Source organism: Pelmatolapia mariae, linkage group LG20, assembly GCF_036321145.2.
Source record: "Pelmatolapia mariae isolate MD_Pm_ZW linkage group LG20, Pm_UMD_F_2, whole genome shotgun sequence".
NCBI lineage: Eukaryota > Metazoa > Chordata > Actinopteri > Cichliformes > Cichlidae > Pelmatolapia > Pelmatolapia mariae.
In genome coordinates this window covers 27525039-27585986 of record NC_086244.1, presented here as the reverse complement: position 1 = coordinate 27585986, position 60948 = coordinate 27525039, and the positions used below count along the sequence as shown (strand labels likewise).

At 40.2% G+C, this 60948-nt stretch overlaps 6 protein-coding genes across 9 annotated transcripts in view; 2 read left to right on the top strand and 4 right to left on the bottom strand.

Moving 5' to 3' along the window:
* The first annotated feature begins 3330 nt into the window (after positions 1–3330).
* On the top strand, positions 3331–8151 carry lhfpl5b (LHFPL tetraspan subfamily member 5b). The gene is made up of 3 exons (XM_063464698.1): positions 3331–3846; positions 6308–6544; positions 8058–8151. Exons 1-3 carry the CDS (start codon positions 3438–3440, stop codon positions 8066–8068), a joined length of 657 nt encoding a protein of 218 aa, XP_063320768.1. The 5' UTR covers positions 3331–3437; the 3' UTR covers positions 8069–8151.
* Positions 8152–8233: 82 nt separating this feature from the next.
* srpk1a (SRSF protein kinase 1a) lies at positions 8234–22642 on the bottom strand. Of its 2 annotated transcripts, none has more exons than XM_063463282.1 (16): positions 22547–22642; positions 21843–21897; positions 16843–16970; positions 16429–16537; positions 16200–16287; positions 15823–15910; positions 15215–15321; positions 14187–14352; positions 14075–14100; positions 13715–13937; positions 13228–13611; positions 12946–13046; positions 12526–12633; positions 12219–12288; positions 11103–11195; positions 8234–9612 (listed from the first exon to the last, which is right to left on the bottom strand). In XM_063463282.1, the coding sequence occupies exons 1-16, from the start codon at positions 22557–22559 to the stop codon at positions 9428–9430; spliced, it is 1944 nt and encodes a 647-aa protein (XP_063319352.1). In that variant the 5' UTR covers positions 22560–22642; the 3' UTR covers positions 8234–9427. The 2 variants fall into 2 exon arrangements, with proteins under 2 accessions (XP_063319352.1, XP_063319353.1); XM_063463283.1 differs by lacking the exon at positions 11103–11195 and adding an exon at positions 9934–10026 and having other exon boundaries at positions 22547–22640.
* A 1179-nt stretch (positions 22643–23821) lies between these two features.
* On the bottom strand, positions 23822–39242 carry mapk14a (mitogen-activated protein kinase 14a). 3 transcript variants are annotated; one of them, XM_063463164.1, is made up of 12 exons: positions 38867–39242; positions 36420–36549; positions 36255–36313; positions 31123–31234; positions 28954–28983; positions 28672–28719; positions 28438–28552; positions 28274–28345; positions 27548–27627; positions 25177–25255; positions 24895–25068; positions 23822–24813 (listed from the first exon to the last, which is right to left on the bottom strand). In XM_063463164.1, the coding sequence occupies exons 1-12, from the start codon at positions 38983–38985 to the stop codon at positions 24746–24748; spliced, it is 1086 nt and encodes a 361-aa protein (XP_063319234.1). In that variant the 5' UTR covers positions 38986–39242; the 3' UTR covers positions 23822–24745. The 3 variants fall into 3 exon arrangements, with proteins under 3 accessions (XP_063319234.1, XP_063319233.1, XP_063319235.1); XM_063463163.1 differs by lacking the exon at positions 27548–27627 and adding an exon at positions 27045–27124 and having other exon boundaries at positions 23826–24813; XM_063463165.1 differs by lacking the exons at positions 23822–24813; positions 24895–25068; positions 25177–25255 and adding an exon at positions 27334–27402.
* A 3291-nt stretch (positions 39243–42533) lies between these two features.
* On the bottom strand, positions 42534–51469 carry elapor1 (endosome-lysosome associated apoptosis and autophagy regulator 1). The gene is made up of 21 exons (XM_063465031.1): positions 51353–51469; positions 51054–51234; positions 50783–50930; positions 50615–50695; positions 50414–50519; positions 50173–50322; positions 49911–49999; positions 49572–49749; positions 49218–49346; positions 48516–48606; positions 48316–48421; positions 48083–48220; positions 46302–46565; positions 45249–45425; positions 45012–45162; positions 44353–44446; positions 44079–44180; positions 43765–43891; positions 43038–43216; positions 42749–42914; positions 42534–42665 (listed from the first exon to the last, which is right to left on the bottom strand). The coding sequence occupies exons 2-21, from the start codon at positions 51200–51202 to the stop codon at positions 42534–42536; spliced, it is 2757 nt and encodes a 918-aa protein (XP_063321101.1). The 5' UTR covers positions 51203–51234; positions 51353–51469.
* A 1952-nt stretch (positions 51470–53421) lies between these two features.
* Positions 53422–55392, top strand: cfap276 (cilia and flagella associated protein 276). Its single transcript, XM_063465030.1, has 4 exons — positions 53422–53496; positions 54914–55027; positions 55111–55226; positions 55305–55392. The coding sequence occupies exons 1-4, from the start codon at positions 53422–53424 to the stop codon at positions 55390–55392; spliced, it is 393 nt and encodes a 130-aa protein (XP_063321100.1).
* Positions 55393–55769: 377 nt separating this feature from the next.
* The window catches only part of smc5 (structural maintenance of chromosomes 5), an 11429-nt gene continuing 6250 nt past the window's right edge, over positions 55770–60948 (bottom strand). Inside the window, exons 13-24 of the mRNA XM_063463088.1 lie at positions 60945–60948; positions 60469–60642; positions 59837–60006; positions 59583–59706; positions 59277–59399; positions 59061–59186; positions 58785–58880; positions 58146–58250; positions 57911–58030; positions 57334–57513; positions 56904–56999; positions 55770–56220 (exon numbers count right to left, since the gene is read on the bottom strand). The exon at positions 60945–60948 is cut by the window's right edge and continues 129 nt beyond it. Coding sequence (XP_063319158.1) covers positions 56086–56220; positions 56904–56999; positions 57334–57513; positions 57911–58030; positions 58146–58250; positions 58785–58880; positions 59061–59186; positions 59277–59399; positions 59583–59706; positions 59837–60006; positions 60469–60642; positions 60945–60948 — 1453 coding nt within the window. The 3' untranslated portion in view covers positions 55770–56085. The remainder of the gene's footprint in view (positions 56221–56903; positions 57000–57333; positions 57514–57910; positions 58031–58145; positions 58251–58784; positions 58881–59060; positions 59187–59276; positions 59400–59582; positions 59707–59836; positions 60007–60468; positions 60643–60944) is intronic.

Sequence of the window (60948 nt, the reverse complement as noted above, 5' to 3'; positions counted from 1 at the left end):
ACCTGCCAGTTTAGGTATTCCCTTGTGAATGCCAATAAAGCTGCACGGCACTGAGCTGGGAGCACAGGTCCTACAGAAGGACATCAGGACCTAATGCCACACTCATGGAGTATGATTCTGACAGTTTTGGCAGAAACATGCACATGAGTGGCCTGCTCGAGGTCATTTTGTAGGGCTCAGCCAGTCCTCCTCCTCCTCCTGTTCCACTCAGAAAGGAGCAGATACCAGTCCTGCTGCTGGGTTGATGCCCTTCTGTTGCCCAGGTTTTGTGGCCCAGCTCTCACTCATGTAACAGCCTGACTCCTAGTATCTCCTCCATATTCTCGAGACTGTTCTGGGAGACATAACAAACCTTGTTGTGACGGCCTGTGAACCTGAATGGGCTGCAGGTACCATCTCATACTACCAGTGATGACAAGGAGACTAATAAGCAGCCAAACTAGAGACAAGTCAGTCAGGAGGGAAGGTAAGGAGGTAGGAGAGAGCAACGGTCTGTGGCTGCAACCTGCAATACCTTTTCGGGAGTTGTCTTGTTGTTGCCTCTCCAGTGCACCTGTTGTCACTTTAATTTGCAGTTAAACAAGCAAATGCGATTTACACTCTGTCCAGTCATGCATCCCAACCGGAGAGATCGATATCGCTGAAGATTAACTGATTTTGCTTTACACTGTGATGATCGAGTGTTTCCCTTCATTTTATTTGAGCAGTGTATTTCAGTGCTATAATTCACTGGCATTTAATTTCACAATCAGAAGTGCAGCTGCAGATAAGATTCAAATCCTAATTTGTTTCCATGGTGTCTTCTGATTAGTTTATTTTGGGTCTTCTTTTTTTTTTAATTTCTTTTCTCTTTTTTTTTTCTTTCTTTTTTTTACATCTTGTGTCATCATCTTCAGACGTGACAGACATTTGCCAAATCACTTTCAGTCACAAAGATAAATTCTTTAACCAAGACAAAGATCCTCTGCTTTGTCTTTTCATGCCCCCGAGAATGAAAAGAGCTCAAAACTTTAAGGGTGGCAGACACTTAGAGGACTGAAAAGCCTGGGCAAACAATGCTTCATTCTCCTCAGTCAACAGGCAGTGAAGTGTTGCTTTAATTCATGGTCAGGAGCAGGTGACAGCTCTAAAACTGCAGATGGGTATTCTTGAGTTTGTAGTGAGGTGAGGAAATGGTGAGACAGTCAAACACAGTCTTCCTACTGCTAATGGTTATATCTTGTGGTTATAGGGCTTCAGAAAGTATTTGTTATCCACCTCATATCCCTAAGAGTTTTCATTATTTGAATTTTTATAAATGAAGAAGTGAATGCAAAGTGCTGAATGAGCTTTCTTTTTCTTCAGATATTTTGACATGTTGTCAGAGGAAAGTTTGGTTTTATTAGAGCTGTAAAAGATATGGTCAAAGTTTTATTATTGGATTGCTTTTTTATGTGTGTACTTGCTTCGTTTCGTGACCAGCTGCCTTGCCTTGGCCCCTGATGGATAAATAAAATTTAAGTGTGAGATAAATGTGTGTGCAACATGTTTGGAAAAGTCTATCTTTTTTTTTTTCTTTCTTTTTTTTCGGCTTCTGTGCACATATCTTCTTCAATGAGTCACTGAAAATACAGACAGCTTCCTGAAATCTTGACAAGACGGCCTTCACGGGCTGTCACATATATCAAGAGATTACACCTCATTAGAGCAGCGCTCAGATACAGATCCCCCACAGTTCTATTCCTGAGACTGGTTTTGATTGGTCTTTTTTATCTAAACTGTGATGTCTACTCTCCATATCATCCATCTTTGTGACTGTCTCTCAGGCAGAGCTGGTGTTTTCCTCTCCGCTACCCTCAACCAACCGAGTGTCCCTCCCGAGCTGCAGGGAGCCATCAGGGATCCCCCGGGAAAGCAGGACAACCACTCATCCCTGAATGCTGTTTCACTACACATGGCACAGTGTCACGGAGGAGGCCCTCAAGCACCTTGTTACCGACACTGACTAGTGGGTGAGGAGCACAGATGGTGGCACGCTCTGTCCGGCTGCTCCTGTCAACCTGGAGCCGTAGTTGTTATCTCACACTGAATGTGGCCACTAGTTTGAAGTGATAGATTTTTTTTAAGAGAGAGCGAGAGAGCCTGCAAATGAGGTTCACTTGTATGCTATATTTCTGCAGCTGGGTTTTCAGCCCACTGAGGGGACATTTCTTTTAAAAAGGAACAGTACCAAGTGACAGAGACCATTATCCAGAAAAAGCTGGACTCATCAGCGTTAATTAGATCTCCGCTTTGGCATCGAGCCCCACAGAGAAGCCGTTTTTTTTGCAAAAATGAGTGGGCTATGAAATTTGAAGCCCATCCGCTTGTGTCTCCACATCTGTGTCTTTTCTGACTCTGACTTTACTGCAGCTGAACTCTCAACATCCTCAGCGAGGATGCGAGCAACCAAGCTGCCCCCCCCCCCCCCCCCCCCCCCCCCCTTATTATAATTCATCAAAATAAAATACTTATTGTGTTCCTGTCGCTGGCACTAGCTTCCAGATAGGCAGAACTCCAATAAGAAGACTCAGCTGGAACAATATTGAATTTGATATCAGTAAACCTTTATTTGAAGCTTCCTGCGCATCAGCCGTGAATTTCAGCAAACCTTATTCGTTCTGGCTCCGTATTCATGAGTTTCTAAAGCTCGTTAAATATCAGATTATGACATTTAAGGAAACTGGGGAAAAGAGGAGTTGGTAGAAAATTAAAACAGTAAAAATGTAACAGTTAAAAAAACAGAGTGTTTACTGTTTATATTTACCTGTGGTTGCACTTTGGGCAACACAAGTAGCTGTTTACTTTCAGAAAATAGAATTATAGAAAAGGATTACAGTGTTAAAATCAGGCTTGTGTAGGCTTTATGTAAATAAAAGCGTATAGTGTGACAAATCGATTGCCTTGATACTAATATTTGAAGCAGTGTTCAGGATAAATAGTTGTGTTTTTAAGCTTTTTAGTTAAAAGTTTGTAATATTAAAGACCACGAAGAACTTTCTTTCACATTAAAGCGGAATCAAATGGATGAGTGTCCTGGCTGTGTAATAATAACTGTTGTTTATTTTAACCTCGCCTGTTCTTGCCTGCATGAAATGAATTAATTAGCTGTAACACACAGCCCTGTACGGCAGTTCATTCAAATGCGCTGTGTTAATTTACAGTAAATTATTTTTAGTAACACTGTATCTTCACACCAAGCCTGATCAGGTAGCTGTCAATCTGTGACGTCAGAGAAACGTCATTAATTAGGGAGCTGTGGCGCTCTCCAGGGTGCTGAATCCTCAGCCAGTCCACAGAACGACCCGTGTGTGTCTGTGTGCGTTTATAAAGACTGCGGGAATATCCTTCCAGCTCTACAAACAAACCTCTAACAGAGCTGCTTTCTTTCAAAAGGCCGACACAAACTTTTCGCGGATATGGACCTCCTTCCAGCGCAGGAAGCTGCCAAAATCTACCACACCAACTATGTGAGGAACTCGCGAGCCATCGGCGTCATGTGGGCCGTGTTTACCATCTGCTTCGTCATCATCACTGTGGTGGTCTTCATCCAGCCCTACTGGATCGGGGACAGCGTCAACACCCCGCAGGCCGGCTACTTCGGCCTCTTTCACTACTGCATCGGCAACGCGCTGACCTCGGAGCTCACCTGCAAGGGCAGCATGCTGGACTTCGCTTCCATCCCCTCACCGGCCTTCAAGACTGCCATGTTCTTCGTTGGGACCTCCATGCTGCTGATTGTGGGCACCATGGTCGGCTTCAGTTTGTTCTTCTTCTGCAACGCTGGAAACGTCTACAAGATCTGTGCATGGATGCAGCTGGCCTCGGGTGAGGGACAAAGCGAAGAGGGTTGGTTGTAGAGTTGTTATTCCCTTTACTCAACTGCAGTTGGCAGATTATTAGTATAAACTAGCTTTTCTCAAAAACGTTTATTTGACACCTATAAACAGACAGATTCCGAATTACATTAAAAAGTATGAGCAGTGTAAGTAATCATAAAACTGGTTTCACCTTCATCTTTAAGATGTTTTGTTTGTTTGTTTGTTTGTTTGTTTGTTTGTTTGTTTGTTTGTTTGTTTGTTTGTTTGTTTGTTTGGAGGGGGGGGGGTTACAAGCAAGAATATTGCTATGTATGGGTCATTGTTCATGACACTATGCGATGATTCATTAAACAGTAACCAAAGATAATTTTTAGCTTTCGTCTTTTTATAGTTTGCAGTGAGAAACTAACACTAAACTCACTAAACTCTAAGATCAGCTAGAAAAAAAAAATACCGCAGACATTTAAAGCTGATTCTAAACAGTCCAGATGTGACAGAAGTGCAGACTTTGATCTTTAATTCAAGGGGCTTATTAAAAGTATTACAGCCGTTTATAAACATATTCCAACATTTTTCGTAGCTGAAAAAATGTAATGGACAAACCAATGCATTTTTGTTTTTTAATTCTTGGATGAAAATCCTTTGGAGTCAGTGACTGACACGGACGTCACTAAATCCTCCCTTGAGGTGCTCTGCCAGACCTTTACTGACCTTCAGCTGCTGCTTGTTTGTGGGTCTCTCTGCGTTCAGTTTCGTCTTCAGAAACTGAAAAGCATTCTTTGTGGGTTGTGATCCAGTGACTGATTTGGCTGAAGAATATCACATTTCTTTGCCTTGCAAAACTCTTGGCTTGGTTTTTCAGTATGCTTTGAGTCGTTATAGATGTTTACTTGGATCCTTACTGCCAAGTATAATGTGGCTTTATTGTTCTTGAGTGTAACCAGTGGTTTGTGCTCTTGATGGTAGACTTTGACAATGGCACACCTATCTTCTCAAGAGACAGCCTGACTTGGTCAGATGTTGGGAAGTTGTTTTTCTTAACCATGGAAATAATTCTGTCATCGTCCACTTTAGTTCTCGTCTGAGGTCTTTCAGGCCTTTTGATGTTGTTGAGTTTAAGAAGGTATCAGATTGTTGATACATTGTTTATTATTGATGGGGTTTTTTTAGCCTAAGGATGGCCTTCTTCAGTCTTTATGTTTAAAATTACAATAAAAGCTATATAATATAGATTCAATACTTTGAGTCAGCTTCAGAGATTATGTCTGCTTCATTTGTCATGAAATAACAAGGCAACAGGTCTCACCTGGCCATGAAAGTGCTTGTCAGTCAGTTGTCAAAATAATTGGAGAATTGACTGACAAGCATTTTCATGGGTAGTTTCTGTAAATGGGGGATTGAGTATAAAAAACAGTTCATGCAAAATAAAAAGAAAAAATTAAACCCCTTGAATTAAAGCTGAGAGTCTGCTCTTCAAATATGCTGACCTTTTGATTTAAAATTTACTGTGATTGTGTAGAGAGGAAAAACTGTACACATCTCATCTTCATCCTACAAACTATGCACCTGACTGTAGTTTACTTTTAAGACCAAACTTTAGTACATAAACATTTTTTGTTCAAATTAAATCCTAAAATGTCACAGTATGAATAATATTGATGCATCACCTGGTGGATCTGTTAATACAATGGAAACAGACAATGACAGTGTCAACAAAAGTTCTTGTGACCATAAATTACCAGTTTAAATAGAAGTCTGATGAGGTTCAGTTCATCGGTTTTATTATAACTATTCTTAAGTAATAGCCCAAATATTTCACCACCTCAATACCAGAACTCAAACTAAAAGGCAGCTGTAAAGGAGCCACGAGACCTGTGCTTCTCTTGTAAGTCAGGTGTGAAACAATGAGCTCATCCCGTCACGGTTCGACTTCTCACCTCTCCAGTTTCAGGTGTGATGTGCGTTTGTTGTGAAGGTTGTTCTTCGCCATGGCCAATAAGGAATCCTGTTTCAGCCCAGACTCTGACACCTTCGATAGCAGATCAGTTACCTGTAACAAGATCAGGTGTTGCTGTGTCGTTAACTGATCTAAATTTACACCTAAAAGCGTACGAGGGCCAGGAAAACTAGCCACGATAAAAGCTTGTAAAACTTTATGGGCATCTATCTGCAAACTCACATTCTACTGTAAGTAGCTTTTGGGGAAGCCCAGAGGAGACGTTACGGGAAGAATAGCATTTAAGATTTAAGAACTTTCATAACGGTACATCGTGCAAATGGTTCCACAGAGCATCATCTGCCTTGCTGAGCCATAAATAAATAAAAACTTTGGCACTTTATGGAGGTACATCATGTCTTATCATGCACTGGGGGCTCCAGAGCACCAGATTATAATTATTTATCAAAGTAAGAGCACACAAGAGGTAATTATTACAAGGCTCTGCCATTTCCATGTCCTTCCCCCGCAGGTGTGTTGATGGTGATGGGCTGCATGATCTACCCAGATGGTTGGGACTCTCCAGAGGTGAAGAGGATGTGCGGCCAGAGGACAGATAAGTACACGCTGGGAAACTGTACGGTGCGCTGGGCCTACATCCTGGCCATCATCAGCATTCTGGACGCCGTGCTCCTGGCATTGCTGTCCTTCACACTCGGCAACCGGCAGGACAAACTTCTGCCAGATGACTTTGAGCTGGAGGGAGCAGGTGAGGGCTGTGGGGTGGTATGCAGACTGAATGCTGGGTATAGAAACAAATATTTTAATGTGTCATAGCTGGCATAGCACAAGTATAATGTGTGACATATAAAACAGCCACATTCCTTTCAGACTGGCTTGCTACAAGGTCCTGCTGTTGTGCATGCCTGCTCTCTGTTAAGGCTTGAGCCATCATTAGAAAAAATTGCTTCACCTTAAGAAACGTATCCAAGATTGGAGATTTTTCTGCAGTTTTTTATATACAGTCGTGTGAAAAAGAAAGTTACCACAGGACTCTTTGCAGGCCCGTGAAAAACTAAGTACACCCCATGTTTCAGTATCTTGTAGAAGCACCTTTAGCAGAATTACTTGAAGTTGTTGTTTTCCGTTTGACTATATCGGTCTCTCATGTGTCTGTGGAGAGATTTTGACCCACTCTTGTTTACGAAAATTGCACTTCAGTTCATTGCATTGTACACAGATCTCTAGAAATCCCACCACAGTATTTGAGTCAGGTTGAGGTCCGGACTTTCTGGGCTTTCAGTTTGCCATTACAGCTGTTTTCTTGTAGATTTGCTGCTGTGCTTGGGATTCTTGTCATGTTGAATGACCCATTTTCGGTTCAGCTGTCAGACAGATCCACCACCGTGCTTTACAGTTGGTATGAGGTGTTTGTGCTGACATGCCATGTTTGGGTTTTTATGAACCACCAAATATCTTCACTTTGGTCTAATCTGTTGACAGGACATTGTGCCAGACGTCTTGTGATTAGTTCAGATGCAACTTTTCGAAGCTAAGTTGTGCTGCCATGTTCTTTTTAGAGAGCACAGGCTTTCTTCTGACGATCCTTTTTTAATTGTACTGTCATGAACTTTAACATTTAGCTTGCTAACTTAGGCCTGTAGAATCTGAGATATAGCTCTTGGGATTATTTGTAGTTTCTCTGAGCATTGCATGTAGGTCAGACCATCACATTGGTCTTGTAACCCTTCACACATTGATGGGTAGCAACAATTCCTTGTAATGTCTTTTCTCTTTGTTAAACACCCAATTGCTTCAGATCTGCAAACTGCTACAACTTCTTTTATAGAGCCACTCACTAAGTTATTCAAGTTGGCATTCAACAAATTAGTAATTAGGTTAAAAAGTTTTTATCCATAAACTTTATCAAATGAGCAGTTTTACAGTTGATTTGTGGCAATAATTTGCCCAGTGTCCCAGTGCCTGAAGTCCATTAAATCTTTTTCTTGTTAAATCTGCTCCCTTTGGGGCTTACCCACAGAAAATCATTTTCCTCCATCTCACCGGATCCCTAGCTTTCTTCTCTGTTACACCAACTCTCTCCATATCCTACTTTGCTACACTGATTAATTTTCTGTGTGCTCTTCCCCTTTACCTCCTGCCTGGTAGATCCATGTTCAACATCCCGTTTCCAATATATCCAATCCCTTCTCTGCACATGGTCAAACCATTTCAGTCCTGGTGTCCACAAACATCATTTTTCTTTTGTTTCTCTTTTACAGAAAACCCCTGATTGAATCCACAGACCTTCAGAGCCAGTGTGAAATATCATGATGCACTTTGGGTTTTCACCTCTCATGCCTTCTAATGTTTACTGTGGTTCTGATTAATAAGATTTTGTGCTTCCTTATTTTACTATATTTAACAATACCCAATAAACAAGCCCACCAAAATCATGTATTGTATGAAGATCTGTTTTATTGTATGGTGTGTTGTACAGCTTTGTAAGTCGACAACTCACACAGAGTTTATGTTCTTAAATCTGACACCAATGTAAGTTTTTGTTTTTCCCCCCATAGGTTTCGACAGATAACATAGGTTACTTGGATATGATCTGTTTGGGACACCATTACATAACATCAGATCTCACCATTTCTATGGTAAAAACAGTGACATTATTGAACAGTTGACCACACATACAACTGAGCTCAAACACACCTTCCATACGCTTTATTAAAACGCAGCTACCCAGCTAAACAATTTTAGCTAAGATATAAGATTTGTTAAAAACTGTACATAACTGTAATATACATCAAGGCAAACTCTTTGGTACAGATATATACAGTTTATTTTCACTTTTTTTTCTCCTTAAGATTGGGCTTCTTAACATGTTGTCTTGTTGAAACCTTTAAAATACTATATACCTGAATTGTAATAGGTGGATGAGAATACCAGCCTCCCATGAAAATGAAAGATCCCTATTATAATTAACTAAGGATACTAAATACCAGGTGACAACGGAATCGATATGGCTAAACATGACCTACTTTAATCAAACAGTGACCCTGCCTGAAGAAATGCATGAAATGAAAGTTACCCAAAGTCAGTGTACATGTCAGCCCAGTGTGAAACTTCCTAAAACCTTCATTACAAATACAAAATGTATTTCAAATGTTGAATGAGATTTGCTTTTTTTTTTTTTTTCTTTTCTTTTTTTTTTAGTCACTACTGAAAAGATGTGGGAAAAGAGTTTTAGAGAACAAAAATGACCAATAAAGGCTACATATCCTTGGTTTGTTCAGGTTTTAGTGCAGGAGTGTAACAAACAAGGATGAGTCACTAGCAGTACAATGACAGACTTCCTTAGGAGGGTGAACGGAGCACAGCAGTTGGAGCCAACATGAGCACAAAGTAATAAAAAAAAAATCCACTGGATTCCTGACATCACACTGAAAACCAACTAATGCAAAGCAAACGTACACAGAAGCATTAGCTCAAAAACAAGAACATAAATTCAAAACATCTAACAAAAAAAAGAAGAAAGAAAAAAGAAAAATAAATATCCATCTGATATGCCCAAACTGGAAAGTGATCTGTTGCAGTCTCTGGAGGAGGTGGGAGGGAAGGGAGGTTCGATAGCTGGAGGTGTCCACTAGAGGGCGAGCCAGGGGTGGCGCAAGCACTCTGCGGCCGTGGCTCTTTTCTCTGGAATAAGCTCCAGCATGGGAAGAAGGAAGTCAGTGAAGCACTCTGCTTCTTCACGGGGCCACTCGTATTTGTCAATCAGCACCTCCAGCAGTCCCCACGGCTTCAACTTAGTGATGTGTTTCAAATCACCTGCAGACAGACAGCACTGCATCAGAACCACACCACTACAGAGTACAACAACTTCCCCATTTTAAACTTCACTTCAAGGGCAGTCATGTCTGCAAAACTCCACATACAGTCTTAATCGGACAAATGACACTGATTAAATAGTTACCTTGTAATTGCTTTTTAAAGAAGGCCTGTTCTTTTGAACTGTAATATCCACTGGAGACATTTTGACATGTATATTCAAATGTATGAATAAGCAGCAATTGGGATTCAAGTAGGGAATGTTCCAAAGCACAGTCAGTAACTCTCACTCGAATCTTGACAGTAAAGCTTCCGTTTTACCTTTCTTGGTGAAAAAATCCTTGGAATATTTGCCGGACATTATGAGTTTGCGTGGGACACTCCCCAGCAGCTCAATGATCAGTGCTATATGGTCTATACAGCAGACAGTTGCAAGAGAAAAGACAGACAAGACAAACAGATTCATCAGACAGTGGACCCAGTCACAGGCCCACTCTGGGTGTGTGGGTGGAGGGCAGAGGGAGAGAGAGGCCTGGGTGACATCACACACACACCAGCCTCACTGTTGGCAGAGGACGAGGTGTAAAGACCAGAAGTTAGAAAGTTATAAAACAGAGCAGTAAGGTTCATTAACCTTTAGCTCTTTTTTTATTGTTCAGTTTGGGGTTTTTTCCACTAACGTTTTTCAGACTCTGAATAGGGAACAAAAACAATTCCCACCACAAATTCACCCTACAACTAGACTACCAAGACAGGCCCAGATAATGAAACTCTGAAAAATGTCAGAAAAATACATCTAAAACTGGCAAACTTAAAAAAAAAAAATCATGTTTTTGTACTTCGTGTTAATTATTCATCAACTTCACTGTCATTTCATCCGTAACTGTAACAGAGGTCTTAACATTTGCAGTAACCTTGGTACATATCAACAAAACAACTCCCACTCAGGGACCTTAAAAAGTTTACATCAAGACTGTCAGTTAATCCCTTATAGACATCCTTAATTAAAACCATCTTACATCAATTATCATATTTCTGTAAACGTGTACTTTGAGTACATTAAAAGTTTATATTCTGACATAAATACACTGACTTATAAAAGTAAAGGGTTCTTGCCTTTTTTGCCCCCTGTGATTGGTTTCGTTAAATGTAACTGATTAAATTACATTTATAAAAACACTGTTGTTGCGCAGTGGACTCCATGCAGAGGAAAAAGGTCATTCTGAATCTCCTCAGCAGGGACCAATACAGCATCAAGCACCTAGCCAAAATGTCTAAAGGCAGTGTACAAGGCTCTGCCAGGCAGTCTTTGGCAGAACAACACTTGAATCATGATCAGTGGTTCAAAGAGGCTGACATTTATTGGTTTCTTGCTTTGATGACGGGCCTGCACAAAACCATTTGAGTGTGCTGACTGAAGTTAACCTCCTCCCTTGACCCTCCTTGTCCACCTTTCCCAGAGTGAGCCAAAGACAGAGGTGCTGGCGTACCTCTCTTGGTGAAGTATTCCTGTGAGTATTTTCCACTCAGAGCATAGTGTCGGGGGATTTTACCGAGCAACTCAATCAAGAGAGCAAGATGGTCTGGAAATGAGGCACATCAGAGGAGAAGAGGAGGAAGATGGGAAGTCACAGGGAGTTTGGAGAGGAGATGGCAAACAGTCAAGTGGAACAATGTATTAGGAACAAAGGATGATGATTATGATGATGATGATGACGACAGCCTAGTGTTACAAGTAGCACATGTATCAACAGCCTATATTAACCTACTGAAAACATCTGAACACATGGAGCTCATTCACTGTTGTATTTCAGAAAAATGACAACTATAAAGCAAGATGGGAAGTCTGCATTAAAGCACAGCCCTCAAAGCTATACAGTAAAACATAAAAAGCAGACTGATGCAAGTTTACTAAAAATCTAATAAAACGTTAAACACAAAGCATTTATAGAACAGTAAGCCATGGTTTATGTGGCAGCAGGTGAAAAAGCTGAAGGATGTTCCAGTAAAGTCAAAGTTAAAGGTCAGCACAAAGCAGACATGCCAGAGCAGAATCAAGTTAATATGGAAACTTTGAGCTAAGCAGCAAGCCAAAATTCCATTTTCACCTTATGTTTCAATTAAAACATGAGGTGAAAATGGATCAAACATAAAGTATGAGTAACCAGGAGGTGAGGAAAAGGTGAGAAGAGAATTGAAGAGATGGCCCCATCTCCAGTGCGGTAAAAAAGTGGCTCAAGTTGTTAGACAGGAAATACACACAGGAATGCTCATACTTTTCAATATTTCTTCTGAATTCGAAGCCATTAATGGAGCACCTCATTAACATGTTAACACTGTGCAAAGTGCACTGTAACTGGAGCTCCAGTGAAGGTGAGGACTTGCATGCATATTGGACATTTTAAATAATTCAACAGTTCAACACCGATAAGAGAAGATTTAACAACACTGTGGTGCTTTTAACAGTAGCAGTAATACTAAACAGAAGTCCCACTCACTAGTGAAACACATTTCAATACATCTACTAAATCGAGCTCTGAGAATTAATGATCTAGAGTTAAAACTTGTACTTTAAAAACAGAATGTACAGGAAGACCAGACAATACCTTCATCTCTGGAATAATCTTCCCCAGAATGTGGTTCAAACAAGTAGTCCCCTGTGGCAAGCTCAAAGGCCTGAGGACAATACAAACACGGGGGGGGGGGGGGAACAGTATGAAGCCATCTGTCCAAATCTCAATAAATCCCTCCCACCACTGACTAGACTCTCATTACACTACTTGAGTCTTTAAGATACAATGGATTTTTTTTTTCCTCCTTCAGATAATTTTTTTTGTTCTATTCAGTTTTTTAGGGGAGTTTAAGCACATTTTGGCACTATATAAATAGTTTGATGCAGAGAAAATTTCTCACCATACAGGCTGTGCTCCAAATATCAGCTGGTGTGCTGTATCCAGAACCAATAAGTACTTCTAAAGACCGGTACTGTCGTGTCTGGATGTCTTCAGTAAAGTGCTTGTGCTGAGAGGAAAAAAGACAAATACGAAAACACAAACGTATAACAAGCAGGTTTCATCATGTGTAGCGATAACACACTGAAAAACAGAAATATTTTACATGAGAATAAAAATTATTGAAATTATAAATGGACTCTATGCTCTATTTGAAATCTGGATCACACTACCATCTGGTAAATGATTTCTCATTTAAAACCATAAAAAGCAGGAATACCGAAACATTACTTTCAGTAGCTAGATGACACTCGATGTGTCCCTGGCTGTACCGTTTCATCTCTTATGAGGAAATCCCTTTGGTCATTAGCAGGCTACTCACCACCCAGCAGGCATTTCCCAAATCTGCAATCTTGACCTTGATCTTGTCTGCATTGAGTGGCTCAAGTGGGTTAACTAGCAGGGATCCTGCTGTCAGCTTGCCTTTATAAAGCACAGAGAGAAGCAGCGACATTGAATAAAACAATGGGATAAACACTGAATAAATGATAAGTATAATCATCAGTATTTCAAAGTTCACATGGTTTTTGTTAAATTTCCAAAGCAGCTCAGTTACAGCAAACAGCTTCTAAAAACCTAAACCAATCGATTTCGGTTCACTGACCATTTCTTGCATCTTCCTGGTTTCTATAGTGACAGTTGGACCCATCCTCTCCATCTTCTTCTAAAATGCCTTGTTCCAGCTCTCCGTCCTCCAGCCCAGCAGAAAATCGTTTCTCAGTAACTCCACGGCTACGAGCCCCAGTTCCTTTAGTCTCTGTGTACACCTCATTGAAATCTGTAGACTCAACACCGTTGTACATGGAGTGGAGAGGAGACTCCACGTGTTGATCCTCTGGAGAGGCACATTGTTCTGTGCACTCTGCATTGCCATTATGTTGGTCTTCATCGCTATGCTGGAAGTCACTCTCCTCCACATGGCCATTACAGTTCATTTCAGACAGTTCCTCTGGTCCCACCCTCATGTGATCTGCATTCAAAGTGCTCCCTGAAAGTATCAGAAAATGTATTTTCAGTTGATTCATATCAGATTTTTTGGCTGCTTTGCAAATTTTGCAGAACACATTACTTCTCTGATGTTAGCTTCTTACCATCTGTTTCCTCGTTTCCTATCTCCGCAAAAGACACCTGTCTGAGAGGCGCACAGGCTCGTCCCTTTTCAGTCTGTGGGTCGTCTTCATCTTCATCATCCTCTCGTATCTCTGTGGTCTTTTCCATTTCCTCAAGGTCCATGATGCACTTCTCCAGCAACTCCGCCTGCCGCTTCTGCTTCTTTTTTAACTTCTTCTTCTTGTTCTTGGACATTTTTACTGTCTGTCAAAGACAAAAACAAAGGAAAGGTTTGCACATTTGTAGGACTGATTTAAAAGTAAACTAAAAAAAACAAAACAAAACCTAAAAACATATGAGGCTAATATCTAAGCAGAGAGTAAAAAAAACAAGTCGTGTACCTGTTTTGGAACTGGTGCTGTGCTTACTGTAAAGAGAACATGAGATAAGTAAAAACCTGTACTAAACCTATGAATGCAGATATAAAAGAGAGTGTGCATGCACATCTCATACTCGCTGAACCAGAGGGAGGAGGCGCCCCAGCCTTCTGCCACTCTGTGGCTTCAGCTGCAAGCCTCCGTACGTAAGGCTCATCTACGCTCATCAGGATGTTCTCCGGCTTGATGTCTGTGTGGATAATATGACACTTTGTGTGCAGGTAGTCCAGACCTTGGAGAACCTTAAAAAAAAACAAAAAAAAAACCATACATTAATGGAAAATGGTTATCTGATTGTGTAGATCAAATTAACCAATCAGACTGACTTGGACACAAAACCTTTACCAACTAAACTTAAGGAAACTTTAAAAAGAAAAAATATATTGCGTCAATTTTCAGGTTTTTCTTTTCTTGGAAACAAATATACTAGCTTTGCACAATTCAGAGTTCATAAATAATCCTTATTAATCACATTTGGCTTTGCTGCAGCCCCTCAGTTTATCCTCTCTGAAACACAATATTTTAGCTCTTCTCCCTTTAAAGGAAAGGAGCCAAGACTAGAAAAAAAAAAAGTCTTAAAAAGAATCCCTAGGGCAGTCTGAAGCCGGAGCGTTTGGTTTGTAGTTAATACACAATGATACTATCATTATTTTAAACCTTAGTGGTGCTTATTGAAAATCCATCCATGTAACAAACACAGCATATAACAGAACATAAAGAGAAAGCATAAAAGGGTCCCTTTAAGAGAACACAAAAGCTTAACAATCTAAGAAAATTTTAATAAAAGGAACATTTGCTGTTTTTCAAAGGACATCGAATAAAAAGCTGTGGAATAAACAACACTAATCCACAGATGAGCTGTGCAATTAACTGCTGAATTAGTCATTTGTTTAACCATGAAAAAAAGCCCCCTTAGTTTTGCCTCACTCCCCATCTGTTTTGTTAAGCAGCTTACTGTTAATATGTAAAGTTATCACAGCTTCTTCTACCCTGACTGTTTTCCATCCATCATGCAGCCTGCAGGCTACACAACTCTTGTGAACTACTGAGCCTTAATGATGAGTCATAGGCATTCAAAAGGTGTGCCTGTGGGTCTCACTTTACCTGTCGTATGATGCTCTTCACACAAGCCAGGGGCAGTCCTTGGTAGTTTGATTTTATTATCCATTTCAATAAGTGATGTCCTAACACCTCAAACACCATGCAGACGTCTGAAGATTGGAGCAGTTAAGATGGCAAAGTAATACCGGTAAAGCAAAACTGAAAACAAAAAAAGGAAAAAACAACTGCCTAAATGAGGAGTGGCATTGCTTATGCTGAAGACAGGACACGTAGATGTGCAACCCATACGCTTTTGTTAGAGCCTCTCGTGTTACAGCTACAGCAATCCCTCAGGCATTCAGGGGATCTTACCCAACTAAAGTGTTGTGATGGGGGTGGAGGTCTGTTTGGGACACATAAGATTCCATTTGTCACACCCTCACCTGTTGTTTACTTTCTTACTTGCATACAGCTTTTTAGCTGACATGGACACGAAGGGAAAGAAAGTTCTGTACATTCAAAAAAAAAAAAAAAAAAAAAACATTTCTAATAAGACTGAAGTTTTTGTTTTGGGGTCTTTTCCCCCTCCCAGCAGGAGGTAATTTGACAAATCAAATGTGACTAATAATAAAAACCAGGAAACATCTGTTATATCTGGCTGTGAAGGATACGAGTTCCATTGACGCCAGAGATCTTGAAGTCATCTAGAAGCTGGACTACCATCTCTCGGTTGGGATCATTCGTGTCAGAGTTTCTTACCTACAGACAAAAAAAAAAAAAAAAAAAAAAAAAAAAAAATTGGTGTGGGATCCACACACATTTACATGTAAAACTGTGTGAACATGCGTGCTGGAACGCATGCAAGCCGAGTAGATGAATAATGTGTAAAAGCTGTAGTGTAAGCAATACCCTGCTGTTCTTGCACCACGTTGCTGTACGCTCTGATGCATCTCCAGATATCCCCACAACTAATTAGTGAACACTTCCTGGGCCTACTGATTAGATATTTCATCAAAACCTACTGTATGCAATTAAATCTGATACTCACAGATCTGAGCAGTTTTATCTCATCCAGTGCTGTTTCTGTGTAGTGCTCCGCGCTCTTCACCACCTTCATTGCAACAAACCTCTTTACCCTGCAACCACAGAATGTAATGTTCACTAATAGGAAGCAAAGTAAACAGTCTCTGAGCCAGCTGCTGCTGCATCTGGAATCCAATGTCAAGTATCAAAAACAAAACATGAATTACAAATATGCAGTAAAGTTTTTCTCATACTGAATATCCCAGGCGAGCCACACGGTGGAGAAGTGTCCCCAGCCGAGCTTCCGAATTACATGGTATTTTCCATTATAAAGGTCTCCTACTTTCACATGGTGGTAGCCACCTAAAAGATAAGAAATTCAAGCTGCTTAGATAAATAAAGAGGTGAGAATGTATGTATACAGAACAGCCAGTGCATTGACATTCACTGTTATAACAGGTCACAACTAACCAAAGTGACACCATTTATTGAAACAGTCATACCAAATATTGATCTATCTGTTTAAACTAAGGTGTGAATTGCCAATACTCTGGTATTGTTTTTCTACTGGGGAAAAAACAAACAAACAAAAAAACTTGAAAGAGTAGTTAATCAAATACAGTGCAATATAGTGTGCCTTTGAATGCAAAAAGTAAAGAGGAACCCACCTTTGCAGTAGTCATTGGGGTCCTCCTGCTCTTCATCATCAGAGCCAAGAATCTCTTCAGGTTCCTCAGGTTCCTGAGGGGAGGCTTCAGCCTGAGGATGCTGTCGAGCTCTGGGATTGGCTGGCTGCCTGACGGGACAACAACAATTATGAAAGACGTCGATGGAACAGAGTTCTGATGCATTTACCGTCCATTTATCAAATATTAGCTCAACAATAAGGTGTGCCCAGGATGAGAGGATTTTATTACAGGACATGCGGATGAGACTAACTGAACAAGACTGCAGCTCATTGATAACCGATGAGTTCGACTCTTCTACATAGCAGGAAATACTCAAAGCTCAACCTTTTACTTCCAAACACTGCTCAGCACTGCAGAATTGGTGAACAGCTGTAGAGTTTAACTTAAACAGATGCATTACAAAAACCAGTGGGAACGTTCTCCTGCCTCTCCTGGGATCTGACCTTAATTGGCTGAAAAGTAAGTGGCATTAACTAGCTAGCATTAGCAACTGAGTAATTCACTCTAACACTAATACTTTACTGAACAACATAATCATGTTAGCTAAGCACCAACATAGAGTGTGCCTGCTCTGGATGATCAGTCACAGTGACGGACATAGACGTTTCAAAATCACCTCTTGTATAAACGGCTAACTAGAGACAGGAAGAACTTGCTCATCAGCCAAGTTTTTTGTTGCATAAACATAACCCATATAACACAGTATTTATTAAAAAGCCTCTCACACAAAATAATCAAACATGACAAGAACCACTCGTTCTTAAACAGATGACACCAGGGCTGACCGCAAAAAATAAATAAATAATTGGTGTACATTTGGTGTATGTATAAAGCTACAAATAGACAACTGTTTTATAAATCTATCATAAAGGAGGGTTATAACTGTAAGCATCCACAGTCACATTTCAATCACTGTGAAAATGTGAAATGTCAACAACAAATAAAATTTTACTCCAGGGTAATATGTCATCTTTCATTGCAGACTTCAATTAACCCTCAACTACCTCTTTAAAAAAAATAAAAATACCTATGTGTAATATGAAGAAACTATGAATTAACTTGGGTTGAGGTGAGGACTCCTCATGAGGTGACAAGGACCTTGCTTTGTGCACTGGTGTTGGAATAGGAAGGAATCCCCAAACTGTTCCCACAAAGCTGGAAACATAACATTGTCTTGGTATGCTGAAGCATTAATAACCGTTTTCCCACTTGTCCCTACTTGGGGCGGCTCGACACAGTTTTTAGAGTTTTCCATTAGGTGGTAGTACCATGGTAATAGGCATTTTAGTACCTACTAATTTTTGAAACCTGGCAACGAGGAAAATGGAAAGAAAAAAAAAAAAAAAAAAAAAAAAAAAAACGCCCACTGTGGTCCCTCGAGATTGGCAAAAAGTTGTACTCCGAGCAGCAGGTCTATGCTCTTCCATTGTTGTGGTGTTCATGTCACATACAAATACTCCACGCATGTTAAGCGGTACTTGATTGTAATTGAAAATGACCGAAATGGAGTCAAATCATGTAGGTACTAGTGAAAAAGGGCTATAAGAGTTCCTTTCACTGAAACTCAATGGCAGAGCTCAAGTTCTGAAAAAACAATGTTACACCATAATTCCTTCCCCAACTTTATACTTAGAACTTATCTGACTGCATTGTGCCGTTTCTCTGGCTACTCCCAAACCCAGACTCATTCATCAGATTACCAGACAGAGAGAACAGCATGAGTTTTCACTCCAAAAAAACTCCACTCCTCTAGAGTTCAGTGGCGGCGTGCTTTACACCACTGTATCTGATGCGCTGGACTGTACTTGGTGACATGAGGCTTGGATGCAACTGCTCGCTCCTGGAAACCCAGTCCATGATGCTCTCTGTACACCATTCTTGAGCTAATCTGAAGGCCACGTGAAGTTTGGAGGTCCGTAGCGAGTGACTCTGCAGAAAGTTGGTGACCTGTGTACTATGCACCTCCGCATCTGGTGACCCTGCTCTGTAAATTTATGTGGCCTACCACTTAGTGGCAAACTTGGTGTTGTTCCCAATCGCTTCCACTTTATTATAATACCACTAACAGTTGACTCTGGAATATTTAGTAATGAAGAAATTTCACAACTGGACTTGCTGCACAGATGGCATCCTATCATGGTACCACGCTGGATTTCACTGAGTTCCTGAGAGCAAGCCACTGTTTCACAAATTTTTATAGACGGTCTGCAGGTGCCTTATTTTATACATCTATGGACATGACTGGAACACCAGAATTCAATGGCAGAGTGAGTATTTTTGGCATGCAATGTTTTGGCATATGACCATTTTTGACCATAAATAAATAAAACAGTTTTGAAGTATTACAGTAGTTTGACAGTTACACTTAACCAAACATAAACCCACATTAAAGGCAACTATTTGCAAGGCAAAACAATAGAGCAGCAGCAGATAAAAGTCCATTAAAGTCATAGCAGGCTGTTAATTTGGATCATGTCCCCTTGAAATTAAACCACAAGTTTCAGTGTAATTGCCTCCAGTTTCTTGCTTTGACCTTGTTATCAGTAAAGAAAGATTAATGAGCGACTGTTCCAACCAAGTTTAATTAGTTTTAACAAAATAGCAAGGTGTGTCTAAAACTTTGTTTCAAACAAATCTTGCAGCTATCTAAGCAATATTTAACTATTAAAATATTCACAAACGGTTATTATATTAATAAAGACTCCTAAATGTGTAACCGAGTGCTGGCACAGTGACAAACTGCAAGCAGAAAATGTAAGCAAATACCATCTAAATCGCTGTCAACGTTTTTTATTTTTTAAAACTGGATTTGAACATCTGCTTTTAACCATAGTTTAAACCAAAACAAGAAGTTGGCTTGTCAAAACAACCCTACCACAATAATACCACACTGACACGCCTTCTGCCAAGGAATATCACACAACCAAATTAAAGAAAGCATTTAAGGAAACACATGCTGCACTCAGCATAGCAATTCAACTGTCACCATATGTTTGTTTCATTCATTTTACTGCAGGCCTAATGTATGTGTGTGTGTGTATCCGCATTATGAAAGACAACATCAACCTTGCTGAATCAGACTGAATACTGAGAAGTTTCCAGAATAAGGGGACAGAAAACTGTGGCTACATTACGAGCAGAAGTACAAGCCTGCAAGCAAATTATGTTCCAAAATTACTAAGTGAGTTATATGGTCATTGTGTCAAGCTGTCAGACAAATGAAATGTCTGTGCATATTACATTTTTCAAATATAAATCACTGTGTGCAGACTTTCATTTTGACTAAAACTCCAGCGACAGATTGATCAAACCCAACATAATGGAAAACAGGACAACCAATTCTTTTCTAAATGCATATTTGAAACATATTTCTGTATATTTTTTTCCATGGCTCTGCAAGCCCTAAATAACAGAACATATTCTTTCCATGTTTATATGTGTCACCACATACATTCTGGCTTTGCCAGTAATTCAGTTCCTAATATTTACTTGAAAGCCAAACAGCCTGATGTTACTTCCTCCACAGAGCAGATTAAGCCTGCTCATCTCTACTGAAGCCAAGAGAGCAGAGATCACATTCAACTAAATTCCTACAACTGGGCTGCAGTGTTTCACAAATGAGCTGCTGGTTTTCTACATAATCCTGCAACCTACTTCTTTGTGCCTGACATGGTCAGCTGAAGCGGTGCATCTTTGTCCAAGGATGACAAAATAAACCGATTCAAATAATTACTGAATTACTTGATATGAATCTTGACTTTCTAATCAAGCTTTAAATCTGAAACGCATTCATTATATTTTAAGTATTTTAAATCATAAAGCAGGTAAAAATGAGGCAGTAATTTAATACTGATTATCTGTACAGCTCTCGTGTTGTCTGCTTTAACATTTACATTGCTGCATTATTAACACATTATTTTAAAACATGTTTTTTGCATCTTGAGAGGTAAATGCGTGGCTTTTCAAATTCACTTCAAAATGCAAATAAATACATCGTCTAAATTACATACTCACTCATGCATTTTCATTCACAAAGAGAGAAAGCAGATGAAGCATATTTGAATGCAGAGCCAGTCTCAGTTAGTCATCCTATCATTATAAAAAGCTTTAATATTGGGTGTGTGCACCTCGTTTTAATGGGTCTCATCCTTTTGGGTGTGAGGACAAATGTCTGATGCACATTTTCCTTCAGGCTCTCACAGCACTTCAAAACATTAACCAGTCCACTCCATTATATCATCTGAGGTTGTTTTGTTCATCTATACATGCAGTGCTCATTGTGCTAGGATTACTGCAGAATGCAGCTGCTCTGCTTTAAGTTGCATTTAGTTTCTTGGTATCACATGATTCTTACGGCTAATAAAACATACAAGTATGAGCCATGAAGATAACGCTGTCAGGAGGAGAGTATCCTCAATGGTGCTGTTTTCAGTTAAACACCATGCTTCGGTGGGCTGATGTGGGCTTCTTCATTCTGTTGTTTTAAATATAGCACTGGCTGTTATGTAACGCTCTGGAGGATGCCACTGGTGCAGGCATGATTAGTAGATTGTTGGGCACACCAAAACAATCGGTACTGGAGATCAACGCTTGACAGCCCTATTTACAGCAACTAATCATTCAGAAATATTTTGAGGTGATCACAGTGTTTAAGTATTATATTCCAGGTATGGCTTACGGAGCACCCAAAACTTGTGTTTTTTGTTTTTTTTACTAAAGCACTGTAAACCGTGTTAAGGTTAGAGCAAAAATAAAAAGCTGTGGCGTGTGCAGACCAAAACAAAGTTTAAGTGCAAACAAGCAGTCAAAGGCTTTTCTAACAGCTTCTCCAATGTCAGAACAGCAGCAAATACACCAAAGTGCAACAAACAACCTGCTTTAATTGAGTACAGCTGACAAAATACTTGTTCATGTGCGGGTGTCCTGAAAAACGGGACACACATAAGAGGGAATTACGTTTAAATGGAGCAGTGACTCACTTTTTGTTGGTTTTCTTTGCTTTCACCCTCTTCTTCCTCGCCTGGAGTGCCAGCACTGCAACAAAAAAAAAAAAGAATAGAAAAAAGAAACAGGAGATTTTTTTTCCCCCATTGTCTGTTTGCCTTGTTGACTTCCAGCTGACACTCAATGCAAAACAAACGAAGCCATCTGAAATAAACAATTACCTCACTCCAACGTTCATATGCACCGTGTTGGGTCATGTTTGCACCTAACAGTATCTAAAATCAGTGTCAGTGCATGTGTCGGTTTGCCAGAATCCATCCAACGTTAAGTTACATCACTGAGCTTCCCACCTAGGCAACGCTCGTCTCAAACACGGTAATGTGGCGTGAAGTGATTTCAGCCACTACAGCGGCTAATTATGGACTCATACATGAATGCACGGTTACCGTGGCCGGTGTTACGGGCTGTGTTTAAAATGGAAGGAGCTGGAGAGCTAAATGTATCGAGCTAATCCTGACATGTCCTATTGAAGCTAAAGCTAACGTCTAGAGGGCTAGCGCTCCAGCTCAGTGCGCGATAGACGCGTTCAATTAAACCACGTATCACAATGTATGCTGCTCGGCGAAAAATAATGTTTTTATATTTGTCACTGCACGACAACATCGACTGTAACGGCAAACCGCACACACAATGTGTTACACCAGTCACACAGCGTGCAACGTGTCGCGTAAAGATTTACCTTTCCTCTCCATGTCGGCTGGATCCGTAGCTTAGCCTTTAGCTACACAGCCAGTGATCGAATGTTCCACGCATGCGCACTGGCTCGCTATGTCGAAGGGGAGCTTCCCTGGTGACGTCTCTGCCTGTGTATCAAACCGTTTTTATGGATTTTAGGGCAAACTGCCTTATAAAGAAGTATTTAAAGCAGCCTCACTGATAGCTGTGCAGCTCAGGAATTTAACCTTTTATTTACCTTTCGTGCATGTTTTTAACTAAGGCAGCAGTGTAGGTAGGTGGGTTAAATGAACTGCCTGATTGTGACGTGATTCAGTGGTTTGTGCCCAGATTGGGATTAATGTTAAAGTGTTGGTAACCTTTGTTATACTGGATGCTGATAGCGGTACAGAACAGAACAAGCTATCTGCATGGTTTGGTAAAAGGCAGACTGGAATTTACATAGCTGGACACTTGATAGAATTGGCAGGCTCAAATTAATAGCTTCTATATTAGTATTACCAAATATTTTACACGGATAACGTAGTGCAATATTTTTTATCATGTATTTTTTCGGACATTACAACATCAACAACAAAGGTTTAACGTATAAAGAAAATCAATGTTTAATTTACAAACCAAGTGCAAGATTATGCAACTCAAATTGTCACACTGCAAAAAAAAAAAAAAAAAAAAAGAAATGGTGAAAAATATAATTTAGCTATTTATTTTAAATGTACTGGGGGGAAATGCACATTTGATAAGTTCATATTAGGTTTTAGGGACATAATACAGAGCAAGCCATAATTCTACCAGCACGGTGGTGGGCAAGTGGTGATTTGGGTTTGTGTTGCAGCCACAGCACATGGATACCTTGCAGTCATTGAGGTGACCATGAATTTCTGTGTGTATATATATATTCTAGAGATAAATGTGAGGCTGTCTGTCTGACAGCCAAAGTTTGCCTCATGCAATACTAGACTGATCTCAAGCATAGCAGCAAATCTACAAAAGAATGGTTTAAGGTTTTGCAATGGTCCAGCCCTAACTGATATGCTGTGGTGGGTCCTTAAAAGGGCTGTGCGTAAATGAATACCCACAAACCTCAACGAACTGACGCAAATTCCTCACTGATGTGAGAGGCTGGTAATCACACAGAAAACTATTACTTCAATTTACTGCTGCTAAAGGTGATTCCACAAGTCCATGAATCATGGTAAGGCATCATAGTTAGAGATAAGTGATTGGCTTGGAAATAAGGATAAAAAATTAAAAACAAAACATAATCTCTTAGACATAAGTCTTTATTTTGTTAAACAAAGGACTTAAAGCAGTAGTTACTCTGCAAAACTGAAAATAGCTTAAGGGATCTTTAGATTGCTTATAAATACCAGCTCCACAGAGTATAAATACAAATCCCTCCTTTTACACATTTAAGCTGCATTTTTATTAAAAGCTATGGCACGACACTTAAATTCATATAAACCAACAACACACTAGCGGACACACACAATGTCTTGACGTACATGCTAACAGTGATTGCTTCAAAACATATGTGAAATTTTAAAAAACATGGAACATATATATTTACACAATTTGAGCAAAGCATGTACTATGCAGATTTCTCTTCATATTTATGGGCCTTGGTGAAAAAAATAATAATAAAACCCTATATAGGAAAAGGCTCAGATTTCATCTAATTAAATTAATCAAATTGAACAGTAAAATGTGAGAAATCTAGTTGGTGAGCATTAAAGTTCAGTGACTATACAGAGAAGGCACATTGTCCCAATTGTCAAACACCTAAAAACACAGAAATGTACTTCTGTCACAGAAATTCAAGAATCGGGGGCAACTGCTTGGAAGTGGTTCACTAGCAAATTCCTTTTTCAACTAACAGAAAAATGCTCATCCATAAATTAATCAAAAACCAAAAACTAGCAAAGCAATAGGTCAAAGTGTTTCAGCATCTCAGCGTCACAGTGAGGAGTCGAAATAAAGTCTAAATATTAAATAGAAAACTATTTTAGTTGTTGGCGAGAAGGGACGTTTTCCAGCAACTGACCAACATTAAGTCATTTATAAATAAGAATAATAACTTTTTTCTTATGTTTTCTGGTTATGTTTTCTCAATTAATAGACTAATAAGGGCTGGTGTGTGTCTGAGACTTTAAAGCATAAGTTATGTAGTCAAAAGCTTGGGTTGAACTGGTGGCGCGTCTCATTACTCTGTGTCATCCTCATCATCAAAGCTAGGTGGCTGGAAACTGCACACCTCCTCAAAGGTTAATCCTGCAAAAAAGGAGAAGATGATTTGTTTCTTTACCAAGGAATACATCAGCATGCTGTCACTTTTAGCGCGAGAAGACGTACGTTTCCACTCATCGATCTGCAGCTCCCGGCTCTCGAAGCTCTGGTCATAAGGCTCGGCTTCAGGCTCGTCGTCTGGATCGTGGTATTGACCGAAGTAGGGGTGGGCCAGAGCTTCAGCTGCCGTTATCCTCTTATCCGTATCCAGAACCAGCATTCTCTCCAGAAGATCCACAGCTTAAAAACACATCCGCATATAAACATGACTGAATCACACTCAATCCCATTGTTTCTTTATGTAAAATTTGTAAATCATAGGAAAAACCAGGTTTTCTTTGGCATTACCGAGTGGGTTGGCGCCAATAAATACATCAGCAAAGCTCCTCTTGGGCATGTGTGGCAAGGAGCTGATGTAGTTTCTGGCCTGTGAAGACACATCAATACAGTAAACCAAACATGAGTTCCTACCAACAGCAACATGTCGTGACACATTATTTCATTTAACTTTTTCCAACCTGTTCGGCTTTTAGATCTATCCACATCTGTGCTGCGTTTCCTGATGAGTGCAGTTTACAATCATCAAGTTCCTCTTGTGATAATTAGAGCATCATTAAAACTAGATTTATGAAGAATTATTATTGAGGAACTTGAGCTTGTATTATGTATTGCTACAGAGTTTGACTCTTTGCCTGAAGTGAGACACATGCAGTCAAAAACCCATTAGTGCCTATGAGTGCAAGTGTTTACACTGCAAACCTTCTTTCTAATATCCAATTCTTATAATGGCTTTTAATAAATATTTTTTAATGATTACAATAAAGTTTAAAAAAAAAATAAACCAAGTATCCTGTAAAAAGAAAGGACTGTTGTCTTTGTCTATTAGGGAAGCGAAGACTAAAAAAAGTATTACAATCATAATACTCTTCATAATAAACCTCATGTAAATCAACGTGTGGTTTGAAAATAAAAGTGTTATGGTGGAAGAAGACGGCACCTTTCTAAGGGGGAAACAAAAAGAAAACATCAAAATGCTGTTAGTAACCTTAACATTTAAATCGAGAAGTGCACTTTTTTTAAATCCAACTCAAGGTGCTTTTTGCAAATCGCTGTTATAACCACGTCCAGCAAGCATGTCACACGACACAGGAGTGACTAAAACGGTAAAATTCGGTGTTTAATACGAGCTTTTTGCCCCAAGAGGTCTAGTTCCTCCTTGCGCCCCACTTGCCTCAAAGGAGTTTGAGTTTTCCTTAAACCTTGAAGCTCTTTTTAAAATGTGGCTTCAAATATTATTACCTCCGCCATGGCGGTTATCTTATTGGTAGCGTTTATGGGCGTGTCATTCTGTCTGTAAACATGATAGATCAAAAAGTTTACATCCACCAAGGTCTTCAAGGTCATCTTCATTATTTATTGAAAAAAGTCTCATAACTTATAATTCTTACAAGTGTGGTAAAAGTACTGTATAAAGACTTAAAATATCATGTCATATTTGACCTCTAACCTCTGCTTCAAGTTCAACAGATTGATCTGAAGGCTAAAGTGATAACAATATATAGCTTACTGCCACTGTTTGTATGGACAACATATAGGCATATAGGAAATGATAATGAGGGTTCAAAATATCACATTACTTTGGATCTCTGACATCTTCTTCGAGGTCAAGTAAAATGTCTTTTATCTTTAAAACTATGATTCAAATTCCACTACCTTTGTATTGGCAACATTTAAGAAGAGATACTGGTATACTGGAATTCTAAATATCAACATAATAGTTTGCATCCAAATATGTCACATTTGACCTCTGACCTCATTTTTACATCTACCTTTCTTATAAGTTGAGCCTAAAATGTGTTTTATTTTTAAAGAAAGTGTTGCCAAGAGAAGTAGAATGAGCTGCCTAGATAGTTAGAAATATACTGTAGAATATTATTATATAAGAAGCTCAAGTTATTCATGCACAAGTAACTTTTGGATTTTTGTAAAACAATGGAGTGAATGCTACACATGTACTATATGCACATAAAATAATGTTTAGGGAGTGAGTTGTCTTGGCGGAGGTTTGCGCTCTGAGTGCTTCTTGTTGCTTTTGTTCTATTTTAGGATGTGTTAGCGTGGAAACAACATCAACATAAGCACAAATTCTGAGGAAAGTCTGACTGTCCTCCCGCTGCCAGTCCGCTCTCAAGAAAGTACCTCTGTATCCTCCTCACCTCATAGCTGGGCATCCTGTTCATTAGAGTTGCTGGGGGCGTCCCTGTCAGACGCAGTATGTGCTGAAGCTGGTTTATATCTTTGACGTTTGTGTCAAGGGGAGTATAGTGACAGAGCAGAGTTAGTTAAGAAGCTGTGTCTGGGGCTAAACTCCGGGTCATGAGTCTCCAAGCTTTGAGCCCAGAAAAAACAAAAAAACTAAACTAAAGCTTAAGTATCCTCAGAATTAGAGGAAAGACACATGACAACACTTCTCACTACAGGCACACAGTGAAAGATGAAATCACCTGTGTAACAATGATCTCACAGCAAACACTGCTTGATGCTCTTCAGAAGAAGCAAAGCACACCCACAAGGCTAGAGGGTGAAAAACATGCTGTCATTACAAAGCAGATATTTCCAGCTGAACCACACTAGAGTGCAGAGTTTAGAGTAGAAATACAGTTAGACAGACAGAGAGGGGGGTGGAAAAAAAAAAACTTGCACAGCTTTGTGAACTCACAGACTCTGAAGAGATTTTCTTCAAGAGCTCTGGACCTGGTTTTCCGACGAGCAGCATGATTAACTTCAACTGATCAATATCTACCAGCACACGGTAAAGGAAGACCAGACGCCGCACATGGGAACATCTGTAATCTGACCTCCTTTGAAGCTATGTAATAATCAATCCTATTATCTTTACATTTCACACACAGGAGAAGGGGGAAAAAAAGGAATCCGAGATGTTTCCTGTGGAAGACATTGAATTAATTTATATTGGGTGCTTTTAATAGAAAATGATTGGAGGCAGTGGGCAGCCTAGTGGAGCGCTTGCTTACAAGCTCAGCAGTTAGCTACCAAATACTGGCAAAAGAAAAGAGAGAAAGAAACAGGGTGGTGCAAGGAGAGACAGAGTGAAAGTGTACCTGAGCCAAAGATACACACTTAAAATATAGAAAGAGTCATAGTGCCAAAGTGGAAAAATTACTCAGAGGTGCATGTGTCAAGTGAGAAGAATGCGTGATCGCTCTTCATAAGAAAACGCCTCAGGCAGAGTTGTGTTGAAAGGGAAAGGCGGCTTTCCGTGTGAGGATGGAGAAAAGCAGTATTGCAGATTTATTGCAGACAAATCAGTGCGCCTCTACGTCATCATCAGTGTGTGTTGGATCAGTTTAATTTGTTATGTAAATTGTTTGTCAGCTGCAGGAGTTCATGGTGTGCACAGCGAACTGTCAAATGAAAAGGATACGGTCAGTGCCGGGAAACAGAGCGCGTCCAGTGAGAAGTTCTGCCATTATACATCCCACAGACCAAATATCCACTGAAACACAGAAGGTCAGGACACAGACATTATACCCAGAACACTTCTATTTACAGACGGATCACAGAGGGGAGCTTCTTTATGCCGTCTACCTGTCATGTTGTAATGCATCCAGTTCAACATGATCTCTGGGGCACGGTACCAGCGGGTCGCCACATAGCCGGTCATCTCATCGTCGGTGTGTCGTGCCAGACCAAAGTCCAAAATCTGACAACAATTTAAATGCAAAAAAAGGAAGACTTAAAAAAAAAAAAAACAAATCATTTACATTTGTAGGCAGCTTTGAGACAAACTGATGTTTCAAATAAAAGCAGCGCTTCACTGACCTTCAGCTCACAGTCTTCATTCACTGCAAGGTTACTTGGTTTTAAATCCTGTGGTAATTTAAACCAACATGGTGAGATGAAGTAAATCTGTTCTTTCCTTTGTTAAAAGATGAGTAATTAAAAATTAAATCTAAAGTCAAAGTGTTATGACTTCCTTTCTTTTCACAGGATTAACAAGTCTGACTCTGCAAAGTGAAAGAAGTCACAAACCCCAGGACACTTCATGTCCTCCTGTTCAACGACTGTCTGACAAAAGTTACTATAAAATGAAACAGCACTTACTCGATGTATGATGCCTGCAGAGTGAATATACTGCAGAGAGACGGGAGCACACGTGTCAAATTACATCATGTGTTTACAGATGGACTGATTTAACACAACAAAACACATCAGGAGATACAGGACACAACGTAAAAACATTAGATAAGTATCACTGAAGGAACCCCTTGCTTAGAGGTAGATAATATAATGATACCACTCTCATATCTGTACATTAAATATATGGCGCTAGGAGAAGGTAATCTTTGCCTACAGTAGAGAATGGAAACATGGAGGGCAGCTAAGGCCTTGATTACACTCTGTTGTGGACACGGACAGCTGTAGATACAAGAGCCGAGTCACCATTCCTGTTATACTTCTTGAACCTCTGCCACCTGTGGTGCAGTCGTAGTTGGTGCTTTGTCATGCAGTCACAAAAAAGGTCGGTCTGAAGACAACATTTACGCCACTCGGACCAAAGCAGATTCACAAACACGTCTCAGTTCAAAGGTGAAATCCTTTTCCTAGTAGCACCTTGAAAGCTCACAAATTAAAAGAGCGTTAAAAAAAACCTGCGTACCTCAGAACAGGTGTAGTGTATAAGCACCGCCTGAATGCCAGAAAGAACTTGTTGTTTACCTAAACTAACTATTATTACAGATAATAACTTATCTGTGACACTATCTGCCAATTTAGTTTTTACCGTAACAAAAGCAGTGAAGCTGGAGTAAACATGATTTGTAACTGACCACAGTTAAGACAATAAGTAAAATCCTGATCACTGAAAGTACACACAGGTGGAACCTAGGAGTGATTCTAACCTTGGCGGCCGACAACACTGTACACAATGGTAGACTGGTGCAGATTGACCAAGCGAATAAGACATTAAAAAAGAAGATTTTTGATGAGAAAGCAGTCTTTAAACACACAGAGAGATAAAGCTGTGCAGGAAGTGTGATTTTATCACAGCAAAGGTAAGAGGGAATTCATTACAATGTGTTTCAAATGTCATCTTTTGCTTCTGGTTCAGTGAATTTTGGTCAAAGAGAGACAAACCTGGGAGATGGTGACTTTCAGTAAACAGAAGGGGGGCTCTGCGCTTTGTGTTTACATGTTTTTGCGGAATCTGTTTACCTGTTTTTTTAATCGTTTGTTGTTTTAGCCATTAGGTGGTTGTTGAAATGGTTTTGTGGGCTTTTTGCTGAGATTCTGACCTTTCTGTGAATGCCATAGGTGTCTGTGTTTAAATAACAGATCTGGCGGTACATCCCGTTAAACCAGATGTTCTCCCCCCGATGGGGTTCAACAGGTTAAATGTTTATTGCTTAATTACTTTGTGTAGTGTGAATGACAATAAGGGACGTTTTTATCAGTAGGAAAAGCTGTAAAACTTACGAAAATACTGTTAAAAGTCCAAAATTTCTGCTTGAGCCTGTTTGTGGTAAGCAGTAGATCAAACAAGTTAAGCTTTGTAATCTTCAATATCATTGAAATGCAGCCAGGTGCTGCTCATTTTATCACTTTTTCCCCAACACGCTTGCATTAAAATCCGGTTGCCCCATCTCTCTGGCTACCTGGCCTGTACCACTACACTTGTCATCTTGGAACGTCTGCCCCCCCTTCCTTCTTTCAATAATGGTATGATCCCAGTCTGTCTTTGCATGTATTTGGCCACATGGTGTGCCCATCAAATTAAAGTCCCATCCCTGCCTGCATGGATTCTCAGCAGGGCTGAAGATTAGGCTGCTACATACAACCCGGCCATTAATAACTGACATATGAAATTATCTCACAGGCCAGATATAATTGTCCACGGGCCATACGTTTGACACCCCTGCTCTAAACCATAGCAAACCTGAAGAGATTTCACTAGAATCTCCAACACAGTCCGACCACTAAGCACAGGAAAGGGAGAGTTGCATTTATTGTGAAGCACTTTCTGATTTTTGTCTGTGAAAAGTGCTACACGAATACATTTTCCTTACTTATTTAGAGCAGTTGTTGAGCTACAGCAAGTCAAACTGGGCAAGATGGAAAAACTGCATGTCTTGCCCAGGTTAGCTAGCAGACACTTAGGACTCTAGCATTTGCTAAGCTGACCAGATATGAGCGTGGCATCAATCTTTATCTTGCTCAAGAAAAGGAAGGAAATAAGCACATTTTCCACAACATCAATCATTCCTTTAAGCTCACCTTTAATCCTCGGAGGATCTGGTATATGAGAAACTGCACGTGGTCATCGGTGAGCTTTTGACATTTGACTATGTTGTTGAGATCTGCCCCCATTAGATGAGTCACGAGATACCTGCCAAAGCAGAAAAGATTGTTGTCCCAGCTTAAACAGACAAGTGTCAGAAGCCATGCCAGTGTTTCTCACTTCATTAAAAAAAAAAAAAAAATACTAATGTCATAAAATGTATTTGCACTTCCAAACTAATAATTTCAGAGCTGTTTGCAGCCTGTGCCTAATTTCCCCATATGGCTATGTGAGCTTAAACTGGTTTAGCTGCTACTTCTTTTCACTCTCACGTCTCTCGAGAGGCACCGAAAGGCCAAGCCCTTCACAAATGGAATGTCATTTAACAACACACCCCAGATAAATGGGCTTAATAGTACTGCATCAGTGGATAATTCAAATCTAATCCCAAAGCTGTTTAAAATGCCCAAACAGCACTTATGGAAGGAGTCTGCAGCGGGATGCTAGACTGGCTTTTTTGGAGCCAAAACTCACAGAGCCACGTGCTGCTTCGTCAGTCTGCTGCACAACAAATACCCGTTTCATGAATACTCTTCTATTCTCACACATTACAGAGAACGAGGGCTTAAAATAGCATCTGGTTGTGCTTGAACTTGTTCTCAGCTGCAGACATAAGGACACAGACACTCGCCTAAGTTCATTCGCCTTGGGGGGGGGAAAAAAAAAAAAAAAAAAAAAATAGATACACACACATGTATATAAAATATGAATAGTGACATCTCTTCTCCTCTCTCCTAAAGAAAGAGGGGCATGGCTAGAGCGCTGAGGAGTCTCAGGGTCATACCCAGAGCACCTGCACAGTTGACATTTTTACTTATTTTTACGTTGCATGCAGAAACTTTACAGCGTTTGGCAGATATGCACTGGAGGACAGTGCCAAACACTGCAAAAGACATGCCAGCCCACTGACTCACCCCCTGTTCTCTTTCCCACAGGGGTCCAGCTTTACATGTGCTCTATATGTGTGACCTTGCATTGCCTTGAGTCCTCCATATCATTATGCTTTTCTGGGAGGAGGGCAGGGCTTCTTGCGTGGACGGCTCTCCATTACAACAGCACACAGATGCTGCCACTCAAAGTATGAAGACAAAATTCCAGCAAGTCATTAAAGTGTTCAGTTTCAATGAGTCTACTTCACCAGTTTAGCATTGTGGGCCCTCTTATTTTGTTAGTCATACATTTGTCTTCCCTTTCAAAGGCCCTGTGCCTACATTACCCAAGAAGCAATGCAACTGCAAACAGTTTATTCCATATTTCAGTGCGTCACACTTCGAGCTGCAAGCCTGCAGCAGAGATGAGCACATGTGGTTTGAAATGATGCTGCACTGACATGAATCATCTATACATAAACCTACCAAGACCTAATGGACTTTAATGAGTGAAAACCACAAACCACAGCCTCTAGGACTATGAAATAAATGCTAACAAAACAATAAAAAAATAAAATAAAATAAATAACGTGCAATACTTAAAGGGGCCACTGGAGACTTAAAAAGCAAAAAACAACAAAAATAATAAATAAATATAATCCTTAAGACTTTAATATTAAAATTCCAAATTTACATACATTAAAAACCTGATGATGGTCAAGTATAAGAAAGTAGTTTTACCCTCTTTTAGTGTTTTAAGATAAGATGACCTGTGAGATAAGATAAGATGACCTGTGGGACTAATAAAGGTCATCTTATCTTATCCCTTCATTGCAACTTTATGGTAAATGGACCGATTCTTATAAAGTGATTTTTATGGCATTTCTTTCACCTGTTAGGTTTTGGTTACGTTTAAAAGTCCCTGTGTTCTGTGGCAAAGAAGCGCACATACCTTAGCTGGCAACCCTGCACTCGACCTTCTCATCCAAATATGGTCACTTCTGGCTCAAAACAAATTTAACACGCTGGTGCCTAAACACCAGCAGTGATGCTTCAAAATGCAGAATTTAGAAAGCAATGAGTGATGTCATATTGGCTCCACGCATCTTTTATATACAGTCTGTTGCAATTGATCCAACCAATTTCTTAACCACTTATCCAACTGGGTCATCAGAGGCTGGAACATATCCCTACAAGAGGCAGGGTATGGCATCTACCCCCTGTAATCAATTTAAAAACTACCAATACTCTCTGGACTCTGAGAGGTTACTGACGAACTGGGAAAACTGCAACACAGGAAGTGTGGAGTGTCAAACTCCACTCTGAAGGCCCCAGCCGACCCACAGGCTCAGACCCAGAGCCTTCCAGCTGTGAGGTAAGAGTGCTAACCACTGCACTGCTGTACCGCTGTAATTTTAAATGTCCGATATCATAGAGGGGAAAAAAGTTTAGGAAAAATATTGCACAAAGATTTAATCAACTTTCGAAAGGTTGTGCAGACACAATACGTCAGAGAGGGGGAGATACTCGGGAAGATGATGGATGGAAAATGAGAAAACTTCACTACACTTCAAATCTCTGCATGAGCCTGAGTCATCTATCAGAAGCCTTTTCCACACTCTGAATTTAAATTGTGTTAACTGTGTGATCTGACTGAGCTGTCAGAGAAGCTTGAGATCAAATATTGAACACAGCATTGTTATTTTCTTCTATCCTGAGACCAAACACAGGCTGCATGATCTTTATAAATTATTACATAAATAAAACTGTGATATACCTCCAAATCATTATGAAAAAAAAAATCTAGCTTGTGTGTTGCACTATAAACACAACGTCATGCAAGTTTCACGGCACTTCAAATGACATGATGCTCTTCAAAGGAGGTTTGGTGTTCCAAGCAAAAAGTCTCATTTATTCCTCTTTCTTCACATGAACCTGGATAGACTGATTGATGTTGAGATCAGGGCTCTGTTGCAGGACTCCCTGTTGTTTAGGACTCTAGTTATATGTAGTTAAAATTTTATTAAAGAGCTGATGCAAAAGTAACACATAACCTTTAACAAAACTGAGGACAGACACTTTCACAGAAAACTACATAAATTAATTCATTTGATTATTGATAGTTAGACTTAGTCACCTTCCAATTAGTCACCTCCAAAGAGAGCTGACTGACCTACTGTCTCAGCCAAATAATTTCCTGGGGAAATCCCAGGACAGACTGCCCAACAAACTTATCTTTGCACAAGTGGATAGAGTTTATTTCCATATTTGTTACTGCTTCTTAGTTATAGAGAGCCCAGTGCAAATGTCCAACATTTTCAAGTAATTGGTAGCAAATCTCAAATTAGAGGTTCGTGATGCAGCCGAGAACCAAGTTAAGAGTTTATATAAAGCAGGTAAAATAAACATTAAACGTGTCACCAATTTTTTTAAGTAAATATATCTCTAAGGTGTCATTGACATGAAAATCTCACCAACAACCTATCCATGCAAACCATATATGTCCATAAATTACGTGTAATAATGAAAAATGACACAGGGAAAATGTATTGAACATGCTTACTGAAGTTTATCTAACATTTCTTGCAAAAGCCTTTGCTGGTGATTACGGCTTCAAGACGCCCCATGTATGGAGGAAACTAGTCGCATGTATTGCTCAGGTGTGATTTTGGTCCATTCTTCAAATCCTGAAGGCACTGTGTGCCCCTTCAATGAACTCTGGGCTTTAGTTCTTTCCATAGACTTTCAATTGGATTCAGAGATGATTGGCTACCATTCTAGCAGCTTAATTTTTCCTCTCTCGCTGTATGTTTGAGATCATTATCTCGATGAAACATCCACTCTCATTTCATCTTCATAATCATTAATGTGTCATTAAATTTTTCCAGTGATCCTTATATGAAGCGTGCCAGTGCTGTATTGCTGAAAAACAGCCCCACACATGTAGCGTCTTCCGACCTCCAAACATGGTGTGTATCACGGCATCCAAAGAGCTCAGTTTCAGTTTGGCTGGTTTAGGGTGTTCCCAATGATGCTCACCGGAACCTTCAGTATTTCAGAAAGTCTTCTGTAATCAGTGCCATCATGTCTTACAACAATAAGGTTGCAAAGGTCTTGAGAGAGCTCACTGGTTTTACAGGTGTGACACCTTGGTAATGAGACACCTTTTCATAGGCCATCACTTGGGACTGAACAAGCTGATATTAATTTGCACTAATAGCAGGATTGCTTTCTAACTACTGATACATTTCAGCCGGTGTCATGACTTTCCATGGCTTTTTGCACCTCCTTTTCTTCATGTGTTCAATGCTTTTTTCTTTATGTCATTTGTTACATACAAGTGAATTTATGGACATCTATGGTTTGATTTCTTTGAATGTGTGGATTGTTGCCAACATCTGGTGAGAAATGACGTGTCAATAGCGCCTTCAGACTTTACTTAGAAAATTGGTGTTGTTTTCAATGTTTACTTTACCTGTTGTATGCTCCCAGGATCTGTGCAGTTTCCTGCCACACTGACCTTCATGAATTTTAGATATCGGCGATAATGCTTCCAGTATCGCTTGGTTCAGATAATGAAGTAAATAGGATGGGTCAATAATACAGGGACATTTTAAGTATGAAATCATAAATGAGTGCGTGACTCCAAGCATTCACTTGAGACCCATTCTTGGATGAGGTGTTCCCTGGAATCTGCTACAGTTTGAACTTTGAGTAAGTGTCAAGAACAAAAAGAAAGAAGAAGAAGAAAGAAAGAAAAAAAAAAAAAAGAGTGACACTCCACCAATAACAAGCAAGGCAGCATGCACAACTGCATGCTGAGTCACTGCTAAGCTGTTCACTTCCAATTTCCAAGAGATTTTAACATCAACAAACAATAACTACCTGTTTTTCTGTAAACCAGGGCATGTACTACATGTTCCACAAAACCAGAAATCAGGAAACAAAAGGAAGGAAGCTGGTGATGAAGAGACTGGCTACAGCCAGTGAGTGAATAACTAACATAGCAGAGAGTCTAAAGAATGTTTGTCAGTGTTTTCAGTCTCCTGGCGTGCCTCCAGGTGTTTTCCAGGAACAGTCTGGATTGTGGGCTGCTGAGAAACTCAAGGCTGCTGAGCTTCACATCACTGTTAAATTATGCAAAAGCACTCCCTGATACTTTAAATTTAAGATAACATAAAGAAGCACATTCGACTCACACGTCGGTGAAGTCCTTCAGAGAGGTGGCAGGGGTGAAGACGTCTAAGAGGCCAATTACCTGCAAGAATGAAACAAACACTGCTAAGCTCAAAACTGAAGAGCAAAGACCACATGCAATTTGTTCTCAACAGGCGGAACAAATTGAAGAGAGACAAGTCACTCACGTTTTCATGTTTCATATGTTTAAGCAGCCGCAGCTCTCTGTAGGTTCTTTTGGCGTGGACGATGGACTGAAAAGGCCGAGAGAGCTTCTTCACAGCAACCTTCAAACCGGTCTCCATGTCAATGGCGGAGCTGTTTAAAAAAGTCAAAAGCATACATGTGAGCTTAAATCTCATTGGGTAAAACACCTTAATTTTTAGCATACACCAATTTAGATAATAAAACCAACAAGTGATCGGCATTTATTTAACACTGAAAGACTTTAATCAAAGCAAGCCCGTCCTTTTCAGGCAGAGGAACTGAAGCGTTTCATGTGGCTCAGTCTGCGCTGAGTTTGCTCTCAAAAAAGTAGGTGCAGGAAGAGCTGCTGAAGGCTGGGGGAAAAGGACGACATCAGCAGAAAATGCCATCTCTCAGCAGACTGCAAGCAGCCCTGGCAGCAGTATATCCCCCGCTCTGAAAACCAACTGTCTCTGACCCAAAAGCAACACCCACCCCACCCCTGCTTAGCTCACCTAAACAGAGTCACGGCTTGTGGATGGCCTCGTGTGACTGCTGTGGGGACACCAGCGTGCCCGCAGACACATCAACATCAATCGATATTAAAGGTTAACAAAGAAACCACCTATAGCAATGCCAACCTAATAATAAAAATGGATACAGGGATTATCATCATAGCAAGAAACAGAGGGCTCAAAGCATCTTTCTAGTCTCTGGTTCAATTCCTCAGCATATATTTGAGTCACCTTAACTGTTCTTCCCTACATACACTGCTGCACTGATCTTTTACCCATTTCAAGAGCATGCAGGAATCTAAATCCCACATACAGCTGTATTAGATATTAAATCATCCCATCAGCTCCCTCATAAGAAGGACCTCATGTTTGATTGAAGGAAGTCAAAACAGTGCAGTAATCCTTTGTCTTACATAATGCAGACATTATCTAGGCAGCACCGTCACCTAAACAAAACGAGTATTTTTTAAGTGGTATGAGCACATCTAAAAAAGACTATGTCCTCTTAGCAATTTGCGCATAACAATGTTCAATTGTGCAAGCTTCTTGGATAAAGACGCTCCTTAACTCGTTCGATTTATTAGGTATGATGATATGGGAGTCGACTTCTGATAAAGCCACCAACCTGCAGCAGGGTTCAGGTGTGCGTCATTGCCACACAGTTTAGAACATGCTGTTCAGTTTCAGTTTCAAATTACTGGCTACAGTAAACTTGAAGTCATCACGTAACTGCTAACAATATAAGCCAGCGCACTGTTATAATAAAAACAATCACAGTCAGTGCGGCAGTAGCAGCGAGCTGACAGTAATCTGACCAGCAACAGATTATCCTATTGCCCGGCAACAGCACAGCTGTCCTCTTCCATTTGCAAAACAAACATCTGCTCACTAAAACAAGTGTACCACTGACTATGTTGTGTCCCAGATCGTATCAGCAGCACAATCCATTTAATTAAAAACCTATGTAAAGGGTCCATTCAGCCAAAGATGACCTTACTGCCGCTAGGCAACATTAAGGAAACCCACCCTCAAGAGGCAAGATCTCCACTCTGCTGTGCATGCAAATACCTCTGAGCTGCAGATTTGTATATAACGTATCAAACATTAACTGCAGGGCTCCCTATCATATAACTAGTTATCAAGAGTGAAAGGCAACACTGAGAGAACATTAAGGTTTTGATGAGGCTGCCTATCAAATTTGCATGAAGACAGCAGCTGGTTTTCATAGCAACCAACTTGGGAGGTTTTAGCAGCTGTTGATCATTTTCAGTCATTATTTTAAAGTTAGCCACAAAAGTAAAAGATACTAACATCACAGTGACTTAAACAGAAAACTGTTTGCACTTATTATTAATATAGTTTGGTTTTTTTTTAAATAGCCAACTAGTCAATCTATTGGTCTATTCATTGTTTTAGATTACAGCACTCTGACTTTCTTTATCCATGCAAGATCAGTGAAGTGGACATCTCAACTTTCCACTTGTGCTCCTAATAAGAAAAACATCCTTTCCAGAAGCTGTGCTCACATCGTCAATATGAAGGGATTGGGTTAATTCAAACAACCTACCTAGCAGCAAGCAGCTATATTTGTTGCACTAACGGTGCAATGTGCATTAAATGTCTTTATCCAGAACAAATGTGGTCGGAGTAACCTGAGGAGACCAGAACACTTGTGTGACTCTTAACATGCACACTGATCAGTGCATGAGGATCAGACTTTCTATACTTAGTTCACAGCCAGGAATTTATTAGCACTTAATAATTACAACTCGGTAACACGTCAAAGATAACAAGTTCTGGGCTTTTCTTGCTCAAACAGACACCGCGGCTCCACCTTGCTCGCCATTAGCTTGTGAAGCGCAGGCCTCGTCTAAATGAATGGACAAGTCAGGCTAACTTCACCTAACTGAACTTTTTGAAGGAAGGCGATTTACCAGACAGATCCGTAGGCGCCGGATCCAACCGGGGTCAGTCTCTGGTACCGCTCCGGGACCTCCCATATCGTCTTGTTCACCTCATCTCGATAAAAATCGTGTTTCTCCGGTCGCGACATTCCTGCAGGACCAACTGCCGACCACCGACCGACTTTCTGCTCCGAGTTGGGGGACTCCGAGCCTCGCAGAGCTCAACTTTACCAAAGTGCAAGAAAGTGGAGCTAAACGAAAAGTTTCTCGTCCCCAGAGAAGCTGATGTCGTTTAAAGTTACCGTGCTGCCTTCTCTCTTGTGAAATGCTGCAATGTGTGCACACACTTTTCAGGTCTCCACGTTATTTGTTCCTCCTCACCCTGCTGGTTCTCACGCTCGCCCGAGATTTCACCCCACTCGCTTCGCTAAACGGCGCAAAATCTCGCGGGAAAAAGAAAGAAAAAAAAGTTGGGACAGCTGTGCCGACGACGTCTGAAACTGTGCTGCTTTCAGGTGGTGCAGGGAAAATACTCGGAGAACTAATCGGTGTTAGACGATTAAAATTAATAAAAATTAAAAACTGAAAACTTGACTAAAGTATCTTAGTTATACCACCTGATTAAACAGGATGTGACATTAAGATGTGTTGTTGAAAAAAAACAGCTACATTTATTTATGAATTGCCGCATAAAAACATAGAAGCTCGGTTGAGACAAAGCCTACAGTGTTTTTTTCCTGTAGCATGTTTACTTTACAATAAATTCACTAAAAACCCATATTCATCGGCTTGACTCAAAATGTACACGATAATTATCGTCCTTAAACCAACAACCACTTTATTTTTATTTTTTTATTTGTGAAGTGAGCTTTCAAAAAGTACCTGAAGGCAGCATCAGAGGTCACGTCCTGGTGAGAGACTTTTAATGTAGAAAATGCATTTACTTTACAGTAAAGCATAAACATATGTTGTTAGACGCAGCAGAAAATGTTAAACTTTGGCAAATATAACTCAATCTACAGATATAAATTTACGACTGAACAAGATGTCTAAAAAAAACAAAAAAAAAAACAAGTATAAAAGAGGAGAAAAGACATACACGGTCACGTGCAATGTTCCCTCTAAGCTGCGCACGTGCGCAATTGCGCACTGCTGGCACGGTCTCTGCGCACAGAAAATCTGTGTTGCGCACAAAAAAAAATCTAACCTGAATTGAAATTAAAATTAAAACTTTAACAATTCTGTTTTGCAGTGTTAGTCAGTAAGTGACTGGCTGCTCCCGTATGGGATTAGAACATGTCACCTTATCCCATAGTCCAGCCAATGATGCGATTCACATTCGTATATACGCAGCCAATCAACGTCGTTGACAGGCTATGACAGCGTTCTTATGTGCCGACACCGGTGTTTTAGCTAGCAAAGCGGCGTGGCTGATGTGGATTGAAGCCACGTTAATGACAACGTGTACAACCATTGGAGATGTGAGCAGGACAGACGGAACAATTGACGGAAAAAGTGTGGACTTTATACCAGTTTTTAAATTGTGTTGATCGGCCACGTAAAACCAGAGTTATGATAAAAATATCTGCAATGTTTGGTTTTCTTCCTGAATACTGTCGTTGTTTATATTTACTGCGGGAAGAAACGGTAAAAACGGTGTTTTATAAGGAAAACCAACACAGGCGGAGAGTGCTCACAGGCACTCTCCGCCTGTGAGCAAAAACAAAACCAACCCCCACCCTTTCCTATTGGTCGAAAAAAGTACCATGTCGACCAATCAAAAAATGATATGGCAATGTGGCATCTAGTTGTTAAGAAACGGGGGGAAGTTTTAGGAGTGACGGTGGTGTTTTGAGATGTGAGAGATTTGAGACGTTTAGCGCAAATCTTGTGTAGTTAGTGTGTAGTGTAGTCAATAGTTTTGTTCTGTGTGTCAGAACAATGAGGCGAGTGCTGAATGTTACAGGTGTTAAAGGAGTCATACATCTGTTGTCAGCCCTGCAGGTGTCAGGCTGTTGTTCTCATTTATCTCATAGTGGACAGAAATTATTTTTTGGAGTGGCACAAATAATTTGTGTGGCATCAGATTTGATGCAGAACAGCTGATTGTTCTGTAAATAGTTTGAAATGTTTATTTAAAAACACCTTGGCTGCATTAAAAAAAATAGCTGCAAAAAACTTTGTTATTTGCCAAACTGAGTTACTTTTTTGAAGAAGTAACTATATAATTAATTGCCCAACATTGGTCATTATATACTGTATTTGGCAGACAGAGTTACAGGACTCTCTCCCAGACCACAGACTCATAATACAAGTCAGAGCTTTATGAAAAAAAAAAAGGTGTGTTTTCAAAATTGGAGTTCAAGTTATTTTTACTTCCAATAGTGTTAACATACTACCCAGGTCATGAACAAGATTTTTTAAATTTTCATTTATAAGTGGGCTAAAGCAGTTAATTAAAAGTAGTCTAACATAAATGTAAATGCTGTAATTTGATTATTTTAATAAACCATGTAACTTGGATGGATTCGATGCTGGCGTGACCACAGTGCACACGTCTGATGTCGCTCACAGTGGTCCAAGGGACCGCTCAGGGAGTTTGTGTGTTCGCTCAGACACATGAAAAATTAGAGGGAACATTGGTCACGTGTACACAGGTTCTAAATAAATTTGGATCCTACACCGTCATGAAAACACCCTGGGCTTTAAAAATACACTATATCCCCCAAATGGACACTAATATTGTATTTCAACTGAGATACAACACTACATAAAAATATAGCAATGACCATTTTATTTATATAGAACATTTCATTACATGTAAACTCAATACGCTTAACATAAAAGATAAAAACATAAAAACCTATGCAGGTATACTATGCCTTAAAGTATTAAAAACAACAAAACAAACTTTGCAAAGAACTAAAATAACACACACACAGTTACCAGGTGTAAACTTAAAAAAAATAAAAAGATATTGAGTCTCTTTTTGAATGTTGACATAAATGTAAAAGACATCAGTAGGCAGCTTGTTCCACAGAATAGGACCACAAGAAATGAAAGCTTGGATCTAATTCTGGAAAAAATCTCCCCCTGATGGTCTGAGACAGCTAATCGGGTTGTAGACATTGAGCAAGTCAGATATGTACAAGGAGGACCAACTCACTGAGTGCTTCATAAACTGATAGAAGGATTTTAAAGGTGACTCTGTGTTGAACTGAGAGCCATTGAAATGGATTAATATGTTCAAATTTCCATCTATGTGTAAGGTGAAGTTGTTCTACTGATAATTTGGACAATCCAACAAATAGAGCATTACAGTAGTCTAACAGTAGCTGTAATGAAAGTATGGACCAATTTCTCAGTCAGATTGAGATATAAATTTTTTAACTTTGTTTTAAGAGGTAGATAGCAATAATGCCAAGACTGCTGATTTGCTCACTGTGTTTCTGAGATTGGGGGTGGGTGGGGAAGGGGGAGGGGGATGATAATTACGAACAAATTCTCAGTCTTTACATTTTTGGACCAATAACAAATATTACGGTCTCTGTTTAGTTCTAAAAACTTTCAAGACATCCTCAAAATTATGTCTCTACATTCTCTTAAAACCCCTCAGTAATGCAAATATCTTATTAACTAACATGCATCAACAGTCTAACTTTTTCTGACAGAAAAAGCCGCTCTGAAGCTAAACCGTCTACATCTGAACACTTCCTCTGTGCCTTGGTAGAGTGATCTGCTCAATTTCATCATCAGAGTCTTCCTCTACTAGTCGCTGGCGTGAAGATGATGACTTAAGGGGAACCGAGTCGAATCCGTCGGATGTTCTCTGGAAACATATTGATGGCAACATGAAGCAAGGTAAGTCAGCTCAAGTAGCTCAATGTGAACGGGAATGAGGGGGTTACTGACCTCGCGTGAGAAAGACTTAATTTTGGTGAAAAAGGATTTCTTGGTGAGGTCCATGAGGTCGTCCTCTGCATCCTCTCCCTCCATTATTGCACAGCTGTCTGCGGTGGGCAGCTCGCACTCCCTACCCCCAGAGGTCATCATCAGCCTGGAGTATTTATACTGCAGCCTGCAGATGGGAGACAGCAGGAACAGCACCTTGTTCTCTGTTTTGTCTTTGATTTATTTAACGGTTTGGATGTGCCAGATGTTCAATAAACACTACAGGAAGTATAGAGTGTTGTAGTCTCACTTGCGTGTCTTTTTCCAAAAATAACAGATGAGACTGATGAGCAACACAGCAGCGACGGCTCCAGTGGAAACACCAAACTTGAGCCAGAAATCCAGAGTCACACAAGCACTGACTTTTTGTGCAGGCAGCGGCTGTCCTCCGTAACACTGCACAGGCTGCTGCCACACATAGGTGGTTCTCTGAAACACACATACGAGCATTTAGTCCAACTTTCCTCCCTCGTCTGTCTTGAGATTTTGAGAATTATGCTTTCTGGTGGAGAGATCTGATAAGCAGAGTGCTATCAGGCTCATATTGTTCAGTTAGCTACAGGCAGCAGGAGATTAGCATTTAGTGAAAACTAGACTTTTGATGAATGAGCTTGAGATATGGTAAGCAGTATGCTAACTGGACACACTGGGAGAGTGAGCTTATATTAAACTGAGTGCTATCAGTCTTCTCATCTTACTTGCTGGAAATTGTAATTCACATTATGCTGAACTGACATTTAATCTCCGTAAAACATGCTTGTGCTTCACTTTAAATCACAAGGAAAAGTGCACTTTATCTCTTATCTTAATCATTGTCTAAATATTTTTTCTGTAATCCAATGCGACAAAAAATATTTTTTTCTAATTATATCTTTCCATAAAACAACATGAAATGTGGAAAGATGTGATGATGGATCTGACACAGAGCTGGAGTTAAAGGGATTTTTGGCAGTATGTCCGCGGGTATGGAGCATTACCTGTATTCCCTGGATGCAAGCACTGACGATCTCTCTGTAGTGGTTTTTAGTGCAGAGTGGACACGCATGCTGGCTCTGCCACAGAAAGTGGAAAGTGCAACCATCGCATGTCCCCTCTGAACAGTTACTGTGGAGGAAAAGAAAGTAAGACAGACGGTCAGAGGCTTTAAAAACGATCTCACGGGAGTCACTCTGTCTGCAGCTCTGAATGTGACAACTATTAGTGCAAAAAAACGGCTGCTGTTTGTCAACAAAGTTGTCGCTAGCCGACTCTAGACAGGTCGAAGGTCGAGCTCGGTTTTTGTTTACAGCACCTTGGCAGCATGATGCGATTTTTAGTGGTCACTGTGGGATCGCATCTCATCCTGACTGTAGCTGACCGGCCTTGTTTACAAGACTGAGTTGCGTCACTGGACCTGGAAACATCAAAAGCACACACCAAGTGAAAAATTTTAAACTGCTCTTGATTCTCTGTTACATTTTAATTTCTAAAAGATGATCAAAGCTTCTTTTTTTTTTAATGAATATTTACTACTGAACCATCTAAATGGATCAACAAAATGAATGAATAGCTGTGAGCTCACTTACTTGTAATAGAATATAACATCTGGCAGGCCCAATGCTGCAGGGAACATCCACTTTGGAGAAGAGATGTCACCAAGTCTCGTCTCAGTGGTTACACCTTTGGAATTGGAATACATGTGCCATTATGATATATTAGATATACAAAGTAAAGTATATTTGATATCTTGTAGCAGGCTGCATAGAGCTAAAAGATGTGAGACGTTGAATCAAGCAACAGACTTTTTAAGTCATGTAATTATGAAACTATATGCTGGAGGATTAAGGAATCTGCATGCAGCTATAAGTGAATGTGGAAATCTTCATTCAAAGATATATGAAAAATGCTTAAAAATGCATAACTCAGTCACAATTATGGCCCTACACTCCAGCAGAGTAAACACTCCACTCTTCAAAAATAGTAGCTGAAACACTTCTAGTAGCATCCTTAGGGTTTATTCATTTATTAATTAATTAAAAAGACCTGTGCTACTCCTAAAAGCAAATGTCCAAAAATTGCTTTTCTGGAGCACCGATGACCTTGAACACTGAGGAGCAGGAGAAATGCAAATCCAGCTAGCTTAATTATTATCTGAACACACTTTTCAATAAATGATTAACAAACTCCTTCAAGTGTATCATCATATTTTCAGCAAAAACCAAAAACCTATTCATTCAGTTCATACCAATGAGTGAGTCACCAATAAGGAAAGGCTGTGAGGACACAAGGCTCTGACTCCTGATGTCAGAGGGAACCACAGTGGACTGACAGACATAACCTTTGACCTCTCTCCCACTCTCTGTTACATTATCCACACAGGAAGCTGGCATTCGGCCCTGTGAGAGAAACACAGTGAGGTTCAAATGCACGTCAAACGCAGTTCTGCAAAAAAGAAACGTCACTTGGACAGTTGCCTTCTCACCTCTGTCCCACACAGGCCCAGATTAAAGCGATGGAAGTACCGCAGGCCTTTGTTGGTGAAGCGGGGGCTGCTATGGACGCTGGTGACGTTGGCCAAAGGAGAGAAATCATAGTGCAGCAGCGCTCCTTTGCTTGTGCGCACATCCAGCATGCAGTCACTGAGACAAGCTGTAAAGGCCTGAAGGACGAGGTGAGCGTGTCAGCACACATCATACACCGAGAGAAAAACCTCACGTTCTGTCTGTGGGAAAGCCAGCTATTATAGCTGGGAGGTATATGGCAGAGACATATGATTTCCTTTGCTACTTTAGAGCCAAGTGTTTCATATTTAATACTTGAGTTTTTCTGTTTCTGACCCTTCTGTATCATCAGTGTGATTTTTTTCCCCTTGAAAAACCAAAATAAATTCCACAAAACATTTTTTAAGGAATAATTTCCCAAAAAAAGCCAGATCTAGCAAATATACAAATTAAAATTCATATATGCAAATGAACATTTAATTTCATTTAAAAAAAGTAGAATTTTCAAGCAATTATTTCATGGTTTGGGCTTTAAAGAGTTAAGGAATAACTGTCTTTTGAGGATTTGTTTTCTTGAGTGAAATTCTTTACATATTTACGAATTAACGATAAACTAATTTTCTTTAATGGTAGCGAATAAAGAGCATCTTGGATAGTTTACAGAAGCTCAACAAACATGAAATCACAGAATAAACAGAAAAATCACTTTCCACAATAAAAGACGTCAATGTTTTGGGTCTTGTGGATTTCAGACAGTAAAGTGAATGATTTGTTTGAGCATGTGGGATTAATTTGTGTAGTTTTATATGTGAGATATACCAAAAGAAATGGAAGAAAGAAAGCCTGTTTTATAGTTTCTTTCCTCATTCATGCCCCAAATTACTTTTTTTTTTTTACGTTTTTCTCTGTAATGGTTTTAAATCCCTCTGCACACTGCAATTCCACAAAAAAATGGAATACTAAAAAATGTAAAATGATCAGTGAGCACCTGGACACATTTATGCGCTGCTTTTGGAAAGGGTTTTGTTCTACACCTTGTTTGTCTTTGTGTTTGGCCCACACCGAATACAAGCAGCTTCCCCAACTGGCTGATCAGTCCTAATGAAGGTGTTTGGCGGGCACTTCTGACACACTCCTGTCCCGTTGACCATGTAGTGTCCCGGTGGGCAGAGAACACAGGCAGAGCCGGCCTTAACAGACGTCAGAGCACAGCGGCGACACTTCGTGGCCACGCCTCCGATGGCGTTGGTGATGACGATGGAGTAGATCTTTGCAACATCTGCGCTGTAGTTCCTCTCCTGAGGGAATGGAAATGCAAATGTGCCCTGCTTAACAGGAATGCAGTTTATCATTTAGCTCTATTTTATAGTCAGTATAAAACGGAGATATAAGGAACAGAGAGAACAAGGGTCATTTAGACTGAAGTGAACGCACAGCTCCAGACTGCCATCTAGAGTCTCGGTACAAAGTTCTCAACAAATCAACCACAACCAACATGACACTGTAGCAGGTTGCCACAGCAAATTCCAGTTAGGATTAAAAACATGGACAGACAGTTGTAAACATATTATTTGCAGTATTTAGTGTTAAATGTCTTGCTTTGTGTTCTTGCCCTCCTGTCAAATCTCTCTGCAGGTAAATTTAAACCTTGAATATTGCTGCACTTTTAAAAGCTGACACATTGTTTTTATGGCTGAAGGTTTGGTGTGCGTGCAAGGGGTGCAAGAGAGAGGTTGAGAAGAAGAAAGACGGGCAGCACCCAGAAGGAGTAGAGGAAGCAGTAGTAGTAGAAGAGGAGGAATAAAAGAAGATAATTAAGTACGATCCAGTTCTGAAGCATTCCCCAAACAGAAGACCGTAAAAACTCCAACATCTTAATTATACATTAATATGATGCTCTTATTTTATTCATCTAAATGTGAATAATTGAACTGATAACCATGAAGTGCATTAGTGACTTTATTGTATTCTGATTTTATTTATTCATTTACTCCACATTAAAAGGAATAACTTAAAAAGTCCAGTTGACTGAGGGAGAGATGGATGACTGAAAATAATAATGACTGTCAAACATACAGCCCAGGGACCAGAAATGGCCCCGCCAAAGAGTCCAATGTGGCCCACTGGATGGCGTTAGAATATTAAAAAAGAAAAAAAAAAGAGTCTTTTACGTTTCTCTGTATTTAGGTCAGTTTTACAGAAGTACAGTTTACTGACAAAGAAATCCCTCAGAGCCGAGCATAATACATGTAAACAGGTGAGTAAGAAATAAACCATAACAGGTAGAAACAGTTCCTGTTTCTACCCTTTTTTATTTTATTTCGTTTTATTTTTAAAAACAGTGGGTCCAGATTTTTTCTTGTATTAAAAAGCACATTTTCTGTAAATTAACAGTAAATTTCTGTTTTTAACACAGTGCAAAGAGTACTTTAGTCATTTATTTTTTAAAGCATACGCCCAAAAAGCCATGCTGGCAGATTTCATTTTCTGCAGTTTGAAATATTAATTATTTATATGAAATATTATATATTTTACGTAAGACATCGGTGATTAAATGTGTAACTTCTTTACATAGAATAAGAGGGGAAACAATTGTCAGTGTTTTTTAAGACGTTATCAGGCAGTGCTGTAGTTTCACTGGTCCACCCAACTTAAGATGAAATTACCCACTGTGTGGATCTCAATATAAAATGAGTTTGACACCCCTGGTCTAAATAGGGACTCTAGAAAAAATGTACTTTTGAAGCTGAAATATGAATTTGCTAAGAAGGAAATAAATCAACTTGAGTAGGTGGGATGCGTGTCTGTATCTCACCGTGCCATATTCCTCTGTTCGCTTAAACGTCCAGGTGAAGCTGACGGTGCTGTTGCTCTGGATCAAGTAGGAGTATGACTGCTTGTGGTTTCTGCCATTCCAATGCTCCACCACATCGTTGTTCCACTGATTATATCCCTACAGAAACAAAAGCACATTCATTCATTTATTCATGTGCACATTATACATCCTGAAGGAGTCATGCTACAAAAATGTTGGGACACCATCCTCACCGCCAGGAAGTAAAGTTTACAGTCAGCTGTACAAATGGTCTCAAAGACGAAGGTGATGCGAGATAGCTCACTCCTCTCAGCGTCTTTGGCCATGGACTGAGGCAACCTGTGAAAACCAGTGACATTTTATTAGATGTCTATAACAACTCAAGCTCAAATTTGAAGAGAAACTTTTATGTTTAGTTCTTGTTTGACTTCACCTGTATCCAGGGACACTGAGCGTGAGCATTAAATAGTCTGTGTCCTGATCCCCGGGGGTGGTGTAGATATACTCTCCAGCCACCTCCCACGCTGCCATTACAAAAGATAAAAGCTGTAAGATACATTTTATCCCAACAGCAACATACACATGCAAACATATAAACTCACTGTGGATAATTTTTGAAACCAAAGCAAACTAGCTTAATTTTTTAAATGAATTCCTCTAACCTACTTACAACTAAGGATCTATTACACAATTCACTTCAACCATTACATACGCTTCTGAAGCTGATGTGCAGGTTTAATTCTTGGCCTTGGAAAGTTTGCAAACTAGCAAATTATTATCTGTGCCTCAGGCTGTTTAATCACTTTGCTATCTTTCTACTTTGAGAAGTTCCTCACCACAAGTTAATGATTATGTCTATTCACCCATAGTAAGAGATTATCAGTACATCATGAAAAGGTCAGCCATCTGTCACAGGGTTAAATCACAGAAACAGACAACTATTCACAATCCCATTCACACATCTTTAGACTACAGGAGGAAGCCAGAGTACTGAACTAAGCCAATGCAGACAGGAGGACAACATGCACACTCTACACAGAAAGGCCTCAGACTGGATTCAAACCCCATTCTTGCTGTGTTAACCACTGCACCACCATGCCACCTACACCTCATTCTCTAATATTAAGGTTCTCACCAGTATGCCGGTCAGAGTCACTGAACACTTGATTGAAGACGGAGCTCTTCATGTTGGCTGGCATCGTGTTCCACCATTTGTACTCAAAGCCCACCACCGGTTCTGTGCCAGCAGGGCACTCAGTGCAAACTGAGCAATCAGTGGAAAATCACATCAGGATATTAGGTCATTAGTGTCAACAATATTAGACATACCACCTTAAATCTTATGACATTTCCTCTCATGCTGTCTAAAAATGTAACTAACTATTAACATGATTGCCTTATTTTTTTAATATCACATGATCAAGGCCAAAATAAAACTATAAGGCCGACATCAGTAAAACACAGTAAAAAGGAGCGGAGTGGCGCTAACCTGTGCCATTAGAGAAGGATCTGCTGGGACAGGGCTCACAGGTGGAGGAGTTGGAGGCAAAGAAACCCGGGTTGCATGGCGGACAGGTTTGCTTCTCCCCTGACGCGGGAAGCTTCAGTGCTCCTTCGACAGTCTCACTGCAGATCTTAGGCTCGATCCATTTGTACATGAGCTGAGTCTGAGACACACACCGATACACAAAAAGAAGATGCAGCAGTGGCAGCATTACAGCTCAATCAGATAATTTATATTAAATGAAGCCTAACATTTACACCAGTGGGATTTTTAAAGAAAAACCTCTACCGAACCAGCAGGAACTCTACTTCCATGTATCATTACCTTTCCCTCAGAGTCACAGGGGGTGTGGGTGTAGAAGTAGTCACTGCTTGTACATGCAGGTCTCGGTTTGCAGCTCGCTGAACCGACGACTGGAAATGTTTTTGGATGAGGAAAAACGCACAGCACACATTTAAGTCCAGAGAAAAGATTAACTTGACCACTTAGCAGTAACTGCTGCATTTGCATGTGTGTGGAACGTAGCAGTTGTAAGTCTGTAAGAACGCTTTACTCCATCTGGACAGAGATAAGCAAATGGGCATACCTGCGTATTTATCTTGCTCGCATTCATGGCAAGTAGTGGCACCCTTATTGGAGTAGGTATCAGCGGGGCAGGGGGTACAACGTGCGGACCCTGGGTTTGCACTGTGGGTGCCGGGTTTACAGTGGAAACACTCTGATGTGTAGGCCACCCCTGGAGGAAACCAAAAAAAGTTAATCATTAACAGAAACAATGTGTTGGTGGGAAAAGGGAAAAGTTTAGGCCTGCTGCACACCTATCTTACCTGATATCTGAATGTTTCTCAGAAGCACAGGTTTGACAGCACTGCTCTGCAGGGAGTATGCTATAGTTCGCCAGTACAACACATTGTTGCCCTTATTTAGTTCTACCTGCACAGAGACAGAGTGGGGCATTCATTTATTCAAAAATTCCCCAGGGCTGGCCTTGAGTGCATTGAAGTGCTAAAACTGCTTCCTGGACAAACCGTGTATTTGCTCCAGCTGCTCTCCGAGATCCGCATCCACCGGCTGTTAGAGTCTGTCGACTGACACTGGTCGTTCTGAACCTGCAGGAAGACGAGAACATTTCACCAAATACTCACACTTAAAAGTGGTCTGTGTCAGCTGAAGCAGCAGTCATTTACAATCCTTACAAAGAACTCAAAGTAGATGCTGGTGTCAGGATAGAAATATTCAAAGGACAGACTTCCAGGCTGTTTCAGGTTCACGGCGTAGGACAGCGTCGCAGTGCATTCATCTGTGTTCGAGGCTATGTAGTCACCCTTTGATGTCCAGGTTGAGCTGCAAAAACATCACCAAGCAGCAACAGTTTAAAATGGTTTTGAAAATTGATACAGAGAGCCTCAATCAATCAGATAAACCTTGACAGGATGGGGGAGGGGGCTTGGTACTGTGAATACTAACTTGGAGCAATCCGTTTGGTCATTCCCCTCATTCGTTATCACGCCGTGAGTGACAAAACCAGTCGGCAGGCTGTCCCACTCATCAAAGGCCACGCTGGTGCCCAGAGAGTAGGTGCCCGCAGCACATTTCTGACACTGCTGTGACTGCATATCAAGATACTCCCCCTCATTACAAGAGAATGCTTAAAGGAGACAAAGGACATGCTGAGAATGGAGATGTGCACCTGACAGTGAGCGTATCTGTTGTGCAGGTTGAAGACTTGGAGAAAATGTCTGAAATAAAAGTAGGTCACTGCTTACTGCACTGAGTCCCTTTGACTGGATCTGGGAGGCCCGTGCATATGTCGGCTTTGTTGGGAACTGCAACTCTCCATCTCGACCCGAGGACATCACACTCTGTGTACTCAAAGTGATAATCTGACTGCAGGGACGAAACACAGGTGTGAGTTTCACACAGTTGGACATAAAAGCACACAATGGATAACTTGCACAGCCGGAAGTGGGATGGAATAATAACTGTAAATTAAAAAAAAAAAAATGCAAATGCAAATAAGGATTATTTTGCAGTTTATCTGCCCATTTTGATTCCTCACATGTTCAGCATGTAAATAACTCACACAGGAACACTAAACTCACTGTTGCACCCTTGTTTTAAAAAAACAAGAATTCCAGGTTGCCTTATACTTCAGGAATCTTTTCCCCAAACCAGGACAGCCTCTTTTACAAATAAAAGCGGAGGCTAATATTTGCCTAGGAGCCTGTCTCAACTGTTATTTTAATCACGCTTATCAAGGATACTGCTGCTTCTCTGCAGCCTTAAGGGTTTACTCAGCTGAGGGGAGAGATGCTGATTCGACCGGTCCCTTTGTAAACATTTAATTTAAGTGTTCTCGAAGAACTTTGAAGACAACAAAAGCTCTCAGTCGAACGACTTACCCATAATGAGGTAAACTGGGAAGAGACAAAACATTTAAGTTAACCTCACTGAAACGAGGCATGAACACACAGCAGGTACAGAGCGTAATCTTGAGATTTGGTCACTGGTCAATAAAAGGATGTGATATTCCAAGGAAGGTCATCTGCCACGCCAATCTACACCCACACAGCTTCACGGGATTAATAGTTAACAGAAACACAGCAGCAGCTGCACTCCTCCATCCTTGTGTTTTTGAATTAGAGCTGCAACATTAGCTGTGCTAGGGTATCAAGTGAATGCAGGTCCTGGGTGGGAGGATTTGATGTAAAAATGCATCGAACTGGAGATGTGCTGTAGCTTAATTACCCTCTTTAAACAAACACAAGGAAACCAGGGCAACCGGACATTATGACCGCTGTGCCACATGGTGAAATACACTGGGCTGAAAACAAGAGTCACAGAGGGGAAAGGAGCAGCTAGCAGGTTTGCATTCATAGCTCTCTGAAACTGAAATAAAAGCTTAGAGGTCCATATGGTGCAAAGTGTGCTGATCAAAAGGAGTGGTTTGAGTATTATCTCAAGCTACTCCTGTTATGCAAACTGACCACAGATATGGAGGCTGTAGGAGAGCGAGCAGGCTGTGTAGTATGTGGGACCTCTAGTAAAACAAGTGTAGGAGTACTTTAAACACTTGAAGGGGAAACATATGTTCAATCTCACAAACTGCTCAAACAAACTGCTGTTTGTGCTCATTTTAGTGTTTGGTTTTAGTTTAAAGAGTGATTCAGGATTTCACTTGAACATGTGTTACACCAAACATATGTGTTTTCTAGACCAACCTTTCAACCTTTCATATATTTGAAAGTCTGAAGTACACAGTACACGTATAGTACAGCAGCATATGCACCAGCATCTGTCTGCACCCCCAGAACTAGAGTGAATTATAAATACAGCTGGTTTGTCGCAGCACACGCATGAAATCATCCCTTGGTGATTTATAAATGACTGAAATGACAAAAATGAATAAATGAATAATATGAACCGCCTCACCTCTTTGCACATGGGCAGATCCGCGGAGGTTTGCAGAAAAAGCAGCCACAGCAGGCAGTGGCTCAGGTGTGTCAGGCCGGGCTGCATGGTCACCTGCTGTCGGTGCTGAAGTGATGGAGACGAAGGAGAAGAGGTCTGACCTGCGCCCTCAGGTGCTGGAGGCGCGGCTTCCCTCTCACACTCTGGGATGTGATTGGCTTGGTGTTTTCACTCTGAGTCTGAGTTACCTTTTAACGATCACCGTTTTCCTGTGAAAGGTTTAACCGGAAGTTTGCTGTTGCTGAGAAACCGGGTTGTAAACGTCTTGCTTTAGCTAGAGTCGTTTAAAGGCCGCAAAAAGAAAAAAAAAATCAAACAAAGTAATATGGACCAGGGTTTATAGAACTTCTTGTTGCCGTTAAATATGTCAAATCGGGATCCTTTCCCCTCTCCGAGGGTAGAAAACGACCTCACTCTCAGCGGCTACAGGCCGCAGCAGGTGCGTTAACTTTAATAACTATAACTTTATCTCCTATAACTTTATCTCCCAAAGACACCTCAGGGAGGCGTTATTGTTATTGAACAATTTATACCAAAATATACTTTTTACACTAGTAGCACTTTATTATTAAGAGTGTAATATATTTTGCTTTGTTTTTTGTTTTGTTTTTTATGAAATTAGAGTGTAATTTACTTGTAAAAGGGCAACACTTTTTTTTAGGAAAGAAGAAACAAGTTATACTGTAAGTAATTTTTAAGAAGTGAGTAAGTACCGAGTATTTTAGCCGAGAAACTAACGATATTTCCAAATTTTGCACGATAAATATGGTGTAAAAAAAAAAAAAAAAGAAAAGAAAGAAAGAAAGTAAATACATATTATTTAGTGTACATGATGTTTTCGATTTCACAAAAACTAGACTGAAATTTTACTTTACACTGGGGGAATTACACCCTTAGTTCCAGGCTGTATTACAAGGTGTTACTTTTTAATAAGAATACCATCTGGGCCTTATAAATATAAGTATAAATATATACATAAATATTCTAACACATTGTATTTTTGTTCTTTAGTTCCAGTGTTTTGACACCTGTAAGTTTGCTATTTCCTTAGTCTAAAGGACTCTGTTCCACAACTTTAAAACTTTTTGGTCTGTTTTGAAAAACTGGGATGCTACAACCAGTGTTTTCATTTGGACCGAATTGTTTTCATTAGAAGGTCACATTTACTCCTCAAATTTGGATCTCTGTTTACATCTCACACATAGATTTTTTTAGTACTAACATAAAACATTTAATTTCAACATCAGAATTGTAGTATCTGTTTATCTATTTTTTTTTTAAACTGAAATGAACAGAAGTACAGAGCCAGAGGAGCAAATAAATATCTTGTTGTCTGGATTGGAGCAGACTATTTGGCTCCTTTGTTACTTTTATTGTCATTTTAAAATATTAATGACATGTTTTGTTTTTTTAACTTACCTTGGAACATGGTGGCACAGAGTGACTCACACAGTCCTAGTATTCCCCTGCTGAAATGATGTATAACCACTGCTTAACGGTGTGATAAATAATTAAGGACTGAAAAGTAGATTTGGACACGGGTACCTAATCCTTATAATGTCACTTGGTATGTAGGTAACTGATAAATGAAGTAAAATAAATCTAGGTATGCAGTATTTAAAAATACACTGTAAAACATTTCGAAGCATGTTACCTGGTACACTTAGTTACTGTTATCTAATGAAGTTATTAAAAAAATTGAACTTAAACAAATAAGAATTATAAAAACCATTTGGAAGATTTCATTCTACATGGATGTCATTCTATGCTTAAAAATGTAAATAAGTTTTAAATTTGGAATCTATGCATATCATTTCTTTGGAAATTTGGAATTAGTCTTATTTCTTATCCTGCAGAAAAAAACATACAATAAACCAACTCACATCGCCCAGACTGAGGAACCTTGGAGTCGCCTCCACGACACAGCCACTGTGGCCAGCACCCAGCGAAGTATTTTGAACTGTACACAGGTATGTTGTCAGTATTCACTTATAAAACCACAGAAAGGCTGAAGTATCTCTACTTTGAACGACTGCTCTGTACTCAACCACAGACTCCCAACGACAGCCTTGACCTTCAGCTAAACGCGGTCTACGATCACCACAAGAACTGCTTCTGGAGCAAGAACCAGATTTTGTACCAGAAGGAGACTGTCTCTGAAGACCACAGGCGAGTGTTTGTGATGTGTTGGCGGTGGTGCATCAGGTAGTTCAACTGTGTTAACATTATTTGTATGTTGTTTTACAGGAAAGAGGCAAACTTAGAGATGGACGAAGCAGAAAATGGAATCACGGTGTGGGTCGACAAACAGAGGCGCTCTATTCGCATCAGCTGACACACAGGTAAAGCTTGGTTAAATCAATCACAATGAACTGCAAATTTATCATCAGCTCAGAGAAACCTAATATTTCTAATACTGCGACTCCAACCCAAATCCACTGACCCTGGGAGGAGTGTGTCTTTGTCTGGAGTCAGGTGTGTCCAAATACAAACACAATGCACTTATCTTTGCTTCACAGGCGTCTTCAGACAGGGGCTGCTCTACAAAGCACAACAAGAACTTCAGCTCAGCATGAAGCTTCAAGAGCTAACATCTCTAACAACTGCTGACCTCGGCCCTGAAAATAAACGAGTTCTTTCAATGCTTCTTTATTCTGTTTGTGTTTTTCATTAAAGTGAGCATTAAAGACCAGTGTAGAAGAGAAACAGCAGAACATTTTATTCAAATATATAACACGAGCCAACTGTTAAAGACACATATGACACAAGATATTGGCTGCATAAATAAGAAAATGTGCAAATGATGAAAACTGATGATGGGTATTATGTGTAAACACTTTTCTCTTAATCTGATTTACAGATGCCCAATACAATTAAAAAAAAAGCTGAAAAAATGGCAGCATTAAGGATTCTGAACATTAAGTGACAAAATACACCCAATAATTCTTTTTAAAAATGATAAACACAATCTTGACTTTTGGGGGTTTTAAAACTAGAGTTTCAAGGAGAACAGGTCAATCCAGAGGGCTCATGCCCTGGCTTTTCTTTCAAGACACCGTCTGACGAAAGCCCTCTCGTCCCACTGGTTGGGGGAGAGCATGTGGGGGCCGTTATGGACGCAAAGGATGGTCATCTCCTCGGCATACGTAAGATTCTGCAGCAGCTGTAGGCAAACACAGCAGGAAGAATTTAAGAGCACAGGGCTGTCATTCGTATAAAACAAAAAAAAACATTTCAAGATTAAATAAAATTAAAAACCTTTTAGCCAACAATCGACTGTTTACGTGACGAGCTGTTGGAGAGCAGCACTATTATTATTTTTTTCAGTCCAACATCCATATTTATTTCAGGATCCCAAACTTTGAGGGAGATACGCGATATGGATAGAAGCACTGCTCAGTCAGGAAGCTCCCGGTTCACAGTTTTCATGCTGATGTTAATGTCAGAGGAGGTTTGGAGCTCTGTGGTTATTGAGTCAGCAGAGTGTTGGTGACTGTGAGCATTATGGGCAAATCTGCTATGTACCTGCAGGTGGTCTGCCACTTCATGGCTGTGGTACCTAACTTATTCCCTGATGAAGTAGCAAGTAAATACCCATTACAGTTGAAATTTGGTGGCATACTATTATCTGAATACAGCTCTTTAGAACCCATTCTTTTACAAACATTTGTATGGCTAAGTGCTTGATTCTATATACCTGTGGCAATCTGACTCAAAGATGAAGTGATGCAGCCCAATACTTTAGTCCAAACAGTCTGACTATTTAGCATAAAGTGGCACATAAACAGCTCCTTGGTACCACTGGGACTTTCAGTCAGGCAGTCTGCATGAACATAGAACACTTACTTTAGGTGTTATGAAGAAGTACTGGGACGTTGTCTCTTTGCAGGCTGTGCGGACCACAATGTCAAAGACTCTTCTTTCATTTACAGGATCCATTCCCTGCATAAAGAAACAGGTGGGCTCAGACTCTTTAATAAAGGCAATTGATGACTACTGTTGTGTGAATGCCTGTCGGCGCGATCTGAGTTCTATTTATTAAAGTTGTTAAAATGTTAATTTCATGAAAGCAGCGGGACATAAGCTGTGGTCCTTTCAAAGCTGTCTGTGTGAAGTGGTTTGTGCATAAATGTGTGCAGGAAAAGAAAAAAAATGGGCCTACAAACCATGACAGCAAAGAGAAACTCGTACCTGGGTTTCCCAAATAATTACAGTACCTGCAGCTCATGTGCACCTTTGTTATGGTCGCACTGTTGAGACTGTGTGTAAGAACTACCTGATTGATCTCATCCACCACTCTGAAGGGACAGCGGTTAAGCTCCTGCAAGGCCATGAGGTAAAGCATGGTGGAGACGCTGCGCTCTCCTCCACTCTGATGGTAAGGCGTCAGCTCATGGAGCTGGGTGGTGGCGTGAAACTTCACCCGGATGCGGATCCCGTACTTGTCGTACTCCTCCTGCAGTGGAAAGACCCAGTATTCTCTTTTTTTGTTTCTAAAGACACTCATAAAAATCTTATGCACTGATAAACTGGACGATTTAAGTTAAATAATTTTAGTCCAGAGAGGACACTAATATATTCAGTTAAACTAAATTCATGCTGAATTATGAAAAAATATGATAAAATAATAAGGCAACCCTCTGAATTTCCAATGTGATGCATCCGTTAAAAATATAGATACAGTTTAATATTTCCCTCAGTTAAACAGCTTACCATATCTATACAAAATTCAGTTTTCAATGAACTTGTGCTCAGTCATAAGTGGTTAAAGGTGATTAAAGGGAGACCTCTACCAAAATAACCCTTTCACCCTGAGACATCAGCTCAGCAGTGTGGTGTGACTCTGCGATTACCTCATTCTCTGAATGCAGATCAACTTCTCCTGCACACTGCATGGAGCGAAAGAAAGCACTGAACTTCTCATTTATCTGTTCAACCAGATGTTTCAGAGGATTAAGCCAGCGTTCCTTAGCCTGTGACACAGAAGAAAAAAAGTCCAAATATACACATCATTACACCCCAAGAGCCATTCTGTCACACAACAAATGATAAACTGGACAATTTCTGTGAAACCAGGTAATCACTCACCTCAGATATGTTCTGTCGGTAGGCATTCAGGGCGTTGCTCTTTTCTTCCAGCTCTTTCTCCATTTGTTTAATCTCCTGCTCTCTCCTGTTGTACTCATCGACAACCTTTCAAGTCAAGAGAGGTGTCAGGATCAATATTTGTATATATTTACATTTAATATTTCAAACAAGAACATAAATGGAATAAACTGTGAAGTAAAAATAAAACTAATTGTCTGAACAAAAGGGCATTTTTAAGTTCTAATGCAGGGGTGTAAAACATAAGGCCCGGGGGTCAGTATCAGCCCAGCAAAGATTCCAGCCCAGCCCACTGAACAGTTAAAAAAAAAAAACAATTTAAATCCTGGTGATATATATTTCATTTACTACAGCAGCATTTCCTTATTATGTAGAAAAATAAGAAATATTGTTGCAATTGCCCTTCTTTTTCTTTCCTAAATGTCTAGTGAAAGAGGAACTTTACTTGTCCGGCCCACTTGAAATCAAACTGAGCTGTGTGTGGCCCACCATGTAAAATGAATTTGACATCCCTGTTCTAATCCGTGCTCATTAACATTTCCAAACTGCTTTCTTACTTAAGTTACGACCACGCTGAAGTCCCGCAGCATAAATGAAAACCTGATTTCTATGCGTCCTTACATTTTCACTGAGGCCAGTGAAGCACTCGGCTCTGGAGCGCTCCTCATTCAGCATGGCATCGACCTCATCCAGCGTGTCGGGGAGCTTGCTGAACGCCTGATTTAACAAAAAAAAAAAAAAAAAAAAGAGCTGTGAACTCCTTCATTTGAATTTTAGGCTCTGGAGACCTTCACTGCAGAGATTAGAATGTATTATAAGGGTAATATTTTACACAGAGTGAATAGAGGCGGAAGTCTCTTTCACATATTCACCAATAAAACTGTGAAGAACACTCACATTACGCAGGTCTTCGGGTAATGACTGATCAGGCTGCATCTTACAGATCGCCTTTGCTCTCTTCAACAGCCCTTTGCATTGGTCTGTCAGCTGCACCTTTCTCTGCTCCAGACGGCTGCATTTTTGCTTCAAAAAAAAAAAAACATGACAAGTAAGCATAAATCTGCGATACAAAACCTCCCGATCCTCAGAGAAGCGCAAGCTCTAAATACTTACATCAGTGGTCCTCAGCTCAGAGGCACCTTCTCTGCAGTCATTCTCCAGCTTGTTCTTCTCTGCCGTCAGCCCCACCGTCTCCAACGCCAGATGCACCTTCTCCATCGTCAGCTTGGCTCTCAGCTGAAGGTCATGCAGACAAGTGAATAGAAAAAAAAGAAGAGACAGTCGTTTTCACTGACAAATTATTAAATCGTAGATGTTTTCAATAATATCTGCTACAAAGATGATATAAAAACAGAGAAGGGTTTAATGCCATTATCCACAGCTAACACAAGCAATGCAGTCAGGTTCCCTTACTCATACCTTCATTTGGGCCATGAATGCAGTCACTATGGTCACTTTCTCAGCATTTACAGCTGCAATTTTCTCTTTAGTCTCCTCCTCAATCTTTTTCAGGTCAATAATATTCTGCTCCATCTGCTTCAGACTAAACACAGAGGAAGAGACAGATGAGTTTTTGAACTCTCATAACCAAGCTGATGCCTCTGTGAAGAGATCATTTAAGACACATGACAAAAGTCACTGTTAAGCATATTGTCCCTTTAAATGAAGCTTACCTGTCCTGTTTGGTACTAATTTTCTGCTCCAGTTGTCGTTTTTTCCCCTTTAGTTCAGAGAGACGCTTCTTCTCTGCCAACAGTTCATTGTCACGGCGGTCCAGTGCGACGGCTTCCTTCTGCAAGGCCTTCATCCGCTCGTCGATGTCTCGCAGCTTTGACTCACAGGACTGGTCGCACAGGAGAATGAAGCACATGTTTAAAAACAAGTTTGCAGAAAACAAGTGAAAAGTAGGTCAACTAAGTTTTACTAAAGTGTGCAGTTACACACAAAACTTTTTTTCATCAGTTTTGCATGAAGGGTTTTTGGTAATTTCCCCCTTAAAACAAACCCGGCTCATTTTGCCTGCCTAGTATTGTCCAAATTGCCTAACACTCAAGCAATCAACCCCCTCGATCGGACATGCCCCTCAGTGTTTCAGAGCACATTTATTAACAATTTTAAAACCTAATCTTATACACTTGGTGAATTTTGTTAATCCTTGAGTGGTTTAAAGCACATTTTTCTGTTACATGACAAACTCAAAGCGCACATTTATTACTGCTTTACACGGACTTTAAGCAATATAATATACTGAAATGTCTTGAGGTGCTGCTGTCGTTCCAGCTCTCTTCACATGACTGTCTCCTACCTTCATCTGCTGCTCTAGCTGCCGTTTCTCTTCAGCATCCACAGTGATGGTGAGGTACTGGGAAGGGTGCACCGCAGAGTTGCTGGTGCTTATCTTGTTAGAGTAAAAGGACCTTTTGACAGTGTACCTCTCCTCTGTTGTGTACAGCACCTTGAGGTAGGGCTCCTCAATCACCTGAACAAGATAGATCGGGGTCAGTGTCAAAATCTTTCCACCACAAAAGCAATAAATACAACCAAAGTTAAAAGCGACGGACTTCCAGGAGATTTTGATGTTAAGGAGAACAATGTGGGGTTTTATTAGTTTACATTAAGAACCTTTTTTTGTTGTTGTTGTTTTACTCTAAATGCACCTCTCCTCATTTTTCTGAATAGTGTTATTTTGCAAGCTTCGCTGAGAGAAGAGATTACATTTTGAACAATATTCACCTTTTTTTTTTTGTGGTTATTTTGAATAATGTGAGAAGACAAGCGTACCGTT

What these genes read in the sequence shown, in the direction of transcription:
- lhfpl5b (XM_063464698.1), top strand. Translation starts at nt 3,438, where the DNA reads ATGGACCTCCTTCCAGCGCAGGAAGCTGCCAAAATCTACCACACCAAC. An exon ending in ATGGATGCAGCTGGCCTCGG is followed by an intron (nt 3,847 to 6,307) that starts GTGAGGGACAAA and finishes CTTCCCCCGCAG; the next exon opens with GTGTGTTGATGGTGATGGGC.
- srpk1a (XM_063463282.1), bottom strand. An exon ending in GCAAAGAAAACCAACAAAAA is followed by an intron (nt 16,971 to 21,842) that starts GTGAGTCACTGC and finishes TTGTCCCGTCAG; the next exon opens with GCAGCCAGCCAATCCCAGAG. An exon ending in CTCTGGCGTCAATGGAACTC is followed by an intron (nt 15,322 to 15,822) that starts GTATCCTTCACA and finishes TCCAATCTTCAG; the next exon opens with ACGTCTGCATGGTGTTTGAG.
- mapk14a (XM_063463164.1), bottom strand. Translation starts at nt 38,985, where the DNA reads ATGTCGCGACCGGAGAAACACGATTTTTATCGAGATGAGGTGAACAAG. An exon ending in CTGAAGGACTTCACCGACGT is followed by an intron (nt 31,235 to 36,254) that starts GTGAGTCGAATG and finishes CTGCTTTGGCAG; the next exon opens with GTATCTCGTGACTCATCTAA. An exon ending in TCTGTTTCCCGGCACTGACC is followed by an intron (nt 27,628 to 28,273) that starts GTATCCTTTTCA and finishes GTGTGCTGGTAG; the next exon opens with ATATTGATCAGTTGAAGTTA.
- elapor1 (XM_063465031.1), bottom strand. Translation starts at nt 51,202, where the DNA reads ATGCAGTCACAGCAGTGTCAGAAATGTGCTGCGGGCACCTACTCTCTG. An exon ending in ATCCTTCTCTAATGGCACAG is followed by an intron (nt 49,347 to 49,571) that starts GTTAGCGCCACT and finishes CTGATTGCTCAG; the next exon opens with TTTGCACTGAGTGCCCTGCT. An exon ending in AATCGCATCATGCTGCCAAG is followed by an intron (nt 43,892 to 44,078) that starts GTGCTGTAAACA and finishes TTTCCTCCACAG; the next exon opens with TAACTGTTCAGAGGGGACAT.
- cfap276 (XM_063465030.1), top strand. Translation starts at nt 53,422, where the DNA reads ATGTCAAATCGGGATCCTTTCCCCTCTCCGAGGGTAGAAAACGACCTC. An exon ending in GTATTTTGAACTGTACACAG is followed by an intron (nt 55,028 to 55,110) that starts GTATGTTGTCAG and finishes ACTCAACCACAG; the next exon opens with ACTCCCAACGACAGCCTTGA. An exon ending in ACTGTCTCTGAAGACCACAG is followed by an intron (nt 55,227 to 55,304) that starts GCGAGTGTTTGT and finishes GTTGTTTTACAG; the next exon opens with GAAAGAGGCAAACTTAGAGA.